Raw genomic sequence first — 68,583 nt, 5'->3', positions numbered from 1 at the left:
TTAAAAAATGTCTTTGTGTCAAATACATTATTAGGGTGATATTTTTAGAAATATTGGAGACTAAATATGATATTTGATAATCTGAATTTATAAATATTTTCAAAGTAATTTAATAAATAAACCTACACCCGGGTCGCAAGTCCCAGGCACTGTTGAAGCTCCTCTCCCTGCAACGCGATGGACCCAGCACCCGAACGGTGAATCCATGGAATGCTGAGAGGTTTCGTCTCATACGCTACATAAGATTAAAACATCTTCTTAATAAAAAAAAAATGTGTCTGGTAGGTAAACAAAAATACATTATACATAATATTTTACTGTAAACTGGTTTTGATCAGTGTCGTTAAAGAATACTTATTTAGAGTACGCTCTTGAGATCCTTCATTTAAGATATATATAGCCTATAGTCCAATATTACATAACATATATAAATAAACTCTGTATTTATAAATATTAACAGGATTGTTTATTTGTTGTTGTATTGATAAAGTCGTATATCATTTTTATTGCGGTGGAATAATTTAACTCTTTTACTATACCAGGATATGAGGGTCATTAATTTATTATCTACGTAACATATTGAACATATTTAGTAGAACTGTTTTTAAATAAAAATATTTTTGTATTAGAACTTCAGATTCTCATAAAAATCATATTAAAAGTTTGTCAATAAGTATCAAATAAGTAGATTAGGCACTCTTGATATTAGCCATTACGAAACAATCTTTAACTATCTGTTTCCTTAAATAAATAAAAAAAAACATTTAGTTAGCAAATAATATAAACAGCGATGGATTTATGTAACGTATTATTTAAAGCGACATCAAACTATTATCACCTATATGGTGGTGTTATCAAATTAATTGCAGTTGAGTAACATTGATATAAGAAAGTAATGTTGCATACATAGATTATACAATAAAAGTATTAGTAAGCATTATATTGAAAATCTGTTTTAGTATTCTAGCATAATTTAAAAAGTATTTACCATAAACAAACACTGTTATTTAAATTTATGTTTATTTACAGACGAACGTAACCATGTCCAGTTAGATATTTTGTTATTTTAATCGAATCGGTTGTCCAGAATTTAAAACCTGAACGTTTAGACTTTTACTGCCAGAGAGAATAATTTTATTCAACTTCATTATAGTACTTAATTCTTACTTAATCATTAGGCACTTTATATTCTTAACACACATTAAATTATACTGCAGGTAACCTGATATAACTTTAATCACAATAAAAGCGACTTAGAAATTCATTTAATTCCGTGAATTATTCCGTACAATTGTTTTAAGAAGAAATTACCTTTCTATAAATGTACAGCAGCAAAGTATATTTTTTGTTTTGACCAAGAAAGAAGAACTCTATTTTTAATATTATTTACCTACATTTGATATAATATAGGCCGTTAAAGAAACCCGGAATAAGTAACTGTTAAAATTAATTGTTTTATTTTTAAACAATATTTAGTTATAGTTATTAGGTAATGTCCTGTAGTATAAATTTAGTATATTCTTTTTTAATAATTATCCCTCTATATACAGTACAGTTATATCGTAAACATCTTATATTTTATTCAATACTTTGTCTTTGAAATTAGGATATTTTGTAACCTCATTTTCTCTATGACCGCTTTGTGATCAGTGATTTTTAAAACAGTGTTCTACAAAATTAACACACAATTGAACGAATAGTTTATGCCAAACCATTTAAAAATAAACATTACGTTATGAAAACTCTTAATATACACCATATATTACAAAAATTTTGAAAATGTCGTTAAAAACGATGACAGTAATATATAACAATCATTTATTTTTAATTTAACTTTAATGGTATAAAATTTTAGTATAATTTAAGTTCATAATTTAATATTCTTCTCTGAAAAACAGTGTATATACTTCATATCTTAAATATTCCACTGAACAATGTTATAAATATCGTATGAAGTTTCAAACGGGGATTCAGTACAATTAAAAAGTATGAAACTATAGGCTGTATAAGGTATATGCCACGTGCCGTGACAATGGTTGTGCCTTGTGGGATGCGAGTTGATACGAGCCTTTGGACACCGTGGTTTATGGACAGACGGTTAGCAGACGCCGCGCGGAAAACGCGACTCGATGTTACAACTCCATACCACGAAACTACGTCTTTGACGTTTGATTTGACGTCACTACAACATGCATTCGGTGAGTTATATGAATTTTGAAGATTTGTTTCCGTTGTAATAATTAATTAAATATATATATATTTTTTTAAATTATATCCGAGAAAGGACGGTTTATTAAACATATTATTAATTGTGGGAAGTGTTAAAGGCTAACACGCGTTAAATGATTTTAGGATTATAAGATACTATTAAATAAAATTAGTGTTTAATGTGGATAATTATATGTTAAAAAAAGATAACAATTGCAGTGCTGTATAATTGAAATAAGTGACGTCTACTATACGTAATTAAATCAATAACGTTACTCTTTCGGCACTTTCTAAAAATGAGATAACCATTACACTCGTTAGACATGAAACAATGAAATAATTAAAGCATAACATATTATATTCACGCTTGTAAATTGAAATTAAAACTGATCCAAACGGTTCTAATGTCATGATTGTTGGGAGAATACGCCTTTTGTTCACTTTGATAATACTTCGTATGTACTTAATAGAAAAAAAAGGGAAATAATTGAATAAACCTTACAATTAATTCTAAAAACAAAACTGTTATTAACGTGCCAGTTAAAAGGTTGAATTAAAAAACTTGTTAGTTAAAGTATACATATATTGTTTCGATTAAAATATAGGTATTAAGCGTGACCTTAAAAAAAACAATTGAATGAATATATTCGAACTGTACTTTATTCAAAAATAAATACAAGTTCTCAAAAAAAAAATACAACCATTTAAACAATGGCACACTAAATCCAGGGAAATCATGTAAGTAATGGCGACGGGTTAAGTTCGCAGACGTCGCGTGGGCTCATCTTCACCTTGGGAGTACTGGTCAACGACACATAAAACGTGTGAAAGTGTTAATATTTCTTTCCTGCACCCACTCGTATCAGCAAGATAAACAATAGTTTAGTTCACAGAACATTCAAGGGGTTTATTACGAAATTAATACGTAAGATTGGCAGTATAAATAGGATCTTACACTTATAGGGACTGCACGTTGCAGTTTTTTAATATTATATTATGTATGATGTAACGCAACTTAGCCGTAAAATAGCCTTTCCCATTCCAACATCAATGTATCTCTCACCCTGACGCGGTGGGCGATAAAACGCCCGTGGCGCCGTTCAGTCTGGTTGAAGAGTATTTCTCACGCTCCAACCTGTCCCCCAATAATGGCTTACGCATCTAAGTTTTATAAATAGATGACTCAAAACTTTCACTAACCAAATTTTGGATTGATACAAGTTTTTCGGAAGTACGTCAATTGGTTGATATTATACGAACCAGTTATGTTCCGCCAGACGGAGAGCGAACTAATTAAAAAAAATCTTTTTCGTTTAGCTATTCGAAAACGTTAATCAAGGAAATTTGCATTAATTTTATTTTTATTACCTTATTAAATAGAACGATATATCAATCAGTGTGTTTAAAAAAAATATTGAATATATATATACTTTTTTAAATATTGTATTTCATTTAAAATTATTGTTCATTCATTGACATTTATATATTATTTTTTTTCCATCAAATCGGTCAATGAGCAGTTTGTTTAAGTAAAAAATAAACAATCATGTATAATAAATATAGCGAATGAGTAGGATAATATAAATAAATCGGTAATAAATTATATTAATTAAACCTATTAATTTCTTAAAATTTTATTTAGTCCGTTTTTTACATTTCATTTCCTTTCTAAACTTTGACAGTTCTAAGATTTTTCATTCATAACTCCAAGTCTATAGTAACGTTCAAGAACTGCACAAGCTTGAACTTTTAAGTTAAACACTGTACTTGTTAAAGTTGACCATGCAAATGCTTTAGGTATGTTAAATGCAAGTGCGCTTTTGTCACTATTTTCGTGACATACAACGTATTAATAACAAAAGATGAAACAGCCGCATTTTGTTATTGAAATTTATCTCGTTATGTTTGTCCTCTAAGATTATTGTTTGTAGACATTTTCAATAAGTCAATGATGATTTTAATTTGACATGCAAAAAATTTTATTTAATACAACATCTTTATTTACAGAACTTGTGCATAGAATGAATAATTAATTTATTTTATTAGTTTAAGGCTACTTATATTGAGGAAATAATGCAATGTAAAATAAGAAATTTGTTCATCTACTGTCATTAGATGAAAATGCATGGTGACAGAGTAATGAAAATTATGAAGGCATAAAATAATATTTTGGCATTTTTATTTTTTATATAAAAAAGCAAAATGTCGGCACAGTCAATTTATATCAACAGTATTTATATAAATACAAAGTAAAACTTATCAAAGTACGCAACATAATGCTAAGGCAAATGAATTTTTTAGTGTAAGAATCATAAAGGTATTTGAAATCTAAAAAATTCTATAAAATATCTAGTGCCTCACCATAGACATGAGAAAATTGTTGTCGCTATATTACATGCATATCTAACTTAGTAACAAACATTGTATTTTCAAGAGTTTTTGAATGTTACGTAATGACGAAAAAACTACTTATTTTGCATTAAAATCTCAGAGAAAGGAACGATAGAAATTCAAAATGCGTAAGCGAAGCCGAGGGTAAAATACTAGCGTATACGCATGTACCTGTATTTATTATCTAGCTAATGTAACTGATAAGTATGGCATAGTATTGTGTTTGTAGGGTAAATTTATACATACATACTTCGACGTTTTCACCTGAGGACGTGAGTGGTACACATGATCAGTGTAATGTTGCTTGTAAAACTATAGGGCTCGGTTAACCACAATAGCTGATAAATTTAGAAATTGAAAGTGCCACCTAGCCATTGCTAATATTGACCGAACGTGACCGTTTATTGGTGATTTTTTATTTCCATACACATTCAAAGATCATAACGCGTTGATATTTTTTGTGTATTAACGATAACTTCTATGCCATTATAATATTTGGATATTTACACAAATGTTTTTAATAAATTAATTAATTAGGAATCGTAGTGTATTCTGTAGTAAGCTAGAGGAAGTAAAAATTTTGATAGAAGAGAGTGAAAGGACGATGGAGCAGGACAAATTAAATGTAAAATATCGTACCCCTATTCACATCGTGTAACGTTCATATTGGTGATGCTCAACACGCGCAGCTTTCACTGCGGCCGGCTCTAATGTATCCTGGTAATATGCCTTTCGTAGAGTCCAGAAATAATTTTAACCACCTGTCCAACAGCCATTGCTTGTTTAATTATCACATAATTTATTTTTAACAAGCTTATAATTTAAAATAAGAACCGTAAATTTAGACAAAAAATTTTAACAATAAAATAATCTCCGCGCTCGACAGGACGAGGTTAACATACATTTTCATCCGTTATAAAATAAATACAATCCACATTTTTCCGTAATAAGTGATTGAGGTCAGGCATTTCGTACATAAGCATGATGATGGTTATATTATTAAATTAGCTCGTCTTTCTTCCCGCCGTCCGGTATTTTAACGAGCGGAGAACGAGATGCGTTCTCAAAAAACTGTTGCCAATTCACCACCGCTCTAATTGCATGGAAACCGATGTGGTTATGCGACCGATATTTATAATTAAAAAAGTAACGTAATGGCGAGTCGGTGTGGACAGTAATAAATTATACTCGTATATTTCGTGGGGGTTTGAATCATTTATTTCGGTGTTTTTTTTTTTTAATTAAGTGACAGCCTTTTTAATGAACTTTTTTCACCCGTTTCGTCTGTCGACTAAGTTATCACAGATTTCATATGTAGTTGAAGTTTTATATATAACATATAATTTAGGTCGGATGATTTCTTAGGAGTTTAAAGATTTCTGATTAATATTTTTCAATATTTCCACAAAAGCTATTTTTTTTTTTTTTAATTTTAATACGAAACATTCATAGTTATGAAATATTTTTTAATGAATGATTTAATAGATATGGATTAAACTATTGTACTTTATGTTTTTTTAGTTAATTAATATAATATATTTTAGTTATTTATATATCAATAGTTACAAAAACCTTTTCTGTATTATAAAATATTTTCTCAGTACATTATACATTTTTTGTATTTTTCTATGACTCGAATTAAGCTTTACTGCGATTTTTAGAAAATTTAATTTTGAAGAACCCAACTTTTTTTTACAAGAATTTTACGATAATAATTTAGTATTAACATAAAAAATATAGATCTCTTTGTATAAACTTAGTATCCTGAGCAGCACATGTCGTTTAATACCTATTAACTTGGAAAATTATACTTAATTTTTTATTTCATACACAATATTTTTGAAACATATTTTTCTATATTCGACTTAATTAATAATTATTGTATTAGTATAATGATGTCCTTTATTTCAGAAAAAGAAACTCTGTTTGATCGCTTTTGTGTCTACGTGTTTGGAAATTTTAGCGACCCCGGAACCCAATACATCATTGTTCAAACAAACTCCCAACGCATCTTGTAAGTAGTAATAATAACATTGAACAATTTTTTAAAATTTATACAAAGTATTATTATATTTTTATTTATAAAGTGAACATTCTTTCAATCAGTTTTAAAACTGACCCTGTCTTTTTCAGATAATGATAAAACAGACTTAAGCAGTATTGCTTCCATTTTCTCTCCTCGTATGGACTTCGATCAATGGAAACCATTGACTGGTCGTGGAGATCCCCTACGCAATGATCCTACTTACGATTACGAACCACCGGTTCTAGAAAGAGTCCATTATTGGGCTGATGATAGCCGATCGGAACGTGAAAAATATCCGGAGAGAAAGTCCGAAGTGCTCGTTTTAGGAGTGTCTTCACGCAAGCCCAGTGTCGCGTCAAGGCCACCCGTGCCTACGCCATCCAGAAGACTGACCCGGCCACCAGGGTTTTCTAACAAATACGAAGATTATACTTACAAATTTGGTGAACATTATCCAATGACAATACTTGTACCACCGCCACCACCTCCAGCTGGTCAAAAACCACCTCTATTTATACTCAATGATGATAAATTCGCTCTGCCAACATTCCCTCCGAAACCTACCGATTCAACTCAAATCATAAGAGATACTACAACTACACCGGAACTTATAACCTCTTATGCATTCCAAGAAGCTAATCTCATTTATCAAGAATCTACATTGAAACAACAAAATTGGTTCAATAGCGTCAACAAAACAACAAGCCTCCCCAATAATACAGTGAGCAGTGATTATGCTGGCTGGGGTCCAACTACACCCTTCGATGATGTCAATGACTCGCATAACATTATATCATACAATGATCACCATAACATAGAGTTTACAAAAGAACCGCTCGCATACTATAAGCCAATGTTTTCACAAGCTCCACCGTTGCCAGAAACAACTGAAAAAACTATAACATCGCCAGCATTTTTGCCGACAGTACTTCCACCTCTATCTACTAACAGTGATGTCAATGAAGATTGGCCATCAGTAGAAACAACGCAAGAGACATCAACTGAGACTCAACATTACTATAGGGAAACAACGACGGAAAAAGCTACAACACCATCTTTTCATCCCACGCCTGCTCCAGTGAAATCCCAATCAAGTATAATAAATATGTTAGGTTCGATGATATCTATGCCTATGGTAACAGATCCCGATAGACCAGAAGACCATTTGTATGCACATGCATCAAATACCGTTCAAATATTTAAAGAACATACAACTGAAGAGGCTGATTTAGAAAAAATGCAAACAATGCAACCACCTCCACCAATAAAGCATTCAGAAACCGTAACAGAAACACCGAGACAACCATTCCACATAAATCCGCATATATTAAACAATTTTATACATGAAAAAGCTACTGGTCACACCAACGATCCCTATCTGCATATGCGTTTTACAACACCACCTCCTACTGTGACTGAAGCCCAAACTATACCAACTTATTTAATTATACAAGGTCATTCTAAAGTAAAAACCTACGGTTCAAAACCAAAACCATTAAGTGGGGCTGGGAATAACGAAATACAAAAACCAAATGAAACCAACGAAGTGAAACACCTCCATCCTATTAAAGATAAATATTCCAAGAAGACGGAAAAAATCGATCCAAGCAGGGAAAGTAGAGCGATAAACTTAAAATCACTTGTGGATAATGGTCTCGGTTCTATTGAAATCCAGGAAGCCGATGTCGGCATCAAATACGATGTTAGTGATGGTAGTAAGGTGCCTATAGAAATATATAGAAAAGGAATAGTTGACAGTGATGAAAATGATTACTCGCATAAACATAAGCTTTCAACAAACGAAAGAACCAAGAGACATATAAATATAGAAAATATATTGTCGATTGAAGATTCCTTAGAAGATGACGTATACGATTTATTTTCAAATAAGAAAAATGGCACCGTATTTTCAAAACTAATTTCTGAAGAAATTTTAAATGACGATGATGATGAGAGCACAGATGATAGATGAAGGAACTAGCTCCTTTCTAATTGATAGCCAATTCTACAAAATTGATGCCAAAAACCGATTGTTTACAAAATTTTATACACATTCATTAAGTACTAGAATTTTAATCGGAAACTAAAAAGTTGGTTATAATAGAATTTGAATTTTTTTAATACATAAAATGTATATTTATTGTTGTAATTTGGAAAGTTAAAATGAAATTAATTTACTTGTTTTATCCTAGATAATAATTTTAACGCGATTATGTCCCACCGTATAAAACGATTAACGACTTTTGATGTAAAACATTACATTGTTTTTGTCAAAGATGACGAAATGTGAAGAAAAAATGTAATGTTGCTATATTAATGATAAATTTATTTATTTCTGCAATTATTTCAAAATATTTTAAAGTATACTTATTTCCTGTGCCAGCATACGTACGTTTTAGAAAATATATAGATATTAATATTAATATGTTAAAAGTAAAATCTAAAATCTAAACTATTGTGAACTTATTTCCATGCTTATTCCATGCTGTGTAGTAACCGTCTTGGCTCACCATAATAGTTGATTTTAAAATAATATCAATTTATTATTAGAAAATGAAATATATAGTTCTAAAATATAATAAAAGTATTTTGTTATTTCATCTTTATCTATTATAAGATTTATTGATTTCACTTTTTTTTAATATGTAGGCATAGATAAAGAACGACGAACGACTCAAGAACGACGTATGCGTCAAGCGCTGCAACGGGCTCGTTCTACTAACACACGTTTCTTACCATCTTTTTCGTAGAAAGATACAGGTGACTTAGACAAAGTGAAAGCTCGTTTATGAACTGCTAAAGACGACATTTATTGATATTGGATTAATTGAAATCACAAATTAATAACATCTAATCAAAGCAAAGAAAAACAATTGTTGAAAAATCTTAATATTGTATTTGAATAGACCGGAAAAATTCAAAGATAGTTAATAAACTGACACTCATGTAATGAACTCTGTTTATTTTAAAATTAGCGTCAAGTTTAGAGTGATTACACCAGTCCGCATTGCAGAGACATACCTTATAATCCGCTTCTGGTAGTCTGAAATTGACAGAAAATGCAATAATATTTATAATTTACAAATATAAATTAAATGATATTTGATAATATTTTTTTGATTTCGTTTACTAATACTTTAAATTTTTTTTTACGCATTTACATCACTACCTACATAGATTTTATCTAAAGATTTGAACTAGATTCCAGCTTACAATATACATCTAGATCACGTAGTACTTTTAATAGATTTAGCGAATTCACGACATGAATAATATATAGAGACCTTAGCTAAAAACTAAGTTTTTATATACTAAATTTTTATGGAGAGTTTGGTTGGTATTTATATTTAATATTTATTTTACCTTTCAAATCTACAACTCATGGCTCTAGTGGGCGTATCCATAGCTCTGGGGAATGGATCCTGAGCTCGAGTTTGGTAGCAGCCACGTTGGACAATCCATGAATGTCGAGCGCGGGCAATCCACGATCGAACAAAGCACATTGCATTCTCTATAAAATCTTAATCTGTATTTACATCTATATGATTTATTTTTTGAGGAGGAAAAATAAATTATTTGTTTCACATTTAAGAAACTTTATTAATACTTAATAAGGGCAGAGAAGAGGAAGAAGGGTTATGATGTTAAAAAAAAATAAGTAAAAACCTCCAGTGCAGTTAGCCAGATATTGCCGGCTGTTATTGAATCCTAGTGAAGTTTTGACAAAGTTTCCTCCACACTGATCCCAAGTTAAATGGGTAGATGAACAATTAAAGCATTGAAGTGCTGATGTATTGATAAAGGATAGTAGAAAGAAATTGAAAAATAATATTTTTTTACAATACATACTTCACAAACTAAAGAATGTTCCTTTAGTTTTTGGTATATAACGAATATACATAATTACTGTATAAGAAAATAAACACCTAACGAAGTATTAACGGCAATGTCACATTTGACAAATTAAGTCAATAATTAATTTCAGTTATAAATAAAATATAAACTTTTTGTTAGCAATAAAAAAATAGAGTCCTAAAGATATATTTTTAACTCAAATATAAGAATTCCCTGTTTTTATTTTTTTATTCCTTATTCATATGGTTTAGTCAGATTTATCAAAAAAAGTTACCCTTAAAGAAAATTTTTATTGTAAATGACATCACTAATTTAAATTTGTTCGAATGTATAAATTAAAAATCTTGGTATTGCGTTTTATTAATGAAAATGATGCCCGCTTCATCTATTATCTAAATAAAATCGTAGTTCGTAAATGGGAGATTGTGTTTTTGGAACAGGAATTAATAACACTGGTCAACAAATTTGTAATTTTTTTTTGTCACATGAAAATTTATATAAAATTGTGAATATACTAGAGCCACCAAACAATAATATTTCAATTATAATTGAATAGCGAACAAGCAAACTTCCATTTTTAACTAATCTCTAAGAGATTTTGAAAAGACTATTGAAGTCGAAGTAGTTCCGGAGTGGGATATAATATCCCCTAGATGGGAAAAGTAACGAAGTAAAAATTCTTTCGGATGAGTTGCTAATAAGCAGCATTTTAAAGCAAGGAGGTCGAATTCAAATTGTAAGCATTTAAATTTCATTTATATATTTAGTAATTGTTAGTGTAAGTTATTAGTTAAAAGATCTCGACCGTACCTTACATACTTTAATTGTTGAAAAGTAACCTTCTATAGATATGATTTTTTGAAATATTTTATTTTTTCCTACTGGTTAAGATTATTTATATAGCATTAAATCACATACCTCCTTTGCACAAAACTGTTAAGGAGCATTTTAATCTTGACGTTTCCCTTTTCCTGGGACCAAACAACCATTTCGTGGTCAATGGATCTTCTCCGATTTCTCTATTGCTTAGAGTACCATTATAACACAAGAGACCGTAAGAATTTCTTATGAAAAAATAAAGATACAAAAAAACGAGACTTGTCAATTTCATTGCCTTTGAGATTTTCATAATTTTAAAACTATTTTAAGGTATTACTTTTGTTAATGTCCCTATTGAAATTGGTTCAAAATAAACAAAGCCATAAAAATATATTTTGCTATCTCTCTCTTGTAATGTTACTTAATATAAATGACAAAGTAAATAAAAATACATATTAATATATTTTTTTCAATGTATTTGAATGTTTAATAAATTGATAACTATTCACTATCGGTGAGGTAACAATTTTGTAGAATTATTTCTGCGATCTATAATTCTAAATTTACATTCTAATTTATAAATTAGGGTTCACCCATATTTATTAATTTTTTTTTACTAAACATTGAAAATAATGGCAATATGTCAACAGACTAGGACATTCCAATGACACAGGGTGTAACCCGAAGCGTGTGATCCGCCGCGCAACACATCCAAACATTACAAGTTTACAAGACCACTGTAATTTCGAGATCTCTGACGTCACCCTTGGACCCAGTAACAAAATTATCAAACAGAGAAACACTTCAAACGGGCTAACAATTATATACAATGGAAATACTAAATGGACATTCAATCCTTACATACATTAATTTGAACAATTGAAAATCTCTATACATCTTGCGAGTAACAAACCTCTACCCTCCTTAAGATTTAACATGCATGAAATATATTTACCACATCACATTCTTCAGAAAGTCCAAACATTTAAAATCACTGTAATTTCAATCAAGACCACAATAAAAAAAAACTATTCCTCATTGTTCTCTATATATAATAAAATGCACGACATATTTTTATTTATGTATTTTATTTTTATTTCAATACTAATTTACCTATGAGGATAACATCTGTATAACATATTCTAGATAAATATCAGACAAACTTTAAAATGAACGTAACACCGCTGATTGGCAGTGAGATACAAAGATATCTTTTAAAAGTACCTATTGTTCAATAATTTTTCTTTACATATTTTCAATTTTTTCGCCACTATGTACTTCAATATGAAGTGAAGTCAACTTTAAATTATCATTAAAATTTTCACAATACCATATAAACCTCTACCGGTTTTAATGCTTACAATTTATTACGAGTAAAACAAAATTGACACTTGAAATTATTTTTTTTAACAAATATTATGAAACAGTCAGTGTGATTAAAAAAAAAAACATATTTACCAATCATAAAAATATAACGAAATAAACTTTACAAAAACAACAAGAATTTTATCCTTTAAATTTAAAATGTTACATACATATGTATTGTTAATATCAGTAACTAACAAAGTATGTGTGATGGTAATAATTTATGCTCAAACTAAGAATTCTATGTGAGAATATTTCAATAGTGACTACTAGGAGGGTACAGACTACAGCGTCCTGTTGGCGGCGGTTTAGCTCAGTGTGTTGTTCACAACGAGATTTATTGTTCCAATATGAAATAGTGATAGATACCAACAGATTTACTTGCATCAACTTGTATGAAATAATCATACGTTATGTATTTCAACATGTAAACTCAATTATGTTGAACAAAGAAATGTAAATTCAGATATAAATAACATCAGTTGCACTATTACTGCATAAATAAAATCTGCTTACAACAAATTTATCAAACCATACATATCAATTCTGGTCGGACGTATCACCATACTGGATTTTGTCTCGTTGTGTTGTTATTGTATCTGTATATTTAACTAACTGTCCAATCGAGTCCCCAGCGCTCTGAAACTTTTAATTGTGCAGCCGCAGCATCTTTCAGTGAAAACAAATGTGTCATCTCCTGTTCCGTCTTAGCTAATGCGATGGCCTTCTCAAATAGTTCCAGTGACCTTCTTAAGTTGCCCCTAGAAAAAATATATAGCAAATTATTGTAACAATTGATATTATTGTATTAAAATAATGTTAATGTAAAGCATTCCTTAAGAATGAATCTAAATCTTATTTCTTCACAACATTTCAGTTTACTTAATGTATAAGACAAATCTGTCAATCGTAATATATCATAAAAATCGGGATAACATTTTCTCCTTTGAATAGACATTTATAATGACCTTGTTAGAGTAAGTAATAAATAATGCATGGATATAATACACAAAGTATAAAATACAAAACCATATAGCAATGTAAAAATCACTTTCTGATAGCACATGATTATATTAGTTAGATAACACAAATAATATGCAGTGATAACCTCTATCTCCAGTAGATAAATCAGAAGAACTGAGAAAAATTACTTTATTTAAATTACAGAACCTTATCTATAGATTTTATTGAGACATTTTTATTAAACAGAGAATATTACATGTGTACATGTATAGAATAAAATATTACTATTTATGACTGACTGGCAACAAGTGACTCATCTGTGATGTAATCATCAATGAAAGATTTTTTTTTGTAATATCGGTATATAACCAAGATTTTATCTATACAAAAATAAATCTTACCTTTGAACTTCAATAGTTCCGAGAGTTTCGTATGCAAAGTCACATTTATCGTCAATTTCGATAGCTTTATTAATTAATTTAACAGCTTTATCAAAATCTGTGCTCTTCTGTAACTGGACCAATCCCTTATGTACATATAATGTTGCATTGCTGGGATCCACTGCCAATGCAGACTCGAACAGAGCCTCCGCATGGCCCCATTCTTGTTGATCGGAGAGGACTTGAGCATATAGAATGTATACCTCAGCACAACGTGGGAATCTCTCAAGAGCACGCTCAAAGTCAGCTCGTACTTGGGTCAGGGCGGTGACATTTTTATGCAATTGTGCATGTCTGTAGTCAGCATAGCATTTCTGTATGTAAGCAATCGAAAAATCAGGATTCAGTTCAACTGCTTTTGCAAACTCGGCGGTAGCTTCATCCATTCGTTCCAAAAGAAGATAAACTTGACCACGGTGGTGGTATATATCGGAATTGTTAGGATCCAACTTAGCTGCAGTAGCAAAGTCTTCTAAACAACGATCGGTGTTTTCCAGTTGAGTGAAAAGTGAAGCACGCTTGATGAGAGCATTGACTCTTACTTTCACTGGAGCATCACTATCAATTACTGCAGCCAGGTCGGTCAGAGCTTCGTCATGTCTACCCAACAGCAAATAGAATGTAGCTCGTAAAAGTAAAGCTTCAAACTTATACTTTCCATTGGAGTCTAACTCTTCAGTGCAAGCATCAACCACAGATTCATAGTCTAATGAATCTAGAGCATGTTTAGCTTTAGCAAAACCATGGGTTGCATTTTCCTCTAATTCTACTTTAACAATGGGATCTTCAGAAAATGCAGAGAAGTATGTTTTAATAAAGTGTTTTGATGGCATAACAGGACGTCTCTTGGCTAATGCTTCTCGTGCATGCTGTCTTCCGAGAGCTTTAAGAATTCTATCAGCATTAACCAGTGAGCTCTGCACTTGGAATCTTTCGAGGATACAGGCAGAAGTAACGTCTTCCAGAGCAAGGACTAAATCCCCACTCTTTTCTGCGGCTCTAGACCGCCGAAGGAAGGCTTTCACATATTTTTCGTTAAGTTTGAGAGCAAATGTGCAATCTTCTTTTACTTGCTCCCACATCTCACGTTTCTCGTAGCAAGCCGAGCGGTTTTGATAAAAGGTAGCGAGATCAACGGGACGATCTGGTGGACATGTCTCAATAGCTTCGTTGTACAGAGCAATCGCCTTATCATATTCACATGCGTGGAAAGCTCGGTTTCCGGCACCCTTTAACTTCATAGCGCGGTCAATAGCGCTTTCGGATGCCTTCGCATTATCTTCGTTATCCAATGAAATTGTTGCTTTTGCCTTTAACTCGGCTTCTTTTTTCTTGTCAGGATCTTCTAATCTATTCCTTAGATAAAGGTAACCTAACCCAATAGCTAAAGGAGCACCCAATAGAATGGCAAGTTGCCACTTAGGAAATGGTGTACTACCCGTTGACGCCATCCTTGATAACTAAAGAAGATATTAACGATTCACCATTTATTTCTTTTCGAATAAATTAAACGATATAGGGAACTTTAAATTTTATGATTTACCAAGTCCTAGCAATCCTGTAACCTTTTCATTTGACGCTTGGTCTGACTGTATAAGAATTATGACATATATCACAGATAAAAAACAAATATCTTAACACAATAAAAAGCAAATGATTTTAAACAAAACAAGTTATTTATATATATGAATCGTAAATACAACAGCACTGTATAAAATTTTCTTTGTGGTTTAGTTATAAAAAAAAAAAAATATCGTCTCATTAATAGCATTGTAGAAAATAAGGTATTATTAATAACTAAGAAATGGTTTTATATATATAATGACTGGAACCATTTTTTGTTTTTACAGAAGTAACTCCTTGGTGCTTCTAATCACTTCAGTAATTAGTTTCTTTTCACTTTTCTCCATTAACTATTTTTAATTATTGTCAAAACAATGAAATATATGTCAATGAAAATATAGATGTCGAGAACAATATTAATATATAAAACGGATATTTAGACGTAAAGAATTGGTGAGAATTTATATCAGAGATATTAATTATAATTTTCGTCGATTGTTAATGAATTATAAAATTGGGTTTGTCATACACATATTTAAGAAACTAAATAAAACAATGTAGTCATGTGACTTAATGATGTCGCTGAAATAGAAAGTATTAATATCTATGTATATTGTATATTCTATCGGCCTGACATTTATATTTTCATTTGTCACATGTCAAATGTCGTGAAAGTAGGAAAATCTGATTTTTTTTATTAATAGGATAATTAAATTTAAACTAATTAAATAATTTAAGGATTAGTCTTTATTCATCATATCTAACAAATTCTCATTCATAACTTCAGCATGTTTAGTTCGAAACTATTAAATATAGTAAGTATTTTAAGTAATAAAGCCTTTGGGTTTGAATGATTGATTTTATATAAAATGTTTTGTTTCTAGGTGAAACTAAATCGTTATATCAATCCAAAAACATTTGCAAAACAGAATGTATCATTTCAATGTGCTCAGAAGCGACACAAAAGCGACTTATACGAGCCTGATTACCTCATTGTAAGTAAGAGTTATTAATGTAAATTAATATAATAAATTTGTGTTCTTCAAATAACTAAAAATGTTTTTAGGATTGTTTGATACCACAATACATATAAAAGATTTTTAAATATTTGAATGCTTTTGCAAATATTATTTTATAATATTACAGGCATTATAGTTATCATAGAGTTGTGTGATAAGTTCTGATTATAAAAAAAATAGTCTATTAAAGTTAAAAATAAAACGACTAGCTAATTGACTTGTTCTAGACTAAATCGTGCCAGTATTTCAGTCTCTAATGCTGTAACTTCTAACAGTATCAAAATATATTAAAGCTATATTAATAACAAGACAGACAGTGTAGAAATTCTTCATTCTATCATATAAATTTCAATCACAATATATTATGGCATTATAGACCCTCCTTGTGACACTATTAAAGCCAATAGTGCTAACAGCTATAGACAAATCAAAACTGAAAAAAAAACATAGCCATACTAAAATTAAATGTATAATAAATCCTTACCTTTTTAAAACACTGGTTGGTGTACAAATATATCTATAGGAATTTTTACATATTTAATTAACATCTGATCTATAATGTTGAATATTGAGTTATATATATATTTTTTTAATTTGACATGATGAGTGATGAAATATATTATTTGGTTTATAATTTTTATATTTTATTTGTAGAGTATGCAACCCGATGAACCTGTCTATAATTTAATAAACTTGCAACTTAAAAGTTATGACTTCACTCTACTTGAATCATGTCAAAAAGAAATACACAGATATGCTGAAGTAATGGGAATCGAAGTTGAAGATGGGTTTGTTGATTATTTAATTAACATTTAGATCTTTAAATTCAAAATGACATATAATAAGTAAATATAACACAATATCATCAGATTTTTTTAAATATCTGCGAGCTGAGTAGATATTTTTTAACAATTTTGTCATAAAAATATGTCTATTCTACTGTTGCATGGGCTTTTTAAATTAATTATAATGTTTTTTTTAGTTGGGCAACACCTGCTCAACAATTGAAGATACAAAGATTTAAGCCCAATAGCACAGCTATGGAATCTGAATATCATCTTAATGTTTATGAAAGGAATGTACAGGTAATTTTTTGTTCCTTTATAATAATTAAATTAAAAAAAACATACTATTGTTATTTTGATAATAAAAAAATATATATTTTTTATAATTGTTGACTGTTTAATATTTTTAATGTTTATTTGTGGCTTATATTAATTTAGTTCTAGTTTTCAAAGTCTAAGTCTGCTTAATTTAATGTAACATTTCTCTTATTGCTCTCATATAATATAGTATACTGGCAATACTAAATTTTATGCCAAAACCTGTTGGTTTCGAATTCGAAGTTGTCTTAAATACTTACGTTTTTACTACTTAAATTAATGACTCCATGGTATTTTAAACAGATATGTTATGAAATTTCTAGTAGTTACTAATTAACATATATAAATATAATCATTTATCAGTTATTGCAATATTAAGTCATAAGTCAGAGTTCAAGATCTATTACAAATTTTCAATTATTTGAATCCATTTACCAATCAATACAATTGACTAATCTGTTCATATTTTGTATGTTATTTGCATTTTAATTATTTTTTTATGTCAATGATTTTGAATATATATATTTTTATTATGAGAATTTATTATGCACTCTCAAAAGTGTCGTAATGGTATTTGTAAGGATCATAATTTTTCATGTTTTTATTATTATAGGATATATATATATAATACAAAATAAACCTGCCAAAAAGCAGAATATACGAGTTTTCTTATATAATAAGAATATATGAGTTTTCTTAATGCTATAGTTGATGAATGAACTACTGTAGCTGAATACCTGTGGACTTAAATATCGTTAATAGACGAAGCCTGTGGTCGCGCCATTACAATGTTAAAATTTACATATATTACTTAATTTTTGTGTATACCCAGATATGAATATTAATCTCGTTAAAAGTTGTTTCAAATTTGAATTCCTTCTCACAATATTACTTTCATTTCCTATTTCTCAAATATTTGTCATTGTATTAAAGCAATGATATTATGTTCTACACACTTTGTTTTTCAATTCGAATGGTTAAAAATTTATATTATTCACTAACCGGCATAAGTGATTTAGGTGTCGGACGTCCCGGCCTGGGCGCTGGGAACACTTCTTCGAGTTTCGCGCGCTCTTCTTCCCGAAGGTTGCACCCTCAACGTTCACGAACACACACAAGCTCACGATGAAATCAGATACGTACCTGACAACGATTTGATAGAACTCAAACAACAGCTGGAGGAAATGGGCGGCAGTCGCGCGGAACGGAAAAAGAAGAAATAGTGTGTTGCCATAAAATTAAGTTTGTAGATGTAAATAAAAGTTAGATTTTATTCTCCTTTGTATTATTTGTTGATAAATTATATTGTGAGTGTAGAGGAAGGAGCTGTCTCAGGTCGGGGAAATTTTTAAGTGTTCGTGGTGAACAATAAATAATCAAAATTCCAAAAAGTATCAGATTGCCATTATGAAAGACAACTTAAGGGTTTGTATGAAAAATGTCGACATACGGAAGTAGATTCGGCTTATATGGAGTTACACAATGTAATATTTTTAGTGAAACCTAATCACTTTGCACTTTTTGTAAACAAATATTAATTGGTAGGTACATGCATTTTTGTTTGACAATGATTTATAGCCAAACTTAAGTTGCATCTTCAGCTAGCCTGTATGTGGTGTACCTATACATTAGCATATTTAAGGTTTTATTTTTAAATGAGAACTAACATTCTACGCAGTATTTTTTTCATATATTATAAATAAATTTCTAAGCTTATTTCAACATTTTTCCGCATCTGCGGCGCTACCTTCGCTGAGCAAACAAGACAAACAGTTGAAATTGAGATAGGCTCTACCACCACTCTTCATAAATTTACGAACGGAACTACAGATGTCACTTTCAGTATTAAAGCTCTAAGTGAATATAACTTGGAAAACGAGTTATGTGTAATAAATACAAAAGTTGTATATATAACAAACTCCCCACACACGTGAAATGTGATGGTATAAATAGTTCAAAGGTTAATAACAGGCCTCTTCTTACGCAGCCTCACGAATAATGCTCTCTATTATTAAAATTTGTGTAATATTACTGGATATACGAAATAAAAGCGAATTGAATTATCGCAACCTAATACGATATCCACTGCAACAAGTAGGTCGACAATCCTTTCCCCTCAACAAGATTACCACCTTCTTGCAACATAGATCTGGACGATATACTTTCAAATGGACCAAAATCACATCATAATATGATTTGACTTTTATGGTAACGACGATAACTGTCAATACAAACATCATTTAAGACGTGCTTATACATAAGAGATAATAAAGATTATGCAATTTTAGATCTAAGTTAAGTGATAAGAATTCAGTTCCACTCAAGCTTATGATTTAAAGTTTTACAGCCGTTCTGAATTACGTAATTCACACATTTCGAAATTTATACTGGAGATTAAATTGCAACGTAATTTTGATTCTAAACTTGATATTAAATGAGTCATCGGCAACTGTTTTTCAAGATACTCATTAATCACTCCAGGATGAGTTGTTATTATATCATATATGTATAATATTAATAGTTTTATAAATAGTTCCAAACTGAACTGCAAACATTCCTGCTTCAAGGGATGACTTAAATGAATTTATTGTTAGTACGACGATCAATAACATTGAAGTAAAATACGATTAGAATTTTGATGATTGATTTACAATTGCTGTATGTCGGTTTTGCAATATCGAAAGGTTGCATGCAATATAAGTGGTACTGATTACTGAATCGCTTTGTTAAATGATTATTTGAAAAAGTATAGGTTACATTTAGTCATAAACACCTTAATTCGTATCTTGATCACATTCAAATGTAGTATAAGGAAGTTATAATTAATATGAGAATATAACTAAGTAATTACAAAAAAAAAAAAACAAAAATTTACAAAAATAACGAATGAAATAGCACATCAAATAAACCAAATTATACTTAAAATATAGTAACCTAGATATAAAGAGAAAAAATGTTAGTGTGTAATTTTGATATGTTATATCCATTAGATTTTTTCAGAGAGCAAGGGAAATGAAATCCTTGGACAAAAGAATGTGTAAATTTATTTTTAAACTGAAGCCATGGCTTAATCCACACAGAATTTGTGGAAGATATTGCCAATGTCAACGTTTTTGGGTAGGTACAGCTATCTATTATCATAAAAAATGCCAATATCAATATATTAATATGATTAACAATTCATTGTTGTCATTTAAACACCTATTCAATTAATATTGTTTTCTTTTATTAAACAAATAACTCAATAAGAATCATACAACAGACAAACCCGAATTATTAATGAACTGGCTAAAAAAGTCTTTTAAAAGTTTATCAAAAACAGAAAATTACAAAGTAGTTCATTCGTTTTTGACGATTAGATCTGCTATAAGTTTGTTGAAATATATTTCTTCAATGCGGTATTTATAGCTCTAATAAATTGCGATTTATTACTTATTGCAAAAGGGTCTAAGCTCTAATCGGTTGATATGAAGCTAAGTGTTAACTAAACATACCTATCTTGCAGATAGATTGTAATAAATTATTTATGTATAAATATGTGTATAAAAACGAAGATATTTTATTAACTTATGAGAAGGATATTTTTTTATCTGTTGCCAGAATACTGAATAATGTTACTTAAAACTTGAAAGACATGTTTTACAATAAAAGCTATGGTTATTAAATGCATTTTTTTAAAATTCACTACACAGGGGATACCACTCATAGAGTAGGTAGGGATTGTTGATTATTATTCATATTCTACTAAATTTAAATTTTACGGGACTCTGCCTTAATTTTTTAGACTTTTTATAGAATTTTAATTAATTGAAACGTAGTTTGCTACGTGTCACAACTTAAGGGAGGTTAAAAGTTTTCCATTGATAAATCATTCCATATTTCAGTATTAATAATGTAGGTTATTGAAGGAAAAATGGCAAATATTTCGTATGTAGTGTGACGACAATAACTTGTGCTAAACACAATAAATAAAAATGAATGCAAACACAATAAAAAAAAATGAATGAGATTAAAAAGTAAAATCTGCTATTACTTGGAGACTAACAATATGTTTTTATTATACAAAATAAAGAGGATGTCAAGAACAACTTTATTTGTTTTCGTATGAACAAAATATTGTATATCAAGAACGAATGACAAGTTATGTCAGATTACATTCAGTTTCAAATATACATAACATGAGATATATAGTTTCTTAAAGGCGTCTAGAATTCGTGCAACGAGTTTGAAGCAAATTGAAATAAATTAATCAATTCATATATCAAAATGTAAATCATATTTCAATTTAAATATGCTTTTAATTTTTTAAATTATAATAAATAAATAATATTTTTTGAGTCTGTAAAATGTTACAATCATAAAATCTTTATAACCAGTTTTTTTTATAGAATCCAGCAATAAACTTTAAAGATTTGTTCTAGGTATTAATTTTTACATGACGCATTGCAAATGACCTGTTTCGAATATAAGTGAAACAAAATCGTAACAATGTTTGTGACATATATGATGATAATTTTATCATTTATGAACCTTTAGAAATACAATCTTTACCTACTTTAGGTGAAAATTACGTATATTATTAAGTGCACTTAAATCATTTGTGCCATTTCTGAGATTCGTAGCTAGACCTGACGAACACGCGGACAAGAGTAGAAATTCTGAAAATTCTTGTTTTGAGTTCTATGACTTCGACGTAAACAAATAAGGTGATAGTTTTTCTCATGTTTCTTTCCATATATAATCCGCGACCGTTTACAATTTAAGAATAAACAAATGCATTACATATTTGACAAAAACTTTCCTGTTGGCCAAATTTAAAAAAGTGATTCATTTTATATCCTATATGAAATCTTAAATGTTAGGTAGTTTTTATTAACAAAATATATACATAATGTTTGAAATATAACTATTTATTTAATTATATAAAAAAATCATTTGCAATTAACAACATCCAGATATACATGATTGACCATTGACCATCGGCCATCATGTTTTTTATTGTGCAATGTTGCCATGGTCATGACTTAACTGCTTCTATTATATCGTAAACCTATTTTGAAGATATTCTATTTTACTTTTATTTCCCAACATATTAAATAAGCTTCCATAATTATTAAACATTCTATTTGTAATATATTAATACGAAATCCTTTAGCGATACAAAAAATGTACACAAACATGCTATGATAATGTTGTTTACATAATAATAAATACTCTGGGAGACCTTTCAGCGTTAATACACTAGCAGTGCATAGTACAAACACATTAGCGTAATAACGAGTGCTTAAATACTATATTCTGCAATAAATGAATGTTGTATTTATAATATATCTTAAATCTATCCATGACCCGCGTCCCGCGGAACGTCGCAGCCAGCAGGCTCATTAATGTGCAGTAGTAGATATTCAGGGCGCGTAACATCATTGTCGCGCTTCTAAATTCTATTTTATTACTAGATACTTATTTACTCCGCGACTTAGAATTTTAATTATATCAAACTTAAAATCGAGGACATCACATTGAAACGAACTGAATATATATTTTTTTAAGTTTATTTTAATTTAATTTTATCGATCTTAATTAAATGTCTATAGATTAAACAAAAAAATATTGCACTCGACACATTCAATGGTGTTTGATTTTGAAATTAAAGGTACTTATATCTACTAATGTGGTAAATTTCGTACGCTCTAAATTCTAAAACATATGTTGTTGTTGGTATAACAAATTTATTACTTTTACTCTTGCGTTGTTTGTTGTTTAGAAATATGAGTTTTGTTTGTTACGATATAGTGTTGTTAAGACAGTAGGTAAAACGGCATTAAATTGGTACTCTTACCAAATGTCATTTCTCGCAAATAAAAAAAATTGATTATATTCACATGATGTTAAACTTAGCGAGTATTATATTTTAGCAGGCCAGATATAAACAAAAATATTTTTTTACACAGGTCCCCCTGCCGACTCTCTGATTATTTAATATAGTTTTATTCTGATGTACTTAATTCATATCTGCACACGCTGATCACATTACAATCCATATTAGACTATCTTTGAAATATTTTATAAATACATACATTATTTTTAAGACTAACAAAAATTATAAATATTTAAATTAATATTAAATGCTATATGTTTTTAGGATTATAATATTCCGATATTCAGATTCGATATACATTGAATACCTATTTCTAACGACAAAGTTTAAATTGTATAAGTGTTTAAGTATAAAAAAGTTTCCCCGTCTTAGTATTTATTTTTAAATTTTCGGTGTTTTTACACTTTATAAAATCTCCACTTTTCAGCAATTTTCCCAATTGATTACAAAGCATTATTCGAACTAATATTTTTTTAAAGACAAAATATTTTTAGTATAATATAATTATAAAAATTAAACACTACCTTATATTCAAAACAAAGCCTGTTGTGGGTATCTCATGTTTGTTAGAATTTATATAAATTCGAGCATAATTAACTGTCGATTATTTATTCAAAAATGATAAACGACATGTTTTGAACATCTTCACATATGCTTGATCGTGTAAATAACTAACCAATAAATAGGTAATACGTAAAGGTAATCTAATTGTCACGAAAAGACCGAAATAAATATATTTTTTTCCTCTCATAAAAATAACCAACCAAAAAATTATAGAACATTAAATCTAACAAACCTTTTGTTACGGCAATAAAATATTACAATTACTACCTAGCCTTGGTATTTCTTCTGATACGAACGTGTAAATTTTTGTGGTAATTTGATTTATTAATTTTAAAGCCTCAATGATATACATCTCTTTGTATGTCTCAATCATAATCATCTCCAAAAAGATTTATAAAACTCTAATTTAAATTCGAATTACCTATTAGTTTTCTTTATTTGGTAAAACTACAAAAAAATAATAATACAAAAATTTAAAAAATATATACATATATTTATATGTATACTTTGTATAATTATTCCACTTACTTATAAAACTAAAAAAAATGGAAGGATGAATGTGCGTATGCTAAAAGTTGGCCAAGAAATAATCATAAAAAAAAATATTTAAAAATTCAACAGATATCGGATTTACGTAAGTAGCTATACAAAGACTCTCCTGTGTCTAAATCCAAATTAAATAATGAATTTCATTATACAATAATATTTTTTGACCATCCATTCCATTCACTGAGTTATGTTGCGCGGACACTTAAGATTTAAGAACGATTCGACTCTCGAAGCATCTTGATCTACATCCGAATTCGTTCCTATCATGCATCGATGATGTAACCCCTTTTACATCGCTTACGTAATTTCGACGAGAATTATCAAAATCTAGACAGACTTACATCGCGGTTTTACCACTCATATTTCGCATTGTTATGCGATAATTCTGCGGTCGTTCCAAATTTTACAATGAAACTATTTTGAAAAAAATAAAATAAAATTTCTGTACCTATACATTCGTTGTCCATTCATATTATGTACATCGAAAGTCATTACTTACTTATTAAATTGTTATAATGTCTTAATATTCTCTATTAAGAAATGTTATAAGTCAATAACAATGAGGCATCTTTGGTAACAATAATTTTAGCAACGTAAATCACCTCATTGTTTCTTTACAGCGCTGGCCGGTGTCAGAATGACTTTGGGTTCCAATACCAGGTTCAGTAAACATGTTAAGCCTTAATACTAACCACATTTAACCAAGGCTTAAGCTCAATTGTTACATTTTAAGTAGACTCTTTACTCACGGTCACTCTTATGAATGTTTACTTCCTATTTTAAATTATCTTCCTACATGTACTAGTTTTTGAAATTTTTAATGTCATAAATGACATTCCTGATACTGTAAGGGTTACCTAGAATTTAATCAATTGAAATAGGCTGGATTAAAAGTTTTTATAAAAAATATTTATCTATGTAAATTTATAAGTTTCGTCCAACCCCAAACTGAAATTAATAAATATATGTACGTTTAATAGAATAGTGTAGAAAAGAATCATAAATGCTTTTTTTTCATTACACAGGTAGTTAATTAAAATGTCAATGACAATAAAATTGTATGTGTAAACTTTTTTTCTACTTATTATGTTATACACTTATTTTTATATACTGTTTCTTTTCATTTACTACATACTTTCTTTTTTTTGTCTGTGCTATCGGCTATCATGATAAAGTTGCATAGCAAAATAATGAAACCCTCCACCCATACAATTTACTGAATGTGTAACAGTTGTCAGTTTTAATAATTTTTATTATGAAATTAAACATTCACTAGTTGACTTCGCTTATGAAAAATTTATTTGAAATATTTTGAAAATGATGTCTGACTAGTTTATAACAATTAAAAGTTGTATTTAATAACTTACTTAATTAAATTAATAACTATAAAAGCTTTTCTAAAATAAAAAAATGTTTGCCGACATGTAGGCATTTCTATTATTAGAACTTAATAATTAATAATGTTTCAATATGTGAACGATAAATAGGAACTTTACGGCATTTTAAATTACATCGCTAAAATATAAGCTGATAATAAATAATACATTTCATATTAGTATCGTTGAGAAACTTTATTTTGTGTCAATCTTCAAAGCCATCTTGTACAACCCTGCATAAATACTGTCTATTTTCTTTTAGGTATAAATTGTTTTCGTACCGAACGGTAACTCATCCGTACCACCAACAATATATTCTAGGTCATCAAGTGTATTTTGATTTGAAGATATATTTATTTTTATTTAGGTATTTTTTGTTGATACATTACAGTTTATGCCATTGGGTTGCGAAACCCGAAAACCAAACACAGCCTTGATGAAGCTGGTTGTTTGTGATCAGTGGGTTGTAATTAGTGTTTACTCGCTTTTGTGACCTTTAAACAACCATTCCAAATGTAAATTTGTATTCTATTTTTCGAAGGTTTTTTATTTTGAAGATTGTTCTGATGCATCGGAGGTAAAGTTTTGAATATTGCTCACGTCGTAGTAATACAATAAGCGCTTGTTTTATTTGTAATATTTTATAAGCAAAAATAGTTGTTCTACTAACTATTCATATATTTTTCGTCACTGAAAATTATAAATAGTTCAATTAGTTATTCTTTTTATTATGTAACGTAAAAAACAGGCAGAATGGGCAGTTTAAAAAAAATTACTGCCTCCGTTGATACCATTATGTCTCTTTTGGTATGTTAGCTCCGTATGGGATATTGATTACTTTTTATTTTTTAACAATGCTATTGCTATTAAAAAAACTTAGGGGTATTTTTTTAAAGTTTTTCTGTGTAATAATGTTGTTCTATTATTTTAGAAATGAATAACAAAAAAAAAAGAACTAATAACGTTGCGTGTGCGCTATCCTGTGACCTGTGGGGCTGATCAACGTAGACCACGAAATAGTCAGGTTTTTTTTTTAATATGCCCCCTAAATATTTAAGTAATTATTGAAAAATAGGATTCATGGTTAATATGAACAAAATTAAAACCAAAAACGTACATATATTATATGAAAGGATAATTGAAAACTAGCTTAATTTGCGTCTATTGTTTGATATGTTGATTGATGTTGGTTGTCAACATTTTGTAATTCCTAGGTCACGCGATTCGCGGTGTTACGCATTCGTACTCAATGTTCAAACTGGGATGTAATACTTAATTATACGATTTAGAAAAGAATAGCGTCAAATTGGTCAATCTGTTTATTAAAGTAGATATTTTAGCATATGTCAAAACAAATTAAATACTATGTAAACTTCATTTAAAGTTGACAAAATGCATGCATGCATATACATACCCGTAGCACAGAGTATTCAGCCATGCTCGCAAATATCCATTATATGTATAGATATAATTTTTTAATATTACATAATTTAAAGCTTACATTTTTTTATTAATTTACAAACCCAGACATTTAATTTAGCAAAATAATTTTAGCTGTGGTTAGGCAACAAAAAGTGTTTCTTCCTACATAAAGAAATATCCATATATTATATATATATATATATGTATATAACAATAATCTATTATTATATTAAACTGGGGAGTTAAAGTCAAAATGTTTTTTTTTTTGGATTCGTCTATATGTCTATTGTAATCTCAGAAAGTACCTACTGAAAAAGGCTTATACTATTTCAATAAAAAAAATTCAAATAATGCTTACAAATTTTTAAATTAATTAATTTGACACGTCATTAGATGAAAGGCAATGAATTAAAATAACAGTTTAAAATCAAAATGCGTTTCCATGACACCATGACGAGCAGTAATTTACTGGACAAAAAAATTGTATTTATGTTATAAATTACCTGGAATTTCTAACCTCAAAGGCTGCCTCATAACTACACCCAAGAAAATATAATAATAGGTACGAGCTGTTGCTGGAGGTTTTAGATAATTAGAAGTTTTCTTTCGATTATACGATAAATACTTACCCAATCTTGACTCTGCGACAATAGGACTGTCCTAAAACAATGCCCGTTACATAAAAACATATTTTAGGAATAGTTATTAATGTGTGATAAACAATTAAACGAATTGAGAACTAACTTTTTTTTGTGTCGTGTAATGAGTAGCAGCTCCAAGCTACTATTTAAGGCATTCCCTAACTGCGATTGATTTCCCGTCAAAATCGGTTTAGCTGATTTATATATTAGTAAAAACTACCAAACAGATAGACAGACACAAAAAAAATCCTTTTATGTACGTATTGCATATATGTATTATGTATTTTCAGACGCCTTTAGTGAAAAGATCTTAATTTTAAATTATGAACGAAGAGAAACCTCAATTTTATTTATAAGTAGGTATAAATAGATTGCAAATATTAACTGTGAACCTGCATTAACTACGAAAAAGAATCTTTTAAAAGTAAACCGATATGTAAAGTTGATTTCGAAGTGAAAAATATTTCTAGACTATACATAAACTGATTAAAAACAAAAAAAATCTATAAAAGATAAAACAAAAAGCATCACTTTTTCGTACGGTTGCTTTGCTGTTAAGATTTTTTAATTTAACTAATGTTATTTAGTGATTTTGCGCCTTCGCAATTAAAATAATTATACAAAAAACCTATGATCAAACAAACTTTAGTACTTTCAAACTTCGAAGACGGGAAGGATAATTTTAATTACCGCATAAAGTTATATATGTAATTTATTATATTTACATAACTTATTTATAATTTAGCGACTTAGTTGCAGATGACTTCACCAACAACACTGATTGTAAAACTAAAATTATGAACATAAAATCTTACAGAACTGAAATCTGAGTTGACTTCACATGTCCATATAGGCATTTTTATTTCATTAACGGTGTTAGTCCCTCAGTTTTTATAAATTACTAACGAAAAAGAGGAAAATTTCAGTGTTCTTCCTCCGAAGAGAGAAAAAACTAGTCAGTTTTCCAATATTTTTTTTTTAAATTTAGTCAACATTATATTTTTCATAAATATATTGTTGGCTTAAAAATGCAAAAGCGATAAAATAACTTACATGTGAGTAATTAATAAAAGGCATTATTGGTTTGTATACGACGAATAGGCAGGGTATAATAGTCACTCTTAATGTATAATTTACTTTGAGATTACACTCAAATAACTAATAGATATATTAATAGTCAGTTAATTGTGATTCCTTTCCAATACTACTTATATATACGATTTTACAGGTATGCTAACTAATAAGGTTACATTTGAATTTTTGTCATAAATTTTTATGATAAAAATAAAAGTTTCGTCCCTAACTTGGGTATAAAACAATGGTCTTAAAAAACGCTTCTAACAAAAATATAACTGAACAAAGGTTTTATTTTTCACCATTTTATATGCCAAAGGAAGGAGAAATTATTTATCTTGTGTTGCTATTTCTATTAAATCTTGTTTTTATCCTTACATTCTCAGGGAATTATATTTTTATACAGCACAGTATTTTTCACAATGTAATCATTTTTCTTTCCCACAGAAAACAGATATTAAATTTTAAAAATATGAATGGATTGTATTTTCAATCATTTACGTGAGGAAAATTCAGGCCAACATCGACAGATAAAATAAAATATCTTTGATGTTTTGCATATGTTTCTATTTTCTGATGATCCCAACTTATTTCTAAAAAAAAATCTTATGTACAGACATTAAATTATTTACAATTTTGTTTTATTTGTATTGAAGAGTAGTTTACATGGTCAAAATACTACCAACTTCATTAATGACGAAACCAAACGATATCTGCAAATATAATCAGATTCTCATAAACGATAAATCTGAAAAGTTGAGTGAAGAGACAAAAAAATGTAATTTATAAAGTATTTTATACAGTCAGAAGGATTGCTTTTTATATCATGTAGGTAACAAAATAGAGCGTAACATTTGACATTAAAAAAAAATCTATTACAGCCAGTATTATTAAAGATTCATTAGGCTTTAACGTTAAACAATTATGCACTTAGTATGTAACTAGTTCCCAGCATAAATAACGTACAAGCTTTTTGTCTAAATATATGATACATCATACAATAAAGACAAGTGAAGGCCAGATTCATCTTAAAAGTATGTAAAAAAAATTACATGCCTTTTTAAGAATAATATTATATTGCATTAATTAATATTAAATAAATATCATATGAATAGGAAAAATTACGTGTTACGTGAAGTTTTCCTTGAGTGTATTTAAAACTAAATTGCTGTAACGGCTTAATAAAAAATTTTTGATTTTTTTTTTCCACTCTTAGTACTCTTTATAAGTCCTAAACTATAAACTTATGGTTCTAATTGAAATGAAGGTATCTCAAATAACTTCTTCCATATGTTATAGTGAACGCTGAGAGGAGAATGGTAATACATACTAATGTTTTCCTTGTAGAAGTGCGTTAGGTAAACTAAATGTTCGAGACATTTTATTTACGTATTACGCAAAGCTCTCTAAAGGCTTTTATCATCTTATATGTGTTCAATGAGAGTTAGGAACTATAATGGCATAATCGTAATTTTAATATTTATCTTGATTGTTAATTTAAAAGTAGATAATTATATAAGAAAAGTACTTGCCTACCAAAGTCGGAAATTTAAGGACAAATTAATATGAAAAATACTTTTCTCAATTTAATCGTAAAATATATATTGTTAAATCTAAATTAAAATCTATATAAAAATTTAAATCTAAGTAAATTGCTGCTGTATCTAAAACAAATTAATGTAGGTACACGAATTCTGTACCTATAAATAAAGAATTGGTACATCTGTATCTAAACATTATATATTTATTCAGTACTTGCAGCAAAAGTACGATAAACACACACAAGACTTCCATAAACAATGAAATCAAAAGAATTTAATGTCTCAAAACTTAAAAATTTTCATATCTTTCGCAAATAAAGTACGTCTGACATGACAATAGATCCCACGCTCGAGTTAAGTAATAACTAATTACTGATCATTCAATCATCGCTTTAAGTTTTGATCGTATTTCCATAATTCCACAATTAGACCAGGTATAATCTAAGTTCATTTAAGATGCAGGCACAATGGGTTGCATCACATCCAAGCCGAGGAAGAGCTTCCGTTCTCTAGCTCGTCTCACGGCCCAACAGCAGCGAGTGGGGCGTCAGACTCCTATATAACACACTAACAGCCTCACATCAGACAGTTAACGCATAGCTTCGACATGAAGGTAATATACTCTCATAATTCAAATACAATAGACATTCATTATGTTTACGATTTATGAATTTATATTATTCATATATAATTTGTATACATAAGAAATAAATATGTCAGCGGTTTAAATAGGAAGTGTTATTTCAATATATTTTATGTTCTAGGTCTTCGTTTGTCTTCTCGCCCTCGCAGCGGTGGTACACGCCGGTTACATCGGCGGTGGAGGTGGTGGCTGGTCAGGAGGTGGTGGCGGCGGTGGCTGGTCAGGAGGCGGCGGCGGATATGGAGGCGGCGGCGGCTATGGAGGCGGCCATGGCGGCGGCTCCGGTGGTCGTAAGTGTCTTCCCGACAATTATATAACATTTTTTTATTGTTACAAGTATCTATTGTTAATAAAAAAATCTTTTTAACAGAAGTGAAGATCATCAAGATTATCTCCAGCGGCGGAGGCGGAGGCGGTAAGATTTATTTAACAATCAATATACAAATAAAACAATCAAGTCAAAATACCCGATATACCCAAAAATAATGTCAGAATTAACGAACAAACATTAAAAATAGCAAAACGGGAATGTAAAAAGTAAATTAAAATAGTACAACTATATGAGATTGATGCTTTATAATAATATGTTTAATAAAAACATTTTTCTTGGCTGCTTTAACCCAGAAGAGGTCAAAACACTGCATAAGAGGGTCATCCGTTCACTTAATGACCGAACAGATATACGAATTTCGAAATGATAATAATGTGAAGTACGAATGAACATGAATCTGAAAGAAGATATTTAAAAAAACCCACTAAATCATTATCTAAAATACGAAATGGACGCCCAGTCACTTTTTTTTTGTGAGCAAAATTCTCTCTACATGCATACGGATATTAAAAATGTAGACATCTAGCTTTAATGGTCCCTAGTGAGAAAAATAAACGTTAGGTACCTTATAAATCTTGAGTCATAAGCTTTATAGTATCGCAAAAAGTTTATAGTGTGGACATTGACCTGTTAAAGCGATCATTAATTTCACTATTCACACATCAGTATGCCGTATGGAGCAGGAAAAGGAATGATAATCTTGAAGTCCATTACTTTTAGGCGGTGGTTACGGAGGCGGTTGGAAATCAGGAGGAGGAGGCGGCGGTGGCTGGTCTAGCGGCGGAGGCGGTGGTTGGAAGATCGGAGGAGGAAGCGGCGGTGGATGGTCCGGAGGTGGTGGCAGCGGATGGAAGTCAGGCGGCGGTGGATGGTCCAGCGGCGGTGGCAGCGGATGGAAGTCAGGCGGAGGTGGAGGAGGCGGCTGGTCCGGCGGTGGTAGCGGCTGGAAGTCCGGCGGAGGTGGTGGAGGCTGGTCCGGCGGCGGCGGATCTTCCGGCTGGTGGTGATCTCGAAGTAGCAAATTTATGACAATACACACGTACCTCCAATATTTACTTTCATTTACCACCCATATCTTAAACAGCAGTGGCTAAAAGAATTCAGCCACTTTTGAGACTTCAACTTTTAAGTCTATAATACCAGTCCTATTCTATAATTGCACTACAGGTAAATTTAAAAAAAAAACCTGATTAGTAGAATCTGTAAAATCAGTTTACATTCGACGAAATCTTTAAAATAAAACGTATTGAAATTTTTATAGTATTGATCTAAGAAGGGATGTTGTTAAGTTAAATAATATCCTGATGTCTGTGAAAGAAACTCAGTAGAGTCAGAAGTGAGCTTCTGAAGTATTTCTGTATATTGTGTAATAGTAATAATAATTTTTATTATATTTTTTATACTATTGAGAGTTATGTTTATCCATACCTCTATACAATTTAAACATCACAGCTAATTAAATAATCAAGTTCTTAATTTGAGTGCGCTAAGTCATTTCATTTGCGAAAGAAAAATTAAATAAAGCTCAGATTTTTATATAAATTTTTTTTAATAAAATATTAAATTAAAACATTTAAAAACTGTCAATACCATACATATTCTTTAAACCAATAATATATCTAGCGTTTATTTTTATAACAACACTTCTTTTTAGCGTCGGGTCTTTTCATTTTATTTGGATCGTAATTTTCTTTGTCTGATGAGTCCGTGCTGTGTGGTGAGTGTTCTCTTAAAGCATGCCGTCCTCTGTTCTCATAATCATTTAGTTTCAATTCACCCAAAACATCATAGTGTCTGCAAAGAAATTAAAATATTTCAAATAAAACAACATTCTTATTTAAGTTTCCATAATTGATACAATAGTCATAATGGCACCTGATGATGAATAAAGACACATACAAAACCAGGGTACTATTGGGATTACAGGGTTGCCACCAACAATAATTAAATAATTGTTGGTAAAAAACATTGTTTATTCCATAATTTATATATATAATTAGCCTTACATTTTTTTTTCCGTATTATGACATTCTGCGATCACTTCAAAGGAACAGCCTTCTATATTGGAGAAATCACTGTCCGAATCAGATTCCTCTATAATTAAACATTTGCTCTTATTACCAAGGTCCTTATCTTGCATTGGATCTATATCATGCTTTGTTTCCTGTGGTGTTAGCTTCACCTCACAAAAACTAGTGTTCGGTGACTCATTGGAAGGGTGCAATTCAATATTTTTCATATCAACTTTGGTTATTTCATCATCAGTTTGAACAGCGGCAAATTTTGTTGAATATTTGACACTGTCCGAACAATCTACCACCTTTATGGTTGTTATAAAACGATCATTATCAATAGTAACTGTAACATTTTTTGGAATCTGAGAATTGTCTCGTTCATTGGCATCTCTACATAGCTTGCAAATTTCAAGTATAGCGCTTTTCTTAACAAATGGAACTTTATAAGTATTTATCATGCCTTGGCTGTTATTTTGTGAATTGATGCAATTTTTCTTTATACTTTCAGTCATAGATATGTCAATGCCGCAATCTGTTGACAGATCATTTTTATCAGCCTCCAGTACGGCCATTAAAGCAAGATGATCTTTATCTAATACAGCACTTTGACTATCATCTATAATTATTGCGTCTTCAATAAATATACCACTTTCATTGTTCTCAATCAGATTATTTTCAAAATAACGTTCACGTTCTTTGTGCTCTGACTGTGTTTTAAATTTCTTATATGGAACTTTGGACACATTTGAGGTATCTTTCAATATGTTTAAATGGCTTCTTTTCCTACTTAAACTCTTATTACTAGTTTGATTAACCAATTTATTGTTATCTTTATGTTTTTGAACATTAATATTTAAATTTGTAAATGGTTTACGAGGTACACTGTTAACATTCTTTTGAAATGTTTCATTTTTATTTAACCACTGCTCAACATTATTTTCGATATTTTCCATTGTGTATGATTTCCTGAATGAAATGTTTTCTCCGGGAAAACTTGCAAGCTTTTTGTTTCGTTTTCTCAATCCTTTATTTTCAAAACTTTTTCTTTTATTTGTGTATTTACTGGAAACTTGAATACATTCTGGGAATAATTGCTTTTCTATTTTAAGCTTTTCAGAGAGTCTGTGTCTTTTGTAAACTAAAAAAATAAAAAAATCATAAATACTATCAACAAATATTAAGTGTCACAATCATGAATTACTGTACTACCATCGACTTCAAACAATTCTTGAAAGGCCGTCAAAAGTTCAGATGCATGTTTGACACGTAGACTTGAAGGTTCATCTATGTAGTGAGTGGAAACTTCGGGTGGCGTAAGACAAAGTAAACAATCCTCAGCAGTTGCAACGCAATTATTACACGTCGTGTGACCACAGGGATATCTCACGCTCAACGCATTCAATTGATCACTAAACATGTAAAAAAATATTAATAATATATTGTCAAAACAAGATCAAAATAGAATACCAATCTCACCAATTGACACATCGATTGTTTTCAACTATATTTTTTATATCTTTAACAGCATCATCTAAACGAAAATTATTCATCATAATAAAACATTGTTTTAAATCTGTTTTTGTTGTGTTTAACAATAAAATCCAATGTTAATATAATTTTAAACTTGAAATCGAAGCAAAAAATGTCAGAATATTGTGTTGAGTAACGGTATTGTTCATCTACAAGTACATAATCCAAACAAGTTGGTACCACAGAGACCAAGTTACTTGTCATAAACCAATGTTGCTAGCTCTACGGAAGTGGGAAAAAGCAAGACTGAAGATAATCATTATCTACAAAATTTTATCTGATTACACCTAAGAACAATCGATTGATCTAAAAGAAACGAATAATTCGGATTCAATGATACTGATGGAGGTCACGGGAGTTAACTAGCTGTTCTTTTGCAATTTAAATAGAAAATTAAGATTATTTAAATATTTTTATTTAGGATGCTCAAATAACAAAAAGTTCTCAATAATTTGAAATAAATGAAGTATATATATTTTTAACTTCAATTCCTACCGGCGATGTTAGTTTTTTACTGATTTTAGGACAAAACTGAATTTAAAAGCGTATCTGAGAAGTAATATCTTATACAAATCATTTATCAAAAGATCGCTCTTAAGTTCTGCCGTCCGATGATAGCATGTTGCTCTATACCCAATGAAACCGACCCTACAACGACGTTCTAAATCTAGTTCCGGCCTCTTAGAAACACCCTTGAAACATTCATACCCCAATAGTTTTTCAAAACCAAATATCAAGAGTAGGTCCTATTCATTCCAGCAATTCCTCCCCCCCTCACCCGTTTGACACTTTCAAAGCCAATATGGTTAATTGCATTAATGATTAAACAATTGGAAACAAAAAAGTTAATCTGAGCTTTCATCATTCGTTGATATTATTTTATCTATTATTTTTCAGGCAGTCTGTTTTTATCTGTTTTCTAAATTTTATATATAAATTTCTATTTTTATTTAAAATATTATTATAACATCTTGTCAGTATTTGTCTGTTTTTTTGTATAACCACAACATTGTTTATGTCTGAAAACCATGGCTTTTAAGCGATAAAGCCACCTTTGTCCCACCATTGTTTTCTTGTAATTCTTTTTACTATACATTTCCATATTATGATATGGTCATTAAGTAATAAATTTATAATTAATTCATGTAACTAATGTTAATTTTTTAAAAACGAATCATTTTCAAAATCAAAGCTTGTCTCGGTTTCAATATTTTCACTTAATATTAAGATAAATTAAAATACGTTCTGTAATTTAATGCCATCGTTTTTTTTTTTATTTTGATACGAAGTCTATTATTTCAGGCCAGACTCACATATATTATATTTTTAGTGGAATAAACTCATAAACTATGTTATATAGCATGTCTTTGATAACAACTTTATTCTGTTAGCTGATTTTGTTTTCATATCGATCGATTACGTTTTTTAGTTTGTATCTTAGATTGGACTTATTAATTGATATTAAGTTTGCAATACTATACCTGTATAAAAGTATCAACAGATATTAGTGGAAAAGGGTTGTATAATAATGAATTAAGCATTACCTATTTTTCTCAGACTACGTTCTACAAGATTCTACTTGATAAATACACATAAGGTTCTTCCTTTTTGACACATTAGTTGGTTTTCAAATTATATGACATGACTTTTAATTTATATTAAAACTAGTTTTTGGTCCCGCAAAATTTGGAATTGGGCTCAGAGAGAAATATATAGTGTACTTACTAGATTTTGTCCGCGACGCAATCCGTTTTGGCATCAGAGTTGTTCTCTGTCATTAAGGCTACTGAATCTAACTGCACTTCATGGTTTCACCCTTACAGTTTTGGGATCGGCATTGGTGGCCTATGTATTCCTTCAGGGATCATTCATCTCTATACCAAGATTCATCAAAATCTTTTCAGTGGTATAGGCGTTAGGTAGGTAGGAAGGTAACATACAGACAGGCAGAGTTACTTTCGCATTCATAATATTAATATGGATAAAACAATAGATATGACAATGAACTAAGATTGACGTTTAAACTTTATAGTCTGTGTCACGTCACTTCATATTAAAAACGACTGTTATGAAGCGATCCCGCGGATCTACACGGGATCAATGAATATATGTAATTAGTTTGTTCTATATGCGTACTCAAAGATTGCATCGTCACAGTACATTTCGATTTCAATTTCCCATTCAATAGCCTACGTAAATACTATAGCGTGCTATGATTTATGAATGTAAAAACAAAATACCGTATTTAGCGTGACGGTCGCAACGTATTAAACAAACACGCAACAACAAACTGATGTCCATGTTACATCATTGTTATGTTTTATTGAACTCCGTGAAGCTGTTTTTGTGTGAAAAAGCAACCAACAGTATTACATACATACAAACTTTTATAATATGAACAATATGTAGAAAATATTCATCGATTTATTTCAGAGTTTTAACGTTGCCGCAATGTTAATTGAATATTGAACGTTTCATTTCAAAATGTTGTTTTAAAGAAATACAAACTAAAAAGTTGAACCTAACAATATCGTTTAGAAAATGAAATTAATACGTATTATTACTTATACACTTATCAACGTCGAATATTACAGTATTTATTAAAAAAAATAATATACTAAACATTTCAGAAAGTGCCGCCTTTTGTAAAAAAAAATCACATCTCATCATCGCAAGTTTAGTTAAAATGACTGCAAAAAATGTTTTTGTATAAAATTAATTAAAAACATATTAATTTTAATACAAACGAAATCCTACAACGCTGTTAAATATTTATAGTTCCTATTCAATGGGAACACGTAAAATAAATCATGTAGCAGTAAATAGATTTATAGGGAGAAATTAAAACAAACACAAAACCATACAATTCTAGGCATTTTACATTTTAATCTATAAATGCAATTGCTATCACATTACAGATAAGTAAACTATTGTTGTTATAAGGATAGCACACATTCAACATATGTTTACAAAAAAATTCTGTCACTTTACTTTATGAATGAATGCAACAAACTGTGTCCTAAAAACTAAGCAGTTAACAAGTCCACTGTATATATTTAACTTAAGAATGTTTATATGCAATAACATTAAAATTTTGAAAAATAAAAAAAATAGAAAAGACAATTAAGTCAGAAATATCAGTGCACATAAGTCATTTACATTTAAAAAAAAAACAATGAATTTTATTGAATCTCGATATACAAGAACATTCCGCAAAATGTAACACATAATTACGACATACAAAAATATTCTTACATTAAAAATAGTATCATTACATCAATAACAAAAATCTTATCAGCAAAACGGAGATTTTATACTTCTGCAGAGAGCAAACAAATTTTCTTAAGCATCATATACATATTTCGGCTTACAAACACAATTATTTAAAAACAATTGTCATAAAATAAAAACTTAACATACACTGTAAGTAGATTTATAGATGATAAAAATATATTGCTCATAGATCTAGAAATTTGGTCAGTGTCACCAGTCCTTGCCACAGATTAAGTAATTAATGGTTAAAGTCTATGGCTACTATTTTTTTTTTAATTAATCCATAAGTTGGCAAAGATCAACATTTTAATGTGGCAAAAGTTTTAAGAACATGAACTATTTCTATATAAGTACAACCATTAAAGATTTATAATTACACATATTTTAGAGACTAATACTCAGACAAGGATAAAAAATTTCATTTATAGGCATATATAAGAATACTACTTATATGTCTATAAAAATAATACTTATCATCTTTTCAAGTTTTTCATGAATCCACTATACTAACTGTACAGAGAATATAAATCTTAAAAAATATTTAAAAAATAATGTGGACACCACTGGGGTGACCTTTAAAAATATGTTTGTTTTTTATGAGGGTAACAAAAAAAAAATATTTAAAAAAACCACATAATATAGTTAAGTTATTCATCTAATTGTTTAGATGTGCCTTTTTATTAATTAAACATTCCTGAAACTTCAAAGGCACTTCAGTTTTTACTTTGATCATTGAATGTTAAAATTTCTCATAAACCTCAGCAATAGCTTTCGTTAAATTTTATATTTTTTATACTCATGTCAAACCAAAATACAAATAACAATCGTTCAAACGATTTCTTCAAACCATTCTTAGTAAAACTTTGTTACATATAACATCTCTAAGAATGTGAAACAATTTAAATCTCCATTATTTCTTATAATTCATACCTTAAAGGATTTTTTTTTTACAATTCAACAACTTGTACCTTTCTTAGGGCGTATAAAATATTATGATTTTATAAGTCAATAGCCATAAGTAAGTTTCTTTAATTCTTTAAACATACAGTTACGTTACACTTATTTTTATTTCAAGACAAAAAAAAAATCAATATAATTATAGATTATCTATTTTAAAAGGCATAAACTTAATTTAATACTTAATAAAAAAAAAAACTATACTCTCAAATGATTTATAGTTTCATCAATTAAATACCTATTCAGACAGATAATTTATTAAGTTTCAACAACTTAAGAGTTTTACTCCAATGCTTTGCATCATAACACAATTAAAGTATAAAATGGATACTTATAAACATTCAACAATTAAAGTTAATGTTTAAATTATAACTGTTAATGTATTCAGCTCATTTATAAAAATATGTAGCGCAGTAATTTAATGGTTCACTACGTACATAATCAATCACACAAATCAATAAAAGCAAATATTATGGCATATATTTTTTTGTTCATTTCAAAATGCAGTCTTCCTTACTGCCCTAATATAATATAGTATTATAAATTACTTGACGAGCTACAGATCTACGACGATAATTCTACATCTATGGAATTATAAAAAAATAAACTTAGATAAAATACGGCGTACTCTATGCACGCTATACATATTTATAACCCGTTTTAAGAGAGTTTCGTTAGGATTATTAATATATTCCAAAGAGGAAAAATAAACTAAACGTATAAATTAGAATGTAGGATCAAAATTTTTTTTTCTGTAGTTCCTATTTCCATACCACGTAAGTTCTAGAGAAATGGACATCTTAGTTATACATAAGAGTCTAAGATATCAGTTATAATAGAAAATACATGTAAATAAAACAAAGATATATATGTATATATAGCAGTATAAAATAATTTAACGTTCTCGGCGGGCGCGTTTAGCTCGTGCGGTGGGTGCTGAAGGAGTGACTTCATCGTCATCTCGCCGTTTGGCGGGTGCCTGTGGTCTTTGCAATTGACTCTGAGCTGTCAATTGCAACTGTAAGGCGTGGGTATTCAAGCGTTCAGCCAAAAGTAGCGGTTTCAGAGCAGCCATTTTATGGCTGTAGAGAGTGACACGAGGACGACTATTGACAGCTGCTGTCAGTTGTTCTCGGACTGACATCTCTGTATTTTCGGAATTGTTATTCCATCTGTCATTATCTTTCACTTTGTTATCATTTTCCTCAGAGTTTTCTGTTTTAGGCGGAGCATCTATGGCTTCATTACCATCTGGACTACAGATAATATTAACTTGTGCTCTTACCTCTGCATCAAATTTTGATATGGTGCTGACTAGAGGTTTTGCCCATCCTATGTGCAAAATGGGTGTCTGACTTCCTTCCTCCCATTTACAGATTCCATCATAAAACCTTAAAAAGCAGTACACAAATGCTTTTTGAACTCTTGCTTTTAGTAAAAACAACATATTTTAAAAAAGTCCGAAAATTGTTTTGAATTTCAACTACTTTTAAATTATAGAGAAAAAAAAGCTTTCCTACCTTAACAAGGAAGCAAAACATTCCGGATCTTTGAGAATGGACCTTGCTGAATGTCCCGAACTCTCAGCTTTCATCAACTGTGGTATTAATTCATTTGCAATTTCAGAAAACTCCTTATATATTTCCTCATCATCTCTAGAATAGTTATAGCTGTAAAATGAATACCAGTTTAATTTCAATTTTATGGACATAATTTTTAAATCTTACATTCATTGTGTAATGGAAATATTGACATAAAAAAAGTAAGTACAAATAAAATACAACTTTTAAACAAAAAAAAAATTGGTTCTTATCAAGGTGAGAATAATAGAACAGGAGGTGTAATTTATTAAATAATATAATATTAACCTAATAATATTTTAAGCATTTATGTATCTAATCTAACATGGCTCATTTTCCCAGTACTCCATTTCCTGATAAGATAAAACTTTCGTTTTAGTTAATTAAACAATAAAATATAATGGCAGTTTAAAAACATTATCTAGAAAATTCCAATTTAAAGATTTACTGATAAATTATGCATTTATTAATATAAATTTATTAATAGTTTTATTTTAATATTAAAAATAAATATTATATTACAACTTACTGCCTGATAACGTCTCCCGCACAAGCCCATGCATTAAATGCCTCTTTGTACATCTTATGTCTGTGATAATAGCCTCCTTGAAAGGTGTAAGGATACACATGCCTGTCTTCATAATGGGTTCTCGAAGATCTTATTGCTTGAACATACAAGGCCGCTGAATCTGGTCGAGGTGTGGTATTAGAATTGGTATTCCCAGCTTCCTCTTGTGGCATGGAATTTTCATCCTCCTCTGGACAGTTTGAAATTTTCATGTACTCATCCAGATCACCGAGATTACCCAAAGCCATTGGATAAGCGTCCAAATGACCTAGAATATATTTTAATATTATATGGATTTTTTTTTATAATTCTGCAGTCATTAGTTTTGTCATCCAATAAGATATAAATTATTTTATCCATGATATTACCCTTATCATACAACAACCATAGAAGTTTATGCTGCATCTGTGCCACTTCATGGACATCGATTGTTGGTGTCAAAGTGGGATTAATAGAAGAGACCAATGCAGCTAACTCCATTACTCGTGTACACACAACAGGCTTTCCAGCCACATAAAGCCAAGACCTGGCCAGCACTCCCTCACCTACAGATCTGCCTCGTTTATCCTCATTACCTTTGCCGTGCCATGTCACCTGAAAAATTATGTAATATCATATATTCTACAACTAATTTTCCTTTAGAAAGTAACAACATTATAAAATATAAAATAATTTCAACCTCTGCTGTATTTGTGCCATCTTTTCCAAACACTACCCAGGCATGGTCTTCTGATAATGCAAGATGAACGTCTTGTTTTCCTAAAACCTGACATCCAGCAGTCACAGCAAAAGCAACACCAAAACAATCCAACTTATTTCCTGTCAAAAAACTATAAATTGACTGTAGGTGGGCCCTGTCCTTGTAATAACTTCGGGTCAATGAATTCCAAACGACATCAGCTACTCTCTTCACTAAATCTCGTGTAGCGTACTCGCCGGCTACCAATTTATTATCGACGCCACTCCGCATCAGAGCAACGAATCGATCATAAAGGGTTTTCACTTCTTCCCATTCCACTGAAGGAAACTTCATTTTAACAAATCTATTTGAAGCAAGATTAACATCTTTGTCACTATTTTTTATGTTAGTTAAGTTGTTTTCCACTGCTCCCACTATGATAGAAAACAAAGCCAAATCTGGATCTTTATTACTGCGCAATTGCTCTTCAAAGAAGTCACATACTTTTTGAATACTGTCGATGGGGAAAAAACTTTTATATTCAGCAAATCCAGACATTTTTTCCAATTTCACATTATTTTTATTTATATTCTATAAATAAACAAAAACATTTATCAATGGTCGTAAGGCGCCGGCTGTCAAGTAAAATTGACAGACGATGCAGCATGTACAGAAAGGTACATAAGAAAATGGTACATTTACTTTTGTACTGAAATTAAACGTTCAAAGTGAAAAACAAATAATTACAAAACATAATGAAAGTAAGACATTTAACGTCATTTGATTAACTGAAAAATTTTCTGGAAATAATTCATTAATAAAAAACATTTTCGATACTTTAAAACAATTAATTTGCAAATTAAAATATTTTTTATATATTCCTGATATATATTTGAATCATTAATAAAAAATTAAAATATGCTACCCATTCATACTCTTATTGTTACAGGTGGACTCCCTTTGAATTATTGGGCTAAGCTGTCAAATGTCAAACATCGAAATAATTAAGAAAAAAATATAAACTTTTTTTTACTTTTTTTCCTTCTTCATAACTCGTATTTCGGTCATTATATCTAAGGTTTTTTTACTAATTAAAATAATTAACAAAAATAAAACAAACATAACCATACTATGACTTAAATAAGTCATAACTGTCCAAGCTGTTAATTCATTTAAATTCAATAGTTTTTAAAGTAAATACTTTACTCTTGACACTTATAGTTTAAGTTTTAATTGTAATGAAATCTTCGTCTAAAGTTGTCATGAATAACATTCATAGTGAGAATCAAAATAAACGATATAGAAAAAAATACAATCACATGAAGCTGAGAGTTAAAAGTTTGATTATTGTAAGAGCAATTAATATTTCGGTGGGAAAATTGAAGAAGTTAAATAAATATTAAGTTTTTAAACAATTTGCAGGAAAATGCTGCTTTGTGTGATGAAGTAGCTAAAATACAAGAAAATATACAGATAGTTAAAGAAGAAAGAAAATTTTTGCTCCAGAAACTTCTTGAACACGAGAACGATTCTGATATAGTACATACTTACTCAAAAGATTCTATAGCAGTATCAAATGGATCTAGAAGTAAGCCTAAGAAAATACAAAATCTCAAAGAAGGCTAATATTTAAAACATTTGTGTTCTTATGTAAGTTATTTTAATAAAATATGGTATTGTCATTAAAATTGTTTAATTTGCCAACAAGCAAGGATACCTATCTGTCATTGTGTCATGGAAACATTACTTTATTTTCAAAAACATTTATTCAAAACAAGTGTTTAATTTATTAAATTAAACATAGATTATCTCCAAAAACCTGCATTTTCACTAGTCAATAGTATGAAATTGAATTAAATTAAATTTAGTACTTCCACAATTAAAAATGATGATATTGGTAAAATATTCCACAAATCCAGTGCAAATGAAGCCATAGCATAAAAAAAATAGTCCTAATCTCAAATAACCAATTTAAGTGTTTATAAAATTGTCATTATTATAACTAATAATGGAAAAATAAATAACTACTTTTGTCTATATTTATACATTTTATTACTATGACACTACTTACAATTTTACCAAGTATAAAACAGTTTTTGTTGTTTCCTAATGAAAAACTAACTTCTTAATTACTCAAGGAATTGCTATTAGTAAAAAAAAAATATCTTTAAAGTATAACTATACCCATTGGCTTTAAGGTTAATTTCATCAGTTCTAAGCTTTAAAAAAAAAAAACATTTATCTCTATTGAGTCAGTGTTAAATTATATGTATATTACTAACAAGAACTGTAATCAGCTATGAAACTTAAATTTCACTTATACATTGTACTCGGTGAAACAGAAATATTTTTGTTCTCAAGTGGTATGCAAATAAAAAACTTTGATCTAAAAATGCTAGTTTTTCTGCATACTATAAATTTAAACCATCCCAATTTTTTTGGAATAGAGTTAAACACAGACCATTAAATTTGACATAAATGTTACATTAAATGAATGCCTGAAGAAATTTTATATTTTAAATCTTTTTAACCTATTACAATGGGTAGAAAAATGTACATAAGTTAGAAGAGGCACTGTTTTAAAAGAATACCTAATGAAATGTACAGTATTTTCATAAAAAATTATACACAGCTTATCTATAATCATGAACATGTATGAGCCACAAACAAATTCACATTTGATGACCTTCCAAAAGAAATAGGATTGTAATACAATGACAGCTTAACATTTAATACTACATACAAAATAACTACTACATGATATTAGCTATCAGAATCATCATCACTTTCATCCTCAACACCAAATGATAGTAGGTTGCTATTTTTTTGTGGCTTTACTGAAGATTTATTTGACTTCTGGTTTGAGGCTTTCTTTTCTGCTGAATTGGCAGTACTCCTGGCTTTGAATACAACTTTCTGGTTCAAGTCTGCTTTACTTTCTGATTCCTCTTTCTTTAACCTCTCCTTCTCAATATCATACTCTTCAGCTGTAAGATCCCCTTTCTTCAAAACAACAATTTGCGGTTGCTCGCTATCTTCATCCTCAACAAAATCTTCTTCATCATTCTCAAGTTTATCAAATTTATGGTTAGTGTTATCATAACCAGCTTCTTTTTTGAGAATTTTTAGAAAATGTGGATCTTCAGGCTTTATATAACTAACGTTTCTTTTCCTATTCATTTTAAAGGAATTTGTTGACTATTGACGATATTTTTATTGCATTAGTTTTTTTGTCAATTTATTTTTCAATATAATGAAGTACCTAACTTGTCAGGCTAGTTATAGTGTAACTTATTTCTTTGTGTTAAAAAATATAAATATATATAATCATTTTTTCACGTATATTTATTTTTATTATTAGAAATTAGGAAATTGTCAGCTTTGATTTTGCAGCTTTTATCACCATAGTGACAAATGTTCAATTGACACCTTAATCCTTTTTACAAAACAAAACAGAGGTTATAAAACCGAGTTGAATTTATATTATTCAGCTATATTTATAAATATATTTTATTTTAAAATAATTTCAAATAACAATGAAAAATAAAATAAAATCTTTTTGATTTAATAATTATTAATTAACTTTTTAAAATATTGCACATGTTGATTCGATAAACCAGCATTTATTTTTCTTAAGTATTTTTAATTATAAGTTAGATATGTTAATTATTAGTTTTTGAAATATAAGTATATTATTAAGAATAAAATATGTTATTTATATTTTGGTTGCCACATTATTCGTTCTACTTTCCACAAACTTCTCTTGAAGCATAGACATAACGACATGTACTCTAGCTTTTTCAAGCATCACGAAAACGACGAAAACAACGGGCTAGTGTGTATGGAAGTGAATTTGACCGATTGCGCCGCATTTCATTTTTTCAGGTAAGTTGGAGTAATTACTTGAGTTACTTTATTTATTGTGATAGATATTAAAGTTTTACTACATTACAAAACAGTTTCGTTTATTATGAAAATGTCATTGTTAGTAGTACGGGGTGTGCACTTATATATTTTAAGTAATAAGATCACAAGTATTGTAGAAGATGAAGTGGCTTCTTATGAAATAATAAAAACGTTGATAGAAATGACATCCAATTTAACATTAATAACGGACTGAAATGTTTTTCTGCCTGCAAGAGGTTAAGAGCCTATACCTTTCTAATTATGTCTTAATTTATTTCAGAGGGGCATGCGATGAGGAATGAATGAAAATAAAAAACTGTATTCCTGATTTTAATTAAGATAACTAAGTTAAACATTTAAAAAGTCAACAATCAGAATGGCAACTTTAGAGCAGCAAGCTTCTAAGCTTCTTGATTTCAACCAAAAATTGGACATAACACTTCTTGATAATATCGTTGGATGTTTATATTCCACTGTTGGAGAACAGCAACGTGTTGCACAAGATATTTTAACAGCACTCAAAGAACATCCCGATGCTTGGACCCGAGTTGATACCATACTTGAGTATTCTCAGAATCAGGAAACAAAATATTATGCTCTGCAAATTTTGGAACAAGTGATTAAAACTAGGTGGAAAGTATTACCAAGAAACCAGTGTGAAGGTATTAAAAAATACATTGTGGGTCTGATTATAAAGAACTCGTCGGATCCTGCCACTATGGAAAGCAATAAGGTTTATTTAAAAAAATTAAATATGATACTTATTCAGGTCTTGAAAAGAGAATGGCCTCATAATTGGGAGACATTTATAAGTGACATTGTTGGAGCATCTAAAACTAATGAAAGCCTGTGCCAGAATAATATGGTTATCTTAAAACTTCTCAGCGAAGAAGTGTTTGTATTCAGTACAGGTGAACTAACTCAGACAAAAGCAAAACATCTAAAAGATAACATGTGTTCTGAATTCAGTCAAATTTTTAATTTATGTCAATTTGTATTAGAGAATTCACAAAATGCACCTCTGGTTGATGCAACACTTCACACACTTCTGAGATTTTTAAATTGGATTCCTCTTGGCTACATATTTGAAATGAAATTAATAAGTACACTTATTTTCAAGTTTCTGAATGTTCCCATGTTCCGCAATGTTACCCTTAGCTGCCTTACCGAAATAGCTGGTGTCACAGTAAGTAATTATGAAGAGCAGTTTGTTGCTTTACTTGTTCAAACAATGGAGCAATTGGAAGTTATGCTTCCCCTATCAACTAACATACGAGAAGCTTATGCAGCAGGTCGAGATCAAGAACAGGTTTTTATTCAAAACCTTGCTCTATTTCTATGTACTTATTTAAAAGAGCATGGACAATTAATTGAAAGGAAGGGCCTTACTAACACTCTTATGAATGCCCTCAGATACCTTGTATTAATATCTGAAGTAGAAGATGTAGAGATTTTTAAGATATGTTTAGAATTTTGGAATGCCTTAGCTGCTGATTTGTATAAGATAACGCCATGTTCCCATTCAGTAGGATTTTATAGTTTAGGGAAAAATGTTGGACGAAAAGCATTGTATGCTGATGTTCTGAGCAGTGTTCGATATATTATGATTTCAAGAATGGCAAAACCTGAAGAGGTTTTGGTTGTCGAAAATGAAAATGGTGAAGTTGTAAGAGAATTCATGAAGGACACAGACACTATAAATTTATACAAAAATATGAGAGAAACTTTGGTATATTTAACACATTTGGATTATCAAGATACTGAAAGGATTATGACTGAGAAACTTCAAAATCAAGTGAATGGCACTGAGTGGTCCTGGAAAAATCTGAATACCCTTTGTTGGGCAATTGGTTCGATATCAGGTGCCTTGACAGAAGAAGATGAAAAGAGATTTTTGGTTATTGTTATTAAAGAGCTTTTGGGGTTGTGTGAGCAAAAAAAGGGAAAAGACAATAAAGCTATTATAGCTAGTAATATCATGTATGTTGTGGGTCAGTACCCCCGCTTCCTAAGAGCTCATTGGAAATTTTTGAAAACTGTTGTTAATAAACTTTTTGAATTCATGCATGAAACCCATGATGGCGTTCAGGATATGGCATGTGATACATTTATAAAAATCGCTTTAAAGTGTCGCCGTCACTTTGTAACTACCCAAGTTGGAGAAGCTTGTCCTTTTATTGAAGAAATTTTAAGTACTATCAGTTCTATCATCTGTGATCTCCAGACACTACAAGTTCACACCTTTTACGAAGCTGTAGGCTACATGATCAGTGCACAAGTAGACCAGGTTGCACAAGAACAGCTCATTGAGAAGTACATGTTGCTTCCGAATCAGGTATGGGATGATATAATATCGCAAGCCTCTCATAATGTAGACATCTTGAAAGATGCTGAGGCTGTTAAACAACTTGTTAGTATTCTTAAAACAAATGGTCGAGCTTGTCGTGCCCTGGGCCACCCATATGTTGTCCAATTAGGCAGAATATATCTAGATATGCTCAATGTGTATAAGGTCATGTCGGAGAATATCAGCCAAGCTATAGCGTTAAACGGTGTAGTTGTGACTAAGCAGCCACTCATAAAGAATATGAGGATAATAAAAAAAGAAACTCTTAAACTAATTTCAAGTTGGGTTTCTCGTTCAACAGATAACAGTATGGTATTGGAGAATTTCATTCCTCCCTTACTTGATGCTGTTCTATTGGATTACCAAAGAACTGCGGTGCCTGATGCAAGAGAATCAGAAGTTTTATCCTGTATGGCAGCAATTGTTTATAAACTCGGAGGGCATATAACATCGGAAGTACCGAAAATCTTTGACGCGATCTTTGAATGTACTTTGGAAATGATCAATAAAGATTTTGAAGAATATCCAGAGCACAGAACCGAGTTCTTCTTGTTGTTACAGGCTGTGAACACACACTGTTTCAAAGCATTCCTAAGCATACCTCCGGCGCAATTTAAATTAGTGCTTGATTCCATTATATGGGCATTTAAACATACAATGAGAAATGTTGCTGACACTGGTCTTCAGATATTATATCGGCTGCTTCAAAACGTCGAACAACATCCCCAGGCCGCGCAGAGTTTCTACCAGACCTATTTATGTGATATACTGGAACACGTTTTTAGTGTGGTAACAGATACTTCTCACGGCGCAGGTTTGACGATGCATGCTACCATTCTAGCACATATATTCTCCTTAGTAGAAACGGGTAGAGTGACTGTTCCTCTGGGTCTCACTCCAGATAATATTCTTTATATACAGGTAAAGATTAGACTTATATGCTATAATAAAATTTATAAAAGTAATAAAATGTCTATACTCAACTCTTGTATTGATTTTTCAGGAATATGTTGCCCGTCTTCTCAAAACAGCATTCCCTCATTTGAATGATAATCAAATTAAGATTACCGTACAGGGACTGTTCAATTTGGATCAAGACATACCTGCCTTCAAAGATCATCTCAGAGATTTCTTAGTTCAAATTAGAGTGAGTTACAATTTTACAAATTACAAACAATTAAAAACCTATACTTTGGGGTTAAACTGGATTTCGTCAAGAAAGAGAAAAAAATATTCCATTTTAAAGATTGTGAAGTAAAAAAGACCAGAACTACATTTCTTTTAACATTTCAGGGCTTGTTTTGGCTCATTAAGTGTTTTAAATGATGATGAATTTCCATCTCTTTGTGTTCATGTTTCATGTATAATAAAAGTACTGTTTCCTTTCCTTGCATGGTTTGTAAATAGTTTTCATATTATTATGAAAATAATTTCAGGAGTACACGGGTGAGGACGACAGCGATCTATTTTTGGAAGAACGGCAGTTTGCTCTCAGCAAGGCACAAGAGGAGAAGAGAAGGGTCCAGTTATCTGTGCCGGGGATTATCAATCCGCATGAATTGCCGGAGGAAATGCAGGATTAATTCTAGTTTAGTAATAAAGGTTATAAATGGTAACAGTTCACTTCAATTGAGCACTCACAGAAGGCTAGGCGTTTGATTTTCCATTTTATATGATATAAAAATACTAATCATTTTTCATATTTTCATTACGAGCTTTATCTTTTAGGTGTAGTGAGACATATTCTAATTGATTTCATTTAATGCAATTATGTTAGAAATATCTCTTTTATGTTAGCTGTACTACGCAATTCAATGTTAGCATTTATAGTAATATGGTCCTGTTTTAGTGGACTGTTATCATAAGGGCAAAAAAAAAAAAATCTTGTGCTTGTTTAAAATTATATCTTGCTCTGTCAGGATGTACAAAGGGTCGCCTGGAACAATGGAAGATGATGAATGCTAGTGGCAAGCTTATAATTTTAAAACCAACAGAAATTGGTTTATATTCAAGTACAAGATGTAGTGTTACGGCCTTTTTTATTTATAGGATGAGAATCATGCAACAATCTACATTGCTAGAAAATAATTCCGAATAAGTATTTCTGTTTCAAAATAACATTGGAAGGTAGGCTCTGTGATGGAAACCAGTGTCGGATGTACGACATGTGCGCTGTGGAATCTGATTTTGTGTAGATTCTAGGAGAAACATGAATTGCTATTAGTAACATATATTTTTTTTTGTTTTGTTTAATGTTGTCAAAACTAATTTTATAATGGTCTAACCAATCGAATCAAAACATTCGCGATTTACGATTGAGTTTTGGGTCCGATTAACTGTCGAATCTTTCAATTTGTGTTTGAAATAAATGGATAATTGTATTGAAATTGTTTCACTTGCATCTTCACTTTAATGTATGAGTTTTATGGTTATATTTTTTAATCTATAATTATAGCCAGTCTTAAATGAATGTTTCTTAAAATAAACAAGATTTAAATAAAAGAGTATTTTAATTTTTGTTTTTAATATTTAATTAGAATATGTTCTTTTACGAATACATGTATGCACTTTATATGTATCTATGACTCTCAATAGTGCAGTTATGTATTTTAATAAGCTATTAAAATGGATAAAGATTACTATGAATAAATTGAAGCCACTTTTTGTTGTGAGTAAAAAGCCAAAATATAATTCAAGTAGGAAGGAAAAAAAAATCATATATGGAGTTAATTCTATGGCACTTAACTACGCTATTCGTCATATAAGAAAACTTTGCAGAACGATTGCTTCCGCAGTGAGTTTGTTTGACTTTGTGAGCAGTTTCTCCTACGTGAAAATGTATTTGTTAATAGTCGTAGTCCTTTAAACATGTCTTGAATTGTAGCGATTTAATGATTTCTTTATTTGGGCTAGGTTTAAATCATGCTATTAACCATGATTAAAAAATAACCATTTGCTCTAAATACTTGTTATACAGAATTTCAGATTTCATATAACTCATTTATGTGAAAAATAATGTAATACAACTTATTAAAATTTTCACACGTTTTTATCTTAGTAGTTGTTATGAAATGCTAATAAAAATGCGAAAAACAATTAAAACCCTCGTCGAAGTGTAAGATAGAGGAAAAATATTTCAATATCATATATGTCGCGCCGACAGCCTTCTCGTATCGAAAATATTCCTTTTCGTGTTTTCGTTCATTATAATTGTTTTCAAATTACCCACTTCACCGATGTTAATAATTTTATTAATACATCAGGTGATTAGTTTTTCCAAGTACCCACAATTGTAATACAGAATTTACCATATAAAAGTCAAAGCATAATCGTACTGAATTCATTCTACATTGGTCGCTCTTAGGAGCTACAGTGGTAGAATCTCTGCTATACAATTCTTGACATTCATTGTAAGAATTTGTTAGCAATTAACAAGTATCATTTTGAGTAAAGACTATCTTTGCTTCGAAATGGAAGCCTGTCCATCGTCATCGGTACTTAACGCCCAGACTCTGAAGCCTTTTAAAGGACTAGGGTCCTGGCCAAGGTTCCACGAGGATCCCCTCGCTCTCACATCAGAAGTGGGATGTCTTACGCCACACTTTCAACCGCCGGATCGTCTACATGAAATCGCATGTTTCAACATACAACTCCGCACGTTTTTGAAGACTCAAGAACCGTTGCCACACAATTTTTGAGATGAAGACGTTGGGGCATCTTGTTTCCTATTGAGGAACCAGAATCTTTGAACGAGTAGGAAGTTCGGATGAAAGTAATTTCCTTTCTTCAAGAAGTTCGAAACATATGACGAAGAGTTACCAACGACAAATTAAGTAAAAAAAATGCCGTTTGTGGAAGCTGCTATTGAAAATGCAGGTGACAAAAATTAAGAACGTAAGTAGTCATTCCGTACCTAAACTGATTTTTGTAGCTGCCATTGCAAGATTAAAAAGTCGAGTTAACGATGGTTATCACAAGAAACCTCCCATTTCACTTCAAACTATTATTAGATCTTATCATTTTATCATCGGATCGGGCTTATTTTGCTATAGATGCAAAACAACTTCACCCTTAGGATGCTACTGCAACAGTAATGTCAATTACTAAAGTTATTTCCTCGCAATAAGTGAACATAGCAGTCCTACATTCACCACTATGGTAAAATAAGTTCAAAATTTATCTCTTACTGCCCTTTTTGATAGTGGTACTGGTTGTGCCGTTATTAGAGCATCTTTAAAAAAAAAAAATCCTTGGTCGTCATTTACTAACGAACTAGATGGAGTCGGTTCGGTTCTGGTCATATTCCTTTCGGATAATACTATAATCGGTCTATTTATGTTTTGTCAGCTCATGACCTTTCTGTTGAGATGTTCTTGGGAACAAATTTTTAGAAAAAAAAAAAAAAAAAAAACCGGCCTCACAATTATTGTTACATATGGGGTTGGTATTTGTTTCGTTCTTAAAAATGATCCATTTAAAAACTTCAACGTAGTCATTCATAAATGTTGATATTGATTCAGACTTATAGACGTAATAAATAATACTGAATAGTTAATATACCTTAGACGAAAATAAATCATCTGCTTGCTCTTTTTGGACATATGTTCGCCGATGGCTTCGGTAGTTTTTCGATTAATATTGAGTGCTCTTTCTTCTAAAAAGTGTGTTGAATAACTCTGTTACGTAATTTCAAAAGGAAAAGTGCGTCACAGCCGACAAAAACTAAAAAATCCTATAAAATCTCCCTATTTCCAGAACCATTAACCAAGAAATACAATTCAACGGTCTTGCAAGGAGTTTTAGAAAGTCTATTCCCAATTTCTGTATACATCATAACGCCTTAACCAAGAAAAGTATAATTGGAATTCGATTCACGAACAAGAGATGACTCGTAATATGATAATATAATTCCTAACGGCTGAGCCTGTTGTCTCCATATTTTAAGAAAACCCTTCTATAGAAACATATGTCGTGGCAAGCTCTCTTGGTTATAGGGCAGTACTCATTCAAGTCCTAAAACAAAAGACAGCATGCTGTCGGTTATAGGAGAATACGAACTACTGATGCTCTTCTTTCACGTATTCACCGTTGGTGAGATTTCCTTCATAATTTTGATTTTGTTGTTGAATATAAGAAATGTGATAGACTACAGAATGCTGAGTTCAGTCCGAATCTTGTCCATTTTAAAGAATCACTGGTGAATATTATTACCCTCGGGTCATAATATGGATGAAAATGTTTAAGTTTGTCAGTATCAAGACAACTCAGATTGCTTTCCATACCAAAATAAATATAATCGTTGACAGGGGTAGTAAGTTGTTAAGAGAGGTTAAAATTTTCTGTGATCGTTTTGGAATAAGTATTTACTCCGTATAGCCAGGTATTAGCCGAGCAAATGGATCAGTAAAGTGCTTCAATCCATCTTGAAAAATTGTTTCGTGTTGATCAAGAAATTGGTAACTTCTGAATGGCATATTGCATTGGACTTTAGCTAAAGTTAAAATTTTACAAGTCATAAAACATTAGCATTTCTCCATTAACTTTACTGACACGACGTCATCATTGCTCCATTATCATCACTGCTCCATTAGAATATCTAAATTCTATAAACATAGATGGGAATATAACATTAGACCTAGGTCTTGGCGAACCCTAAGAGATTTAATAATAACCGTTATTTTTCTAAGCATGTTACAGGAAGAGGAAAACCACGAAAAATTGCTAAAAGCAACTAACCCACACAAACGGATGGCAGTGTCGCAGATTGATGAGTTTGATGACAACAAGCTTACGAATACCAACTGAAACAACCTCTACTAAATTCTCCAAAACTTTACAGGTTCTCTGACACGTACAGGATATGCGCATCTGAATCTACAAACTTCTACAAAACGATGGCATGACACGTGTAGTGTATGCACATCACATCTACAAAATTCTACAAACCGATGGCATGACACGTGTAGTGTATGCACATCACATCTACAAAATTCTACAAACCGATGGCATGACACGTGTAGTGTATGCACATCACATCTACAAAATTCTACAAACCGATGTCATGACACATAGTGCATGCACATCACATCTACAAAATTCTACAAACCGATGTCATGACACATAGTGCATGCACATCACATCTACAAAATTCTACAAACCGATGGCATGACACGTGTAGTGTATGCACATCACACCTACAAGATTCTACAAACCGATGTCATGACACGTAGTGCATGCACATCATATCTACAAAATTCTACAAACCGATGGCATAACACGTGTAGTGTATGCACATCACATCTACAAAATTCTACAAACCGATGGCATGACACGTGTAGTGTATGCACATCACATCTACAAAATTCTACAAACCGATGTCATGACACATAGTGCATGCACATCACATCTACAAAATTCTACAAACCGATGGCATGGCACGTGTAGTGTATGCACATCACACCTACAAGATTCTACAAACCGATAGCATGACACGTGTAGTGTATGCACATATAGACCTCTCCAAAATTCTAGTCGCATCCTTACATCGAAAATCGAAAGAAATTTCTAGAAATATTTAGATTTGATTTCGAAGTCACAATATATTATGAGAACTAGACGTTGGCGCTGAGCACGCACCAACCGTCAGTATGGCCGTGTCGCGCCGACAGCCTTCTCGTATCGAAAATATTCCTTTTCGTGTTTTCGTTCATTATAATTGTTTTCAAATTACCCACTTCACCGATGTTAATAATTTTATTAATACATCAGGTGATTAGTTTTTCCAAGTACCCACAATTGTAATACAGAATTTACCATATAAAAGTCAAAGCATAATCGTACTGAATTCATTCTACATTGGTCGCTCTTAGGAGCTACAGTGGTAGAATCTCTGCTATACAATTCTTGACATTCATTGTAAGAATTTGTTAGCAATTAACAAGTATCATTTTGAGTAAAGACTATCTTTGCTTCGAAATGGAAGCCTGTCCATCGTCATCGGTACTTAACGCCCAGACTCTGAAGCCTTTTAAAGGACTAGGGTCCTGGCCAAGGTTCCACGAGGATCCCCTCGCTCTCACATATACAAAGTCAAAATTGAGTTCATTTTTCAAAAGATAGGTATGAGGAATACACTTACAAAGTGTAAAAATATTTGACAGATTTTTTCTTAACTTTTATAAATAAAACTTAACTGATGGTCATACTATTAATGCATAAAACTCTTCAACTTAAAATTCATAATTTTTTTGAGTTAATCAACTTCGATCTCTTCTTAATCAACTTCGATCATAAACCTTATTATAAGATTAATTTCATAACTAGGATAAAATTATTAATTTTTTTTATAGAAAAGGGTTTGTCGATTCTGATAATTTTATTTTCAAGATTGTCTGTAGATGAAATCGAGGGATTTGTGTTTAAGTAAAATGAAGTTGTCTTACATTAGTCTATATCGTCTTTTTTAAATAGACAATCTAACCAATTTAAATGTATAGAGACTATAGGCACACACTAACAAATATGAGATCCTTATAAAATATCATTTGATAATCTTTTTTTTATTTTAAATGTTTTTATTACGAATTTTCAATTATATTGTTGATAAATAAATTCAAAAACCAGATGCCAGAGCTTCACTCGATAAAAAAAAGTAAATTGTCAAGAATCGTCCATGATGAAAATCTATAATATCACATTGCAGTAAATTAAAAAATCTATTGAGTATTTTTTTCATATTCCTGAAATATATTTCATCTGAATTGTTTTAAATACAAAATTAAAATGGTAAACGAAGAAAATTCTTCCGGCGATGCGTCGGATAAATTAGTACCTAGTGATAGCGCTCCGAGACAAAACGAGATGTCTAATGAAAATGTCGATGTAAGTATTAAAATTATTGTAAATTATCTTAAATAATCCCGATTATATTTTCAATTGTATAATTTCATACTCTAACAAAAAATATTACATACAAATAATGTTTGATAATATCTTATTGATTTGAATGTTAAATATATATTTTAGTATAATTTTACTTCTCTTATTTTGATTTTAGATTACTCCACAAAGTGATGAGCAGAGGCAGAGGCAGCCAACAAAAATGGAATCATTTCTTGCTATAACAAAATCTTTGATTATTAGAGGTTTAGTTGTTTACCTTATAACATCAATGTTTCGTCAGCCCTCACCACCTAAGGCCGACGTGAATAGTCCTTCAGGAGTAGCTAGACTGCCTGCTATTAATATGTTCCCTAATGGAACAGTTGTAGATATGTACACCTATCTGTCAGAAAAAGAATTTTTATATCAATTTGAAGATGCTAAGTTATTATGGAAGCTTCCAGGATTAATTTACGGTGATTGGCATGGAGGTCAAAATGGAGATGGCACATTTACTCAATCTGCGGAATTTATAGCACCAGAGAGTTTAAAAAATAATGGGTCTATATACCTCCATGTTTATGTTGTGCCAGTCGGAAAATCCCCTGATCCAAAAGATAAAGTTAATTATGCGGGACCTTACATTACATATGGAAAGAAAATGGTTAATAAATATAAAAAATTAAAATATCAAAAGACTCATAATTTATTAACCGGGCAAACGGAGAAGTCTGAGGAGGAAGTAAAAAAAGCTGAAACATTGAAAGAGGAGATTGTATCACACTGGCATCCCAACTTAACAATAAATCTGGTAACAGATCAAACTAACTGGATGCAGGGTAGTGTGCCACCACCTCTTGATGAGTTCATCCATTTCTTACCTGAAGGGAAGGAGTATAAGCCTGCAGTGTTCCTAAATGACTATTGGAACATGTTGAGAGATTATGTTCCTCTCAATAAGACTACCACTAAGCTCCAATTACAGCTTACTTTCCAACCTCTTAGTCTATTTAAATGGCAATTATATACCGCTCAGGCTATGAGAGATAAGTTAAACATGTTTTCAGCATTAGGTGCTGAAGAACAAGATGAGGAACAAGATACTGTCAAAGAATTACTATTAGATACATCCCCTTATTTGCTAGCATTGACTATTTCAGTCTCTATCCTCCATTCAATATTTGAGTTGCTGGCATTCAAAAATGATATTCAGTTCTGGAATAACCGACAATCTCTCGAGGGTTTATCCGTCAGATCGGTTTTCTTTAACGTTTTCCAATCGACGGTGGTACTACTTTACGTGTTAGACAATGAGACAAATGTTATGGTGAGAATTTCATGCTTTATAGGTCTGTTGATTGAGGTATGGAAGATCAACAAAGTAATGGATGTTAAGTTAAATAGAGAAGATAGGATATTGGGATTTCCAAAGTTATCGTTTAAAGATAAGGGTTCTTATGTAGAATCTAGTACTAGAGAGTATGATATTCTAGCCTTCAGATATCTCAGCTGGGGCTGCTTCCCACTGCTCATTGGATATGGAGTGTATTCTTTACTATATCTAGAACACAAAGGATGGTATTCGTTTATTCTGAACATGATGTATGGGTATCTGCTTACCTTTGGCTTTATTATGATGACGCCACAGTTGTTTATTAATTACAAATTGAAGTCGGTGGCTCATTTGCCATGGCGCATGATGACATACAAGTTCCTTAATACATTCATCGATGACATCTTTGCATTTGTTATCAAAATGCCAACAATGTACCGCCTGGGATGTTTCAGAGATGGTATGTACATTTGTAAATTTATAAATAGTTTTTTAATATGTAAATATATCTTTTCTTTGTTTCTTGCTATCAGAAGTTTTGTCATTTACATAACTTAAGCGTAAATTACAATAGCAAAAGTGTTTTAATCATAGTGTAATATTAACTTTAAAGGAATCAACAAACGTACACTACAGAGGTATTTTTGCTATGAGACATATGACTTGAATTTTGTTATTTTTATTTTTAACCGTATATTGTGATTTACCATTCATATCGTAATTTCTATAGTGGATTTGAAATAGCTTTACTGTAATTTCGTAATGAGGTCAGTTTGTTTGTTGATATGACGATTATTTAACATGAACTTATTTAATATTATCTGAAGGTAGTTTTTTAGTTTTTGATAGAATTGAATCTGAGTTTGCAAAAGTTTGTAATTTTTATTTTTTACATTTATGTACATAAATATGTCCATTTATATTTTAAAATATACATTTATTTCAGACATTGTATTCTTCATATTCCTCTATCAGCGATGGATCTACAAAGTCGATCACAAGAGAGTCAATGAGTTTGGTTTCTCCGGGGAAATGGAACAGCAGAGACAAGTAGATGGGAACGGCACCCTCGCCATTGAGGGACAGGATAAAGCTGATAAGAAAAACGATTAAGTATTAGTAAAATTTTAGCTAGTATTTAATAATGAGCTATAAATTATATGTAACTGGTGAATGTTGCTTGACGAAATCATTTTGTTGTTGAAGAAACACATTGTATTTCATTAAGGTTTCCGTGGATATAATTTCTAAATGTCTATGCATTTATGTAATGTAGAATGTAAATTACTACAAGTCTTATCATGGATGTATTTTACTAGTTTATAAATTAATTTAAGACGGAATAATGTAACCTATTTTCATTACTAGCACAAAATAATTAATAATATATTGTCATATAATACCATAGACGTAGAGTAATCCGGAGTAACTGCACTTAGTATATTAAATTAGTGAAATTTATTTATGAACATTGTTTTGTGACCTCACAGATTCATGATATTTGTTGACATTGTATTTATATTGTTAAAGTTTTAGTGCTATCATGTTTTTATCATGTTCTACATCTCTTTCAAGATTTTAATGTTTATGTATTTACTGATAGTAGCAATAGCTTTGCGTTGTTGAATACATATTTTTAATTTATATAAAAATTACTTTAAATTGAACAATAAAATAAAATGAGAGTTTTGTGTGTTGTGTGCGGGCTGTTAAATAGCTACTTTATATATTTCTCACTAAGACATATTCATGTTTACATTAGATAAAAAAATATATATGATACCATTAGGGTATTTTCTATAATTAATGCCAATTAAATTCCTTTGTTGTTGAAGATATGTTTAGTTTCATTGTTCAAGTCTTGTTAATACAGAAATGGCAATGTTGGTGTTCCTTATTGTAATCTTTCCTTGATATGGTATGTTTCAATGTTGCCAAGCAATAATATGGGCTGTTTATTATTTAGTATGTGTGAATGTGACTATGATAATTAGATAATCTGCTTTTAAATTACTTGAATTCAATGAGGTTTTTATTCTTAAATTAATTAATTTTATTACAGTTATTTATTCTTATTAAAATGTTTACAAATTCTGGTATTTTAAAATTTTCTTAAGTTACAATATAGTTTTAATTCCAAACAGTTATTGTTTGAAGTATTTAGTCTGTAGCTCAATAAATCGTTGTTGCAAAATTGTTTTATTTTTGAGTGTTTTCCTTATTATACATAGCTGGTAGGAATAAAATACGAAATAAGTTTTTTATATGATGATTTTTAATAAGACTTCCTAAATAAAAAAAAATGTGCGTGGAGTCCCTCCGTGGGGAAGAAGTGAGACTTTGTTATGTTGGAATCAAAACAAGAAGGGGTAGAAAATTATTTTTATGGAGATTTTAGTGTCTCTTTAAGACAAACTTTATTAACGTTACTTACAAGTCACAATTGATTGCCTGCAAACGTTCGAGCGCCACGCGTTCGCTGTTTTCTTTGTCACCACCCCCTCCCCGAGCCTTAAACGTTTAAACATTAACGCAACCTTGTCGGAAATCGCATAAGACGCTGCAATAAAATAGTTACAAGATGGAAATAATTAAAATATTAAATTATTTATAATAATTAGATTTTATTTATAACCATTGATAATTCCAAAAAATATAACATTTTTAATGTATGACCGAAAAGGTTTTCAACCAAAACCAGACTTAGTCTTTGTTTATTTTAGATGAAACTTACAGTTACTAGAATATATTTAAGTTTAAATTTTTTATTGAAATCTAAGAGTATATTTATATAAACATGGTTGAATGTCCAAATAAAATATTAAAACTTTACAAAAATCGTAGACAATATCATCACATCAATGTACATGGCGAAAAAAAAAAGAGGCAAAAGGCCTTAAATTCTGAAAAATACTGGTTTTTTTAACAGATCATGTTTTTTTCCAAATATTTACAACAATATTTATATTTATTTTATAAGTAAAAGTTTAATCGCGCCAGAAATCTAAGATAATATTATTAGAAAATATCCACGACACTATAACATTATCATACACTAAATACTACACCAGTAGTAGCAGTAAAATCTGTGTATATCATCGTGAAGGGTTGTCAGTTGACATACATGAATAAGTTTCTTTACATCTACGACGTCTTCCTAAATACGTCCCCATGATATTCCTATATAGCTCATTAATTTGTTCTGTCCTATTTTTATAACAAACACATTAGAGACGTACATTTGAATAATTAAAAGAAATGATAGTAAAAAAAAAAACTATATTCGGTTTTTCAGACAAGAAGCAGCTAACAATTTTTTTTATTTACATTGACATTGAGTTTTGACATTTCTATACACTATATAAGACCATAGAGTTATAGCCATTAGTTTACTACTAGAATATATTATACAATATTATAATCTGTTCGGACAACCCGGTGCCCAATGTCCGAAGGCGCCACAACGAAAACATCTCCCGTATCCCCCGTAGAAGGATCCTGGTATTCCTGGCACGTAACTGGTACTGCTTAAAGGAGATTCACCTGTCAATTAGATTTATAGTTATATTTTAAATCCGGCTCAACTCGACTACAATTATTTTTGAATAAAAATAAACACTGTTAAAATAAAAGAGGCTTAAGTTACTTCTTAATAAAAGCAGCTACCTGCCAGTGAAGGTTCTATCGAAATCGGTTCATTTTATTCAGAGAGATAGTCATAAATTTGTCATTTTTGTACTGTATACATATGATATAGATATATCACCAAGGTACTTGTTACTTAAAAGTACATTTTTTTTCAAACCCTTAACTAGGTTAATACATTGTCTCGTGATGTAGGGCAGAAGAAATAATCAAATCTATTATAAATACTTTTTTTTTTAAACAAACAATTACCTGTTGAATCAACATCGAAGTCGTGCCCGTCAGATCCACTGTTGGAATAGGTATGGTCGCTGAGTGAGCCGTAGTCGAAGAAGCTATACAATAATATAAATAAAAAATGTATACATATTTAAATAAAGTAATTACTTTGTTATTTTGTATACAAATTACACGTATTCTAAAAACGCAGATTAAGAATCTTCTATAAAGTTGATACATTGAACACATGAAGCAAATTTTTTATAGAAATCATAATTGCTTAACTTTTAATTGTTTAACAGAAACAGTTTTTTAACAGAAAACCTTTTTTTTTTATAAAAGGTGAATATTGGTAACACTAGTCTTAAAAATGGTTTATTGTCGTGCATATAGTGTTCTAACTTATATAATGTCACTCACTCGTCGTCCTCCGCCTCCTCCTCGAAGGAGTCGCTTTCCTCTTCGTACTCATCCGAATTTCTTCTAAAAAATTTCATTATATTATGCACAGAATTTTTTTTTTGTTTTATGTCAGATCAGTAAATTTTATTCCATAACTAAATTAGTTGGATAAAGAAAAATATATTTCAACAACGTTATTTTGTAAAGCAGTGATTTTACAAGGCTTTTTAGTTTAATTTGTTATTCGGTTATGATTGTTACTGGCTGGTGATAAAATTATTGTTAGTAAAATTTTCTATTTATAAAGAAATGATGAGATGGACATGCCTACCGGTAACTTTTCAATTGATCTTGACGCGCCAGTTCACATTCAAGCTCTGTGAACAAAACAGCTTCATAAAGATAGCAATATTTTTTAACAAAACTATTAATGTAATGTGATATTAACTGTTTCCATATTATTCATATAGCAGTTTTATATACATGTTTAATCACTACCCGCAGAGTACAGCCAAGCTAATTATAAAAAGGTTTCAACCAAAAAATATTTAATATGTTGGCACATTATGAAGCTGCCTTGTACTTGAATTTAAGTAAATAACATACCATCCCGACTTTTGAGTAAATTGCTCCTTTTCTGTTTCATTTCTTCTGATAAACTCAATAACATCTTCTCTATAAATGAGTCTAGAACTAAACTTTTACACTCCGATGTTATCGGTGCACTGAAATGACAAAAGTGACAAATATATTCAGAGACTATAAATTAGGTTGACTGTCTAAAATTATTCAACAGTGTAGTTTTGTCCTGTCATATGAAATAAAATAAAACTTATTTACAAAAATAGTACTTGTTATATGTCTATTAATAATTCTGATAAAGGAAGCCTTTAATTAAATGGAGTAGCTATTTCCCTTTAATTGATAGTAATAAAACTATGTATATAGAATAACAAATATAAAAGTAGCTTATCATACAGCCAATCTGAGCTGCCAATCTAAACATTTCAGGTTCTATCTTGAATAAAGTCTTGTAAAATTGTAAAATATACTATTTTGGTATAAGTACTATGTATTTTCAAGCATTAAGTTATTAATAAAGAACTTAATCCAATACTACAAATGGGCCGTCAAAATTATTATGTACAGAAAAAAAAAAATACATCAAAATATATGATATTGATTGAAAACACAGTGCATTTTTATAGGAAAACGACTGTCATTATAGAACAGATAATAACAGAACATGTTACTTGATGATACTATTACGATTATACATTTTATTTGGTAGGAGGCACTAGTATATGTATATATAATATTATTTTGTTACTAAGGTATAAATAACAATATCTCACCGGCATATTGGACATTCCTTTTTTTTCTTTTTCCACATGGTTATGCAATATTTGCAAAATGTATGCGAACAATTAAGTGTTGTAGCCTGAACAAAGAGTTCAGCACATATGCTACACTGTAATTCACTTTCCATTATTTCACCAAATTCTGTTATTGTGTCTTTAGAACAGCCCCCCTTATTTTCTGGTGATGTGTTATGTTCTAGAAGCTTCTTGTTCTCATTTTCTACATTGTGAAGTTGATTTCGAACCTAAAATGAAAGTGTGAAGGTTCACATTAGCTTATCTTGTAAAGTTTGATAAAATATTGTTGGTTATATAGAAATGTTTAAATATGCGTAAAATTTTTAAATATAGGGTTTTATCATACTCTCTCTAATTGTTCCTGCAATGAGTTTATAACTTCAGTAGATTGTTCCGCTTGTTTCTGGATCCTTTCTGCTGCTAAGGCCGCCAGCTCTATCTCCCTTTCTGTCACTCTAGTCTATGAAAACAAAAAAAAAAGTTGATAAAAAACCATATGTATATATGTAATAATTTAAAACAATTTCTACATCATACCTTCAATTTTTCTATAGATTCCACCGCATTTTGTTGAGCCTCTTTTAATTGCTTTTGAATTTCCTCTCTCTCATTTTTCTAAAAAAAAAAAAAACTGTAGTTTTATAATAAAATAAGAAACAACAAATGCTTTGACTCAAAACCGATTTTGTGTTTAACATTATTTATATATTCAAAAGAAACAGACATAAGCATGTATAAGCTAAAATACAGTTATAAAATGTGTAAGATTTTTTTTCTTGTATGCATTCCACAGTATTTCTCACAGAATATAAAATATACATATGTATTTAGTGAAAATATGCTGAAAATTTTGTCAAGACGGAGACAAAATGTTGGTTTAATTTTATAATTTAGTAATAAATGACAATTGTAATTACCAGCTGTTCCATTTTAATTTGATCCTCATTTTTCATTTTTTTCATCTCTTCCATTTGGTCGTTTAGTTTTTGTAACGCCTCCCTCTTTTGTATCTCTGTCAACTTCACCTGCTTCTCCAAAGAACCCTTGATATTGTTTAGTTCCGTTATTAGTTCCAACTCCTTTTTCCTCTTCTCTTCCGTCAATTCACTCAACTCCTATTATGGTATGTAAAAATTTTTAAATAAAAAAATTCTTGGAATTGAAATCAAAATTATTGTATGTGTAAGTGTTAATAGAGATTATATGTAGCTAAATTAATTTGTTATGTAGGAAAATTTGGCTGAAAAAGTGGTTTATTCATTATAATACATGTTTCTGATTTGATAATTTAAATACTTTTGTAATATCAAAGGAACAAATTAATATGTAGGTAAATTAAAATTAACCTTTATTTACTTTTATTTATTATGAATCTCATGCTGACATGTCGATTATATGGTAAATTATATGTACTGCCTTATTCATACACCTGACAGAGGACACTAGTTTGATTGGCTTAGCAACTGATATGCTGTTTTCCGGAGGTTGTCAGTCCAAATTTAATTTAAAAGAATGAAATTTTTCATAGCTTTAATTAATACTCATTATATTTTAGACATACCTTTTCCTTTGCAAGTTTTAATGATTCCGTTTCCTTCTGAAGTAGTTCTTGGAACTGCTTTTTTTCTTTTGTCCGTAACTCCTCTTGTTCTCTCATTTTCACCGTTAATTTTTCCAACATCTCCTGTTTCGAAGAAGACTCCCGGTTTAATTCTAAAAGGAACTCCTCTCTCTCTTTCTTAAGCTTTTCTTTAAGTATTTTATTTTCCTTGACGAGTTTCATTTCACTTTCATTATGTTTTTTAATTTGTTCCTAAAAAATATTTGTAATTAATTTAAATTGCTTTTAAGAAAACATTTGTGTATTCCATTATAATATTTTTTTTACAAATTCTGTTATTTTAGTTGAATATATTGTATAAGGTTGGGAATGAATTGAAAAAAGACCATTATGAGTTAAATGTGAGTTCTCAAGTGAGACAATTTAATTTATTTTTAATTTAAATTTAAGCATTCTTAGTTTAAAACTTATGTATTCCAATATGAGCACTAAAATTAATATTTTTGAGAAAATTATATTCTTTTTATTAATAGACAATACCTTTAAATCTTCCAGTTTTGCATTCATGGCATTTTTTAGATTAGTTAATTGTGTTTCTCTCTCTTCTATGAGTTGTGACTTTTGTTTTTGGACTTCATCTTTCTCACCTTTCAAGTTATTAATTTGACTTGAATATTCACTTTCTAATATATTAATTTTTCTTTTCATTTCAGTTTCAAGTTGTTCTTTTAAGAGCAGATTTGTGGTTTTCATTTGTTTTGTATTCTCTATCTTGTCTTCAATGCGTTTCATTTCATAGTTTTGGGACTCTTCAAATTTAATCTTTACATTGCTTATGAGATTAGTACATGTGTTGGTTTCTAATTTAATACGTTTTCTTGATGAAGGTAAAAAGTCATCATCTACATAATTAAAATTATACACAAATTCTTTCGTTGGATCCAGTTCAATAATATCACCATGTTTTAAGTTTCTTTTATTACCTTTTCCCAATGTCTTACCGTTTATTACGATACCAAAGGTGCTATTGTCGTTTATGATCCAATCATTTTCACATTTTTGAAAAATACAATGATTTCTTGAAATAGCCAAAAATGGAATTACTGTCATGTTATTCAAGCCTCGCCCAATAGTAAACTGAAAACAGTTATTCACACAACAAAATTAGTAAAATATATAAGATACAACAACATTAAATGAAATAACTGTAGACTTACTTCTTCAGAGGAAATATTTATTTCTCTTAAATGTTGAAATTCATTTTTTAAAGGCTTACAAGATATTAATTTTGCATATGTTTCATCCATTTTTAAATAATATTTTGTAACAATAAAACATTAAAATTCTTTCTTTAAGGGATAAAACAACATAACAAGAAAATTGAATAATCTGTCAATGTCAAAATTGACAAAACGATATTGATGTTATTCATAAACTTAACTATTAACGCCACTAACCAAAAAGAAGAAGAAGAAGAAGAACTTAACTCTGACACTTTTTATGGGATAATATATATATATAGCCTAACGGTATGTATAAATAAAAATACAATTATAGAAAATATATATTTTTTTGTATACACAAAATTTACTCGTAAAAAATATGAATCAGGGAACCCCTTCTATTTTTTCAGTATTAAATAAGCTTTGCAAAAGCTGTTTATAAGTAAAAAATATCACTATATAATAAGTTGTAGGTCTTTGTTTACTAAAGAATTAGCAACACTTGTGTTACAGTGGAATTTTACTGAAGTTTTTTCTGATCAAATCAGAGAAATATTTTTTGTATTATTAAGCACTTAATTAGTGATAACTACATAGGTTTTGGAAAAAATATATATATTCGTTGTCGAGATACTGAGACATATCACGGGAAATTATCTAATATAATTTCTCGAACGAGTCGAATAATAATCAGGTGCGTCGATAAACAATTAAGCATTATACTAAATTTCTGGTATAATTTATTAAATTCTCCTATATCAACATTAAATTTTGGGGGGTTAATCTTGATAGGTCTTGCCCTAGAATGTTGAATCATTTTTAAGTTCGGTGTCATACCATATTGGAGTGAAAACATCTTGTTCATGTACACCTCACTGCAAAAATTAGCTGGGTTTAGGTGTGGGTTCTATATCATGATTGAAATTTGGACATTCGAGTATAAATTTTTCGATATGGATAACGTCTAAAATGAAACTAAGTATTTCGCATACAACGCGTTTTTTTTATTATTTTATTTTTATAAGTTCCCGACGTTTCGATTAGTTTTCTGCAACCGTGATTACGGTCAGGCGAGATGAACGTGTCTATCAGTTAGTCTTGTGTCATCTGTAAATCGCGTATTTTTCCGAAGAACTTAGTTTATTTTAAAAGTGTACACGTGAAAAACTTGTATATCATTTACATAGCTGCTTTATTTCTGACGCATTATAATTATGGGGTTTCTATCGAATCAAAAGCATTTTCTCTCTTCTCTTAAATGAACCTTCTGTTTAATTTTATGAAGCGTATAAAAAACCTGTGGTCCTTTAGCTTATAAAAATGGCTTGTTCGAACCCTTTGGAAGCCATCCAGATGAGACGATAGGGAGATTACGTTACTTTATGTATAACATATAAAGTCATATTATAATAATATAAAATGATGAAATAAATATTCTTTTCCATGAAAAATATATAAATTGTGTCTTTACGTATTTATGTACACATTTGTTACTCAATAAATTGAGTGACATTTTTATATTTGTTGTCAATATTTTGTTAAATACATTTTTTGGTTTATGAAATAAATTCTTAAATATACATATACGAGTATATCAGTGACAACTATATTATTTTTACTAAAAAATATGGGTACAAACTTTATATTTCTTAAATACATGTTCTGAGATATTTTTATGATTAGTTTTTTCTGTCAGAAATTTTAATTGTAGCATTTTTTAAGAGGTAGAAAATTTTATATTACAGATAAATACAATAACAATGTCTAATATTTGACTTGTTGAGATAAACTTATTTTAGAAATGAAATATAACATACAAATGCCATATGTCAATATGACAATTTCGTCAATATAACAGTACAAACATAAAAAGATCCTTGTTGAAATGACATTTATATGAGATGTAACATCTCAGCATTCCATGGATTCACCGTGCTGGTGTCGGGTTCATAGCGTTGCAGGGAGATGAGCTTGAACAGTACCTGGAACTTGGGACCCAAGTGTAGGTTTAAGGGGTCCCTATCTAACGGGCCTTAAAAGCTCATCTCCACCGTCCAAGCTCCTCTATCTACCTAAACAAATTTGAAACAAACTTACTAAGACTGCCTTCGACGCACGTTCCACGAATGAATTGATGCAAGTTATCGACAGGCAAAAGTCTTTTAGTAGGTTGTAGAGAGATTTGGCTGTTATACCTCTCGCTCCTACTTCTACTTCGTGCAAATTGGCAACGAACCTATTCTTAGTGAGCTCGTAATAGTTGTTGACCTTGATGGCATGGCTTTTGGGATGTTGGTTTCCCATGGAACCGTGA

At 30.2% G+C, this 68,583-nt stretch overlaps 10 protein-coding genes and 1 long non-coding RNA gene across 14 annotated transcripts; 6 read left to right on the top strand and 5 right to left on the bottom strand.

Annotated features, from left to right (window-relative positions):
* Positions 1-2,039: 2,039 nt before the first annotated feature.
* On the top strand, positions 2,040-9,061 carry LOC116768743 (uncharacterized). The gene is made up of 3 exons (XM_032659547.2): positions 2,040-2,198; positions 6,511-6,613; positions 6,733-9,061. The coding sequence occupies exons 1-3, from the start codon at positions 2,190-2,192 to the stop codon at positions 8,595-8,597; spliced, it is 1,977 nt and encodes a 658-aa protein (XP_032515438.2). The 5' UTR covers positions 2,040-2,189; the 3' UTR covers positions 8,598-9,061.
* Positions 9,062-11,754: 2,693 nt separating this feature from the next.
* LOC116768403 (mitochondrial import receptor subunit TOM70) lies at positions 11,755-15,669 on the bottom strand. Its single transcript, XM_032659113.2, has 2 exons — positions 14,029-15,669; positions 11,755-13,425 (listed from the first exon to the last, which is right to left on the bottom strand). The coding sequence occupies exons 1-2, from the start codon at positions 15,516-15,518 to the stop codon at positions 13,272-13,274; spliced, it is 1,644 nt and encodes a 547-aa protein (XP_032515004.2). The 5' UTR covers positions 15,519-15,669; the 3' UTR covers positions 11,755-13,271.
* Positions 15,670-16,282: 613 nt separating this feature from the next.
* Positions 16,283-19,025, top strand: LOC116768437 (large ribosomal subunit protein mL48). Its single transcript, XM_032659163.2, has 5 exons — positions 16,283-16,445; positions 16,515-16,625; positions 17,304-17,437; positions 17,632-17,734; positions 18,772-19,025. Exons 1-5 carry the CDS (start codon positions 16,419-16,421, stop codon positions 18,973-18,975), a joined length of 579 nt encoding a protein of 192 aa, XP_032515054.1. The 5' UTR covers positions 16,283-16,418; the 3' UTR covers positions 18,976-19,025.
* Positions 19,026-31,275: 12,250 nt separating this feature from the next.
* Positions 31,276-32,820, top strand: LOC116768485 (loricrin-like). The gene is made up of 4 exons (XM_032659219.2): positions 31,276-31,410; positions 31,562-31,730; positions 31,811-31,855; positions 32,492-32,820. Exons 1-4 carry the CDS (start codon positions 31,405-31,407, stop codon positions 32,776-32,778), a joined length of 507 nt encoding a protein of 168 aa, XP_032515110.1. The 5' UTR covers positions 31,276-31,404; the 3' UTR covers positions 32,779-32,820.
* A 481-nt stretch (positions 32,821-33,301) lies between these two features.
* Positions 33,302-35,498, bottom strand: LOC116768647 (uncharacterized). The gene is made up of 4 exons (XM_032659420.2): positions 35,263-35,498; positions 34,996-35,195; positions 33,778-34,924; positions 33,302-33,565 (listed from the first exon to the last, which is right to left on the bottom strand). Exons 1-4 carry the CDS (start codon positions 35,337-35,339, stop codon positions 33,391-33,393), a joined length of 1,599 nt encoding a protein of 532 aa, XP_032515311.2. The 5' UTR covers positions 35,340-35,498; the 3' UTR covers positions 33,302-33,390.
* A 2,679-nt stretch (positions 35,499-38,177) lies between these two features.
* Positions 38,178-43,058, bottom strand: LOC116768612 (menin). Its single transcript, XM_032659366.2, has 5 exons — positions 42,374-43,058; positions 42,063-42,288; positions 41,656-41,962; positions 41,067-41,216; positions 38,178-40,937 (listed from the first exon to the last, which is right to left on the bottom strand). Exons 1-5 carry the CDS (start codon positions 42,929-42,931, stop codon positions 40,442-40,444), a joined length of 1,737 nt encoding a protein of 578 aa, XP_032515257.2. The 5' UTR covers positions 42,932-43,058; the 3' UTR covers positions 38,178-40,441.
* Positions 43,059-43,341: 283 nt separating this feature from the next.
* On the top strand, positions 43,342-43,993 carry LOC133320020 (uncharacterized). The gene is made up of 2 exons (XR_009753489.1): positions 43,342-43,722; positions 43,796-43,993. It is a non-coding gene; the product is annotated as an uncharacterized LOC133320020 (long non-coding RNA).
* Positions 43,994-44,401: 408 nt separating this feature from the next.
* On the bottom strand, positions 44,402-45,795 carry LOC116768715 (uncharacterized protein KIAA1143 homolog). Its single transcript, XM_032659511.2, has one exon. It carries the CDS (start codon positions 45,551-45,553, stop codon positions 45,137-45,139), a length of 417 nt encoding a protein of 138 aa, XP_032515402.1. The 5' UTR covers positions 45,554-45,795; the 3' UTR covers positions 44,402-45,136.
* Positions 45,796-46,109: 314 nt separating this feature from the next.
* Positions 46,110-51,007, top strand: LOC116768324 (exportin-1). The gene is made up of 4 exons (XM_032659011.2): positions 46,110-46,258; positions 46,560-49,547; positions 49,630-49,773; positions 50,063-51,007. Exons 2-4 carry the CDS (start codon positions 46,656-46,658, stop codon positions 50,207-50,209), a joined length of 3,183 nt encoding a protein of 1,060 aa, XP_032514902.1. The 5' UTR covers positions 46,110-46,258; positions 46,560-46,655; the 3' UTR covers positions 50,210-51,007.
* Positions 51,008-56,279: 5,272 nt separating this feature from the next.
* Positions 56,280-60,034, top strand: LOC116768433 (putative lipid scramblase CLPTM1). The gene is made up of 3 exons (XM_032659153.2): positions 56,280-56,507; positions 56,683-58,300; positions 58,787-60,034. The coding sequence occupies exons 1-3, from the start codon at positions 56,409-56,411 to the stop codon at positions 58,951-58,953; spliced, it is 1,884 nt and encodes a 627-aa protein (XP_032515044.1). The 5' UTR covers positions 56,280-56,408; the 3' UTR covers positions 58,954-60,034.
* A 410-nt stretch (positions 60,035-60,444) lies between these two features.
* On the bottom strand, positions 60,445-66,426 carry LOC116768486 (E3 ubiquitin-protein ligase RNF8-like). 4 transcript variants are annotated; one of them, XM_032659220.2, is made up of 12 exons: positions 66,264-66,426; positions 65,587-66,183; positions 65,047-65,298; positions 64,403-64,600; positions 64,023-64,100; positions 63,832-63,945; positions 63,462-63,712; positions 62,713-62,831; positions 62,438-62,483; positions 62,125-62,187; positions 61,738-61,820; positions 60,445-61,383 (listed from the first exon to the last, which is right to left on the bottom strand). In XM_032659220.2, the coding sequence occupies exons 1-12, from the start codon at positions 66,351-66,353 to the stop codon at positions 61,256-61,258; spliced, it is 2,019 nt and encodes a 672-aa protein (XP_032515111.2). In that variant the 5' UTR covers positions 66,354-66,426; the 3' UTR covers positions 60,445-61,255. The 4 variants fall into 4 exon arrangements, with proteins under 4 accessions (XP_032515111.2, XP_061380124.1, XP_061380128.1 ...); XM_061524140.1 differs by having other exon boundaries at positions 62,125-62,184; XM_061524144.1 differs by lacking the exon at positions 62,438-62,483 and having other exon boundaries at positions 62,125-62,184; positions 66,264-66,425.
* Between the last annotated feature and the right edge of the window lie 2,157 nt (positions 66,427-68,583).

Source organism: Danaus plexippus, chromosome 4, assembly GCF_018135715.1.
Source record: "Danaus plexippus chromosome 4, MEX_DaPlex, whole genome shotgun sequence".
In the NCBI taxonomy this organism is placed as follows: domain Eukaryota; kingdom Metazoa; phylum Arthropoda; class Insecta; order Lepidoptera; family Nymphalidae; genus Danaus; species Danaus plexippus.
This window is presented reverse-complemented; position numbering and strand designations above follow the sequence as displayed.

Bases quoted from the DNA above. Each gene is read 5' to 3' on its own strand.
- LOC116768743 (XM_032659547.2), top strand. The intron at 6,614-6,732 runs GTAAGTAGTAAT...TGTCTTTTTCAG, and splicing joins ACAAACTCCCAACGCATCTT to ATAATGATAAAACAGACTTA.
- LOC116768403 (XM_032659113.2), bottom strand. From the start codon at position 15,518: ATGGCGTCAACGGGTAGTACACCATTTCCTAAGTGGCAACTTGCCATT. The intron at 13,426-14,028 runs GTAAGATTTATT...TATTTTTTCTAG, and splicing joins GGAACTATTGAAGTTCAAAG to GGGCAACTTAAGAAGGTCAC.
- LOC116768437 (XM_032659163.2), top strand. From the start codon at position 16,419: ATGTTTAGTTCGAAACTATTAAATATA. The intron at 16,626-17,303 runs GTAAGTAAGAGT...TTTTATTTGTAG, and splicing joins ACGAGCCTGATTACCTCATT to AGTATGCAACCCGATGAACC. The intron at 17,438-17,631 runs GTTTGTTGATTA...TGTTTTTTTTAG, and splicing joins GGAATCGAAGTTGAAGATGG to TTGGGCAACACCTGCTCAAC.
- LOC116768485 (XM_032659219.2), top strand. The intron at 31,731-31,810 runs GTAAGTGTCTTC...TCTTTTTAACAG, and splicing joins TGGCGGCGGCTCCGGTGGTC to AAGTGAAGATCATCAAGATT. The intron at 31,856-32,491 runs GTAAGATTTATT...CATTACTTTTAG, and splicing joins CAGCGGCGGAGGCGGAGGCG to GCGGTGGTTACGGAGGCGGT.
- LOC116768647 (XM_032659420.2), bottom strand. From the start codon at position 35,339: ATGATGAATAATTTTCGTTTAGATGATGCTGTTAAAGATATAAAAAAT. The intron at 35,196-35,262 runs GTGAGATTGGTA...TTACATGTTTAG, and splicing joins AACAATCGATGTGTCAATTG to TGATCAATTGAATGCGTTGA. The intron at 34,925-34,995 runs GTAGTACAGTAA...TTATTTTTTTAG, and splicing joins AGAATTGTTTGAAGTCGATG to TTTACAAAAGACACAGACTC.
- LOC116768612 (XM_032659366.2), bottom strand. From the start codon at position 42,931: ATGTCTGGATTTGCTGAATATAAAAGTTTTTTCCCCATCGACAGTATT. The intron at 42,289-42,373 runs GTTGAAATTATT...ATAATTTTTCAG, and splicing joins ATGGCACAAATACAGCAGAG to GTGACATGGCACGGCAAAGG. The intron at 41,963-42,062 runs GTAATATCATGG...AATATATTCTAG, and splicing joins ATGGTTGTTGTATGATAAGG to GTCATTTGGACGCTTATCCA.
- LOC116768715 (XM_032659511.2), bottom strand. From the start codon at position 45,553: ATGAATAGGAAAAGAAACGTTAGTTATATAAAGCCTGAAGATCCACAT.
- LOC116768324 (XM_032659011.2), top strand. From the start codon at position 46,656: ATGGCAACTTTAGAGCAGCAAGCTTCTAAGCTTCTTGATTTCAACCAA. The intron at 49,548-49,629 runs GTAAAGATTAGA...TTGATTTTTCAG, and splicing joins ATAATATTCTTTATATACAG to GAATATGTTGCCCGTCTTCT. The intron at 49,774-50,062 runs GTGAGTTACAAT...AAATAATTTCAG, and splicing joins ATTTCTTAGTTCAAATTAGA to GAGTACACGGGTGAGGACGA.
- LOC116768433 (XM_032659153.2), top strand. From the start codon at position 56,409: ATGGTAAACGAAGAAAATTCTTCCGGCGATGCGTCGGATAAATTAGTA. The intron at 56,508-56,682 runs GTAAGTATTAAA...TTTTGATTTTAG, and splicing joins TGTCTAATGAAAATGTCGAT to ATTACTCCACAAAGTGATGA. The intron at 58,301-58,786 runs GTATGTACATTT...CATTTATTTCAG, and splicing joins CCTGGGATGTTTCAGAGATG to ACATTGTATTCTTCATATTC.
- LOC116768486 (XM_032659220.2), bottom strand. From the start codon at position 66,353: ATGGATGAAACATATGCAAAATTAATATCTTGTAAGCCTTTAAAAAAT. The intron at 65,299-65,586 runs GTATTGTCTATT...AATATTTTTTAG, and splicing joins CAAAACTGGAAGATTTAAAG to GAACAAATTAAAAAACATAA. The intron at 62,188-62,437 runs GTAGGCATGTCC...GAAATTTTTTAG, and splicing joins GATCAATTGAAAAGTTACCG to AAGAAATTCGGATGAGTACG.